General features: G+C 40.2%; 4 protein-coding genes and 3 non-coding genes across 7 annotated transcripts; 2 read left to right on the top strand and 5 right to left on the bottom strand.

The window, feature by feature from the left end:
• Positions 1-8,021: 8,021 nt before the first annotated feature.
• On the bottom strand, positions 8,022-13,428 carry LOC112727370 (protein unc-13 homolog). The gene is made up of 5 exons (XM_025777089.3): positions 12,440-13,428; positions 10,534-11,415; positions 9,987-10,442; positions 9,672-9,858; positions 8,022-9,423 (listed from the first exon to the last, which is right to left on the bottom strand). Exons 1-5 carry the CDS (start codon positions 13,094-13,096, stop codon positions 8,438-8,440), a joined length of 3,168 nt encoding a protein of 1,055 aa, XP_025632874.1. The 5' UTR covers positions 13,097-13,428; the 3' UTR covers positions 8,022-8,437.
• Positions 13,429-16,963: 3,535 nt separating this feature from the next.
• Positions 16,964-17,377, bottom strand: LOC140176718 (uncharacterized). Its single transcript, XM_072208262.1, has one exon. The coding sequence runs from the start codon at positions 17,375-17,377 to the stop codon at positions 16,964-16,966; it is 414 nt and encodes a 137-aa protein (XP_072064363.1).
• A 543-nt stretch (positions 17,378-17,920) lies between these two features.
• LOC112730018 (uncharacterized) lies at positions 17,921-19,396 on the bottom strand. Its single transcript, XM_025780139.1, has one exon. It carries the CDS (start codon positions 19,394-19,396, stop codon positions 17,921-17,923), a length of 1,476 nt encoding a protein of 491 aa, XP_025635924.1.
• Positions 19,397-19,574: 178 nt separating this feature from the next.
• On the bottom strand, positions 19,575-20,775 carry LOC140176717 (uncharacterized). The gene is made up of 2 exons (XM_072208261.1): positions 19,784-20,775; positions 19,575-19,647 (listed from the first exon to the last, which is right to left on the bottom strand). The coding sequence occupies exons 1-2, from the start codon at positions 20,773-20,775 to the stop codon at positions 19,575-19,577; spliced, it is 1,065 nt and encodes a 354-aa protein (XP_072064362.1).
• Positions 20,776-31,334: 10,559 nt separating this feature from the next.
• On the bottom strand, positions 31,335-31,441 carry LOC112731696 (small nucleolar RNA R71). The gene has a single exon (XR_003167463.1). It is a non-coding gene; the product is annotated as a small nucleolar RNA R71 (small nucleolar RNA).
• An 11,393-nt stretch (positions 31,442-42,834) lies between these two features.
• On the top strand, positions 42,835-42,942 carry LOC112731321 (small nucleolar RNA R71). Its single transcript, XR_003167104.1, has one exon. It is a non-coding gene; the product is annotated as a small nucleolar RNA R71 (small nucleolar RNA).
• A 13,348-nt stretch (positions 42,943-56,290) lies between these two features.
• On the top strand, positions 56,291-56,398 carry LOC112731405 (small nucleolar RNA R71). Its single transcript, XR_003167184.1, has one exon. It is a non-coding gene; the product is annotated as a small nucleolar RNA R71 (small nucleolar RNA).
• The last annotated feature ends 15,111 nt before the right edge of the window (positions 56,399-71,509 follow it).

Below are 71,509 nucleotides of genomic sequence, written 5' to 3'. Positions count from 1 at the left end.
CTCTCTCTGCATCCATGGAGAGGAAGCAGAAAAAGCTTCTCTCAAAGCAGAGTCAACCAAAGCCCCCACAGTCAAACTCTAAGTTTGGTGTTGGGAGGCCACAACCAAACTCTAAGTTTGGTGTCAAACCCCCATATCCAAACTCTAAGCTTGGTGTTGGGAGGTCTCAACAAAGCTCTGCACATCTGTGAGGCTCCATGAGAGCCCACTGTCAAGCTATTGACATTAAAGAAGCGCTTTTTAGGAGGCAACCCAATGTTTATTTATCTAATTTTATTTTTGTTTTTCATGTTTTCTTAGGTTCATGATCATGTGGAGTCACAAAATAAACGAAAAATTTAGAAACAGAATCAAAAACAGCGGAAGAAAAATCACACCCTGGAGGAAGCACCTGCCTGGCGTTCAACGCCAGAACAGAGCATGGTTCTGGCGCTGAACGCCCAAAATGGGCAGTATCTGGGCACTGAACGCCCAAAATGGGCATCATCTGGGCGCTGAACGCCAGAATTGTACCCTGGAAAGGAGCTGGCATTGAACGCCCAGAACAAGCATGGTTCTGGCGTTCAACGCCAGAAATGGGCAACAAATGGGCGTTAAACGCCCAAAATGGGCACCAACCTGGCGCTGAACGCCCAGAGTTGTGTGCAAGGGCATTTTACATGCCTAATTTGGTGCAAGGTTGTAAATCCTTGAACATCTCAGGATCTGTGGACCCCACAGGATCCCCACCTACCTCCATTCACTCTCTTCTCTCTTCTCAATCATCCTCTATTCCCAATAAACACTCTTCTCCAAAACTCTTCACCTATCACCTCCATCTCTCTTCCCTATTAACCCTTCACCACTCACATCCACCCACTCTTCCCCATAAACCTACCCAATAAACTCCACCTACCTTCAAAATTCAAATCAATTTTCCATCCAAACCCACCCATATGGCCGAAACTTAAACCCCACTCCCTTCCCTATATATAGCCCTCCATTCTTCCTCATTTTCACACAACACAACCCTCTCTTCTCTTCTTGGCTGAAACACACCTTCCCCCTCTTCTCCATATTTTCTTCTTCTTCTTCATTTTATTCTTTCTTCTCTTGTTCGAAGGTGAGCAATATTCTAAGTTTGGTGTGGTAAAAAGCATAAGCTTTTTGTTTTTCCATTACCAGTGATGGCACCCAAGACTGGAGAATCCTCTAGAAAAGGAAAAGGGAAGACAAAAACTTCCACCTCCGAGTCATGGGAGATGGAAAGATTCATCTCCAAAGCTCATCAAGACCACTTCTATGATGTTGTGGCCAAGAAGAAGGTGATCCCCAAGGTCCCTTTCAAACTCAAAAGAAATAAGTATCCGGAGATCCGACATGAAATTCAAAGAGGTTGGGAAGTTCTAACAAATCCCATCCAACAAGTCGGCATCCTAATGGTTCAAGAGTTCTATGCCAATGCATGGATCACCAAGAACCATGATCAAAGTAAGAACCCGGATCCAAAGAACTATGTTACAATGGTTCGGGGGAAATACTTGGATTTTAGTCTAGAAAATGTGAGGTTGGCGTTTAACTTGCCTATGATGCAAGGAGATGAACGCCCCTACACTAGAAGGGTCAACTTTAATCAAAGGTTGGACCAAGTCCTCATGGACATATGTGTGGAAGGAGCTCAATGGAAGATTGACTCCAAAGGCAAGCCGGTTCAACTAAGAAGATTGGACCTCAAGCCTGTGGCTAGAGGATGGTTGGAGTTCATCCAACGCTCCATCATCCCCTCTAGCAACCGATCTGAAGTTACTGTGGATCGGGCCATCATGATCCATAGCATCATGATTGGAGAAAAAGTAGAGGTTCATGAAGTCATCTCCCTTGAACTCTACAAAATAGCCGAAAATCCCTCTCCTGGGGCAAGGCTAGCTTTTCCTCATCTTATCTGCCATCTATGTTACTCAGCTGGAGCTTCCATAGAAGGAGACATTCCCGTTGAGGAAGAAAAGCCCATCACTAAGAAAAAGATGGAGCAAGCAAGAGAGCCCATTCATGGAGCTCAAGAGGCATATGAAGCTCATCACCATGAGATCCCGGAGATGCCTCAAATGCATTTTCCTCCACAAAACTATTGGGAGAAAATCAACACCTCCCTAGGAGAATTAAGTTCCAACATGGGACAATTAAGGGTGGAACATCAAGAGCACTCCATCATCCTTCATGAAATTAGAGAAGATCAAAAAGCAATGAAGGAGGAGCAACAAAGACAAGGAAGAGACATAGAAGAGCTCAAGGACATCATTGGTTCCTCAAGAAGGAAACGCCACTATCACTAAGGTGGATTCATTCCTTGTTCTTATTTCTTCTGTTTTTCGTTTTCTCTATGTTCAGTGCTTATCTATGTTTGTGTCTTCATTACATGATCATTAGTAGTTAGTAACTTTGTCTTAAAGTTATGAATGTCCTATGAATCCATCACCTCTCTTAAATGAAAAATATTTTAATTCAAAAGAACAAGAAGTACATGAGTTTTGAATTTATCCTTGAACTTAGTTTAATTATATTGATGTGGTGACAATGCTTCTTGTTTTCTGAATGTATGCTTGAACAGTGCATATGTCTTTTGAAGTTGTTGTTTAAGAATGTTAAATATGTTGGCTCTTGAAAGAATGATGACTAGGAAACATGTTATTTGATGATCTGAAAAATCAAAAAAATGATTCTTGAAGCAAGAAAAAGCAGCAAAGAACAAAGCTTGCAGAAAAAAGAAAGGCGAAAAAAAATAGAAAGAAAGAGAAAAAGCAAGCAGAAAAAGCCAAAAGCTCTTAAAACCAAGAGGCAAGAGCAAAAAGCCAATAACCCTTAAAACCAAAAGGCAAGGGCAAATAAAAAGGATCCCAAGGCTTTGAGCATCAGTGGATAGGAGGGCCTAAAGGAATAAAATCCTGGCCTAAGCGGCTAAACCAAGCTGTCCCTAACCATGTGCTTGTGGCGTGTAGGTGTCAAGTGAAAACTTGAGACTGAGCGGTTAAAGTCAAGGTCCAAAGCAAAAAAAAAGAAAGAGTGTGCTTAAGAACCCTGGACACCTCTAATTGGGGACTTTAGCAAAGCTGAGTCACAATCTGAAAAGGTTCAGCCAATTATGTGTCTGTGGCATTTATGTATCCGGTGGTAATACTAGAAAACAAAGTGCTTAGGGCCACGGCCAAGACTCATAAAATAGCTGTGTTCAAGAATCATCATACTGAACTAGGAGAATCAATAACACTATCTGAACTCTGAGTTCCTATAGATGCCAATCATTCTAAACTTCAATGGATAAAGTGAGATGCCAAAACTATTCAAGAGGCAAAAAGCTATAAGTCCCGCTCATTTAATTGGAGCTATGTTTCATTGATAGTTTGGAATTTATAGTATATTCTCTTCTTTTTATCCTATTTGATTTTTAGTTGCTTGGGGACAAGCAACAATTTAAGTTTGGTGTTGTGATGAGCGGATAATTTATACGCTTTTTGGCATTGTTTTTAGTAGAATCTGGTTACTTTTAGGGATGTTTTCATTAGTTTTTATGTTAAATTTATATTTCTAGACTTTACTATGAGTTTGTGTGTTTTTCTGTGATTTCAGGTATTTTCTGGCTGAAATTGAGGGACTTGAGCAAAAATCAGATTCAGAGGTTGAAAAAGGACTGCTGATGCTGTTGGATTCTGTTCTCCCTGCACTCAAAATGAATTTTCTGGAGCTACAGAACTCAAAATGGCGCGCTTCCAATTTCGTTGGAAAGTAGACATCCAGGGATTTCCAGCAATGTATAATAGTCCATACTTTGCCCAAGTTTAGACGACGCAAACTGGCGTTCAACACCAGCTCTCTGCCCAATTCTGGCGTCCAGCGACAGAAACAAGTTGCAAAGTGGAGTTCAACGCCCAAACTGGCACAAAAGCTGGCGTTCAACTCTAAGAATGACCTCTCCACGTGTAGACTTCAAGCTCAGCCCAAGCACACACCAAGTGGGCCCCGGAAGTGGATTTATGCATCAATTACTTACTTCTGTAAACCCTAGTGACTAGTTTATTATAAATAGAACTTTTTATCATTGTATTCGTAGTCTTGGTTACTCCGGTTCCCCTCTGGGGCCGAGACCAATGAACTCCATTATCACTTATGTATTTTCAACGATAGAGTTTCTGTACTCCATAGATTAAGGTGTGGAGCTCTGCTGTTCCTCAAAGATTAATGCAAAGTACTACTGTTTTCTATTCAATTCATCTTATTTCGCTTCTAAGATATTCATTCGCACTTCAACCTGAATGTGATGAACGTGACAATCATCATCATTCCCTATGAACGCGTGCCTGACAACCACTTCCGTTCTACATTAGATTGAATGAGTATCTCTTAGATCTCTTAATCAGAATCTTCGTGGTATAAGCTAGATTGATGGCGGCATTCATGAGAGTCCAGAAAGTCTAAACCTTGTCCGTGGTATTCCGAGTAGGACTCTGGGATTGAATGACTGTGACGAACTCCAAACTCGCGAGTGCTGGGCATAGTGACAGACGCAAAAGGATAGTAAATTCTATTCCAGTATGATCGAGAACCTCCAAGATTATTAGCCATGCAGTGACAACGCATCGGACCATTTTCACAGAGAGGAATAGGATGCAACCAACGACAAGGATGATTCCTCCAGACGATTAGCCGTGCTGTGACAGAGCATTTGGACCATTTTCCCGAGAGGATTGAAAGTAGCCATTGGCACCGGTGACATCCTTACACAAAGCCAGCCATAGAAAGGAGTAAGACGGATTGGATGAAGACAGCAGGAAAGCGGAGGTTCAGAGGAACGAATGCATCTCCATACGCTTATCTGAAATTCTCACCAATGATCTACATAAGTATTTCTATCCTTCTTTTATTACTAAATTTCAAAAACTACATAACTATTTTATATCCGCCTGACTGAGATTTACAAGGTGACCATAGCTTGCTTCATACCAACAATCTCTGTGGGATTCGACCCTTACTCACATAAGGTATTACTTGGACGACCCAGTGCACTTGCTGGTTAGTTATGCGAAGTTGTGAAGATATGTTTAGACCATGGTTCTGTGCATCCGTTTTTGGTGCCATCGCCAGGGAATCAATTTCGAACAATAATTCACAACCTGAATAACAATTTCGCATACCAGTCTTCTCATCAAAACTTTGACATAAACTCTCACACACCTAAACACACAGCCAACGCTGATCACAATAGTCAAGAATTACACACTCATGCATACATACCAGATAACAACATCAATATTTATCAATTACATGCATCACTCACATCCGATAATAATAATAATGACCAGATTGCACTTTGAAAATCTTCTAGGGTCAAACGAATGCCAACCTACTTAAAGGACTACCATTGTCAGATAAATAGCACTGTTTCTACTTCTAATGCTCTTGGTAGGTACCCAATCTCATAACATATTTCTTACGATGGACTTAGTCCAAAATACAAAGCTTTTTCTTTGGTCGTCACTACCAATGTTGTTCCTAATGGCTGTGAAGAAGCTGTTGTTCACTCTTACTAGAGAGAAGCAATCCAAAGTGAATTGAGAGCCGTCGGAGAAAAACCAAACTTGGCAAGTCATGAAACTTCCTCTTGGCAAGGAGCCATAGGCTACAATTGGGTGTTCCATATCAAATTCAACCCTGGTGGGACTATTGAATGCTACAAAGCTAGGTTAGTGGCCAAAGGCTTCACTCGTATTAAGGCTTTCATTAACACATTCAGTCCACTGGTTTGCATGACAACACTGAAAGATTGCTCAACCAGAAATTCAAGATTAAAGACCTGGGTGACCTCAAGTACTTTCTGGGTATGGAAGTTGCAAGATCTTCAAAAGGAATTCACTTGTGCCAGCATAAATATGCACTTGAGATTCTCAATGATTACCATTTTTAAAGTGCAAGCCAGACAACACACCCATGGACCCTCTAAATTGTCTTGAGAAAATGGTACAGCACTAGAAGATAAAACCCAATACAAGCAATTAATTGGAAGGCTCCTCTACTTAACTAACACCAGAACAGATATAGCCAATGCTATGGGGAGGCTCAGCCAATTCATCTGTTGTCCCACTAATGTTCATATGCAAGAAACTTAGAAAGTATTGAGATATTTGAAGGGATGCCCATCAGTTAGTCTTTTCTTTGTAGCAGACAAAGATCACAAAATCACAGTTTTTCAGACGCGAATTAGGAAACCTGTGCTGACTCTCAAAGATCCATCACTGGTCATTGTTTTTATCTTGGAAGATAATTAATTAGTTAAAAAAGTAAGAAACAAAGCACTATTGTCATATCATCCTCAGAAGCAGAATATCGCGTGTTAGCTCTTGCAAGTTGCCAAGCTCAATGGTTATCCTACATCATGCAGGACTTGGGAATGCCAATCGCAGAAACTATTACATTGTTTTGTGGCAACAGATCCATTATTCACATTGCAACAAATTCCGTCTTTCATGAGAGAACTAAACATACAGAAATAGACTGTCACACTGCATGCAATCAACACCTCTCTGGCCTCACCCACCTAATGCCAGTATCCTCCTCAAACTAATTAGCTTACTTCCTCACCAAAGCTTTGGTACCTAGCCCCTTTGCTACCAATATTTTCAAACTAGGACTCTTAGACATTCATTGCCCTAGTTTGAGAGAAGCTATAACTTAACAAGAAAAACAAATGCTGAATTTCTGAAGTAATTATTAGTGCCAGCTGGTAAATTAGTTAGGAATTATAGTTAATTGTAGTTAGCTTAGTGCACATATAAATACATGTATAAATAGCTTGTGAAACTCTTCTGCAAGCAACTTTTGCATCGATTAGAGAATTGCACAATGCTTATTCTTATTTCTTCTCTCTTCTCTCTCAATTCTTCATCTTTTGTGACCACAGTTCTTCCATTTTGAACTTCCCTTCTTTTTTTTTCTAACTTGATTTCTCCTTCATTCTTGGACTCACACAGCAGAGTTGGGAGCTTGATCCTCTCTTGCATGGAATTTTACACAAACAAATAAAGAAGTGAAGAACTAATAAGAAATTGACATCAAATTCAAATAGAACAAAAATACATAATTTATTATATAAAAATACATAAATAAGTTCAAGCAAGCACAAAAAGAAATTATAGTAGCTCTAAATTTATGAAAAAAAGTATCGTAAACAACAACAAATCACATTTAACCAGCCAATGAATTATAGCTCAAATGACATAGTCTCTTCATACTCAATTAAGAGGTTGCGAATTCGAGTCTCCTATCTTTGATAAAAAAAAAATCACATTTAACCAAGATCTAAACTATTTCCATTTGAGTCGTTACATAGAAATTGAGGAAGCAACTGGCCTCGACTTATTTGATTTGAACTACTTGCATTTGTAAATTATTGAACTGATCATAAAATTGCATCCAATTCAAACCTAACAAAACCACATAAATTATTGTATAAAAATAAAGAAATTTTTCCAAGTAGAAACGAAGAAAAAAATATATTATTTGTAAAATTATAAATAAACAAAAAGGAAACACAATAAATAAAATCTATGAGACGTAACCAAGATCCAAACCCGTTTCTTTTGATTTGTTTTAATAAAACGATGCAATCGACCTTGATCTATTTGATTTGAATTATAACCATCCATTTTTTAGGGGAAAAATTTGCAAATTGATGGGATTTGAGTAATGATTTTTATAAATGTTAAAAAGAGAAGGCTTTATAAAAACCTATTATGAACCTGAAGAGAACTTTATGAATAGTGGCATGTGAGCTAGGTCTTAGGCCAATTATTTATTGTCTAATTTGGTTGAATTTAGTTTTTAAAATTACTTATTCATCCATCATTTTCATTATTTTTATACTTTATTCGGTATTTAGAAAGATATCAAAGAATAATTTAAAATTAATATACCTTTTGGCTTTTTGTTTGCCTAAATTTGTTAGTTGTTACTTATTTTGATCTATGTACTTGGCAAAACATAATATGTAGAAATCTCAAGAAAAGTCTGCGCAGGCCTATATGTTCATTTTCTGTAATTTGCAGTGTAGACTAATAGTAGCATAGATACCCACTGGACACTGGCTAAAAAACCCAGCTACAAGCTACTTTTAGACTCTAACCAACATTATTAACAAACTACACTAAAACAAACATAGTGGTAATTTCCCTTGTCCCTTTTTTTCTCCCAAAAGAATAAAAAAATATGTTACAGTAATAATACAGTTTAGCACATATTTTGTTGCTTTCAATTTGCTCCATTTGACATCATTTTGTGCTTTCAAATACAATCTGCTCCCTCCCCCATAGTGCATCATGGTAAAAAAGTACGAGTGTGTTCAAAATATGCATTGAAAATTGGGATCTTTTGAATTAACTACGAGAAGAGATACAACCTAGCCTCCTTTTCTCTATGACCTCCTCTTTGGTAATTGAAATGTCCTCTTCAAGAAAAGGTTTGCAGTTCTATCATTTCTATGGCACAAGACCCTCAATATAGTGTTTGGGTCTGATCTATGCCACCTTCCTGTAGTAGGCGGCACTTGTGACTTATAGCCATGGCCATTAACACCTACCACACTTGTTTCACATGATGCAATATTGAAATCATCAATTAATTGCTCAGTACTTTGGCCCATCAATGCTATAATACCTTCAACTATTGCAGCCTCTGTGTCCATCACACTTTCTGCTATTAGTCCTTCTCCACACAAGCAGAAAACACGATTCAAGCTCTCAAAATCCTCGCTCACAATGTGGTAATCTGATTTAGTAAATGCCCTTGAGTTCCCACCAGCAAGCAAGACCATTAGGAAAGCTTCGAAGGATGCCTTCATGACTTCTTTCAATGCTAATGATTGAGCTTTATCTGTTAGAAGCGTGGTCATGAGTGTGATGTTTTGCTTCAAGGTTCTCAATGCAGGCCTAATCCTAGCATTGGCTGCATCGCCAACATAGAGGCTCTCATAGAAAACTGAGTCGGAGTCAAGGAATATGAGACGGTAGGCAGCCACTTCTGCCACGTATTGGCATGCTGTTGGAAGGGAGGAAAGTACTTTCTCGAAATAAGAACCATTGTTGTAACTCCTGCGACGGTTTCCATAAGGATGGCGAGTTGAAGGAAGTACAACAGGGTTTTGAGAGAGTGTTTTCTCAAGGGAGTTGATATGGGTCAGGAGATAGAATAAGGTGTTGAGACGAATGTAGAGGCGTTGTGTGCCACGACTAGTCGATGGCCTAGGATTATGACCTTCTTTTGTTACATTACTTATGTGATCTGCCTCCGATGAACCACCACCACCGCATTGACATCCTTTCTTCAAGAACATACTGAACTTTGAATTTCGGTTGCATCTTGTCAGTGAGGGAATCACGGGAACATAGCTTTGTTTTGTACCTGGAAAGCAAAAATGAAAATTCGAGGACTCAATTACAAACATTTTTAAATTATAAAAACTTATTCACAAATTAAGGAAAATTGTAGGGACATCCGGGGAATTGAGCTATCTTTTAATTATCAAAGTAGAATGCAAGCAAATTGAAAAGATCATACCTCTACAAAGTCGTCAAACCTTTCTTAGATACAGATTAATTATACTCTATAAAATAAACACCTTAAGCTTTATTTATATTCAAAGTGCTTACCACATGCTGAAACAAACATGATATAGTCTTGCAAGAGATTTTCTAGTCCATTGGCAAGTTCTTGAACTATATCTTCAGTAATTCCAATTGGAATCTGGAAAAATTGCTCCATAATAGTCTTGGCCAATTTCACTAGCTCTACAGCAGATTGTGCAATCGGCTCTGCTTTGGACTTTGGATTCCATGTCTATAATAGAGGAGAAATTAAAGAAAATAAAAAAGCACATTAAGGATTATCTAAAAAAACATGTAATATTTAAAAATAAATTCGATAATTAATCTTTTAATGAGCAAAATGATAAAGCCAAAAGTTACCTCTGTTTCCTTTGCATTTTGCAAAGCCTCTTTGCCCTTGTGCAACGATTCATGTATCCATTTTCTCAATAGGTTCCATATGATTGTATCAACTTCATAAAGCATCATCTCTTTTACTATTGCTTTTGCCTTTTCTTCTCCCTCAAGGGAACCTTCAACCATCATTTGGACCAAAGTCTTTTCTAACTTACCAGCCCTCAGCAACACCCTGACAGTCTCAGAATTTAATGCATTCACCTCATTTAGATATTGCTTCAAAATTTGCCCGTAGCAGTCGTGCAACGTCAATGCCGCTATCGCACCAGCCGTTGGGAGCCATTTCTTTAGCGTTGGAGTATAAGTTTCCCTTTCCTTCAATGCTAATGCTTCTGTCTCTTGAGCCAAACGAAGTAGAATATCACTTAAATCAGCCTTTATTTCGGTCTCAATAGTCTTGGTATTTACTTCTTCAAGAATCTATATAGGAAATAAACAAATTGTATATTAATGAATGGCTAAAACAGTAGAAAGAACAATTACAACATGATAATATGGACTAAATACAAACCTTTTGAAATGCACTTCTCACGGAAGATCGAATACAAGACTCAATCCGATCACCAGACATATCCACTATGGTTTTGTCAGCCTTCTCCCCTCTTTCTCCATCAGATATGATCTGATCTTCACCCAAAACCTTTGAAACTGACAAAACCATAGGAAGGAGGTTCTCTATCTGGCTAAGCGTCCCTCGCTCGAAATGGTTATGGTAGTTAAGTAGCCTCCTCTCCGACCAACTCTGCATTGCACTCATCACTGATGTCAATAACTTGATATACAAAGAGTCCTTCTCCTTCTTGGCATCAGTGTTCACTTCACCCAACATAGCATGTGATGCACAGAGAAGATCAGATTCTACCTCCCCTGTTACTACAAACTGCTGAAACAGTACCCAAGTGAAACACACATTGTGAATTGCCTTATTTATCCCTAGAATGGGCCATGTTTTCTTCATTAGTTCAAGTAACTCATCAACCTCATCGAGAACCAAAGTCTCATCCCTTATATCGAATATGGCTTGAAGAAGAGAAGTGTAGAGGTGAACGTTGAGAGGGAAGCCATCGACCCAATGGCAAACATCAGCAGGTGCACCATTGGGGCCTCTCCATGCCAGTGATACAACTGAATTTGAAAGTGTTCTTAATGTGTCTGAATTCTTTCCAATGTCTATTGGTTTGGACTCGCTATTGCGTATGATATCCCTAAGGCGCATTGCAAATGTGTTGGTCTTTTCTACATAAACAGAAGGGTGTTGGAGTAGACCTAATTCTAGGATCTTGAGTTGCCTTCTTTGCCACATGTGGTACTCAGTGGAATCACTGAACTCTGATGGCTTTACATGGCGCAAAAGTTCTAAAGGGAGAATTATAGTGTCTGCTCTTTTTCCCGCCTGTATTATTTAAATAATTTGAAATAATTAGACCATTTTGGGATGAGGATAAATTTGAAGAACAAAAAAAGCTAATAATTAGTGATCATTATTATGATTCATTATGATATGAACCAAAATGCACAACAAAATTAAAATCAATAGAGAGACTAGAATGCACATGGTTATATATATAATAATGTTATGGGGTTCATATTCGTGAGATAACTGATCTTTCTAGTTTCTAGAATCAAGTTATTTTTCCTCCATCCATTGTTAAAAATAAAATAACATGCATGTTGATGAGAGAGAAAAAGAGTAAGAGAAATATAATATATCATTCTTGCCAAAAGAGAAAACAAAAATAGATTTAGAATTTGTTGTTTCATGATAGTTTCTTAAAAAAAAGAAAAATATTACGGAAGATGAGATCAAATCAAAAGGTAAAACATTAGAATTGCATTAAACAAATCTAAAAAGAAGTTACAAGTCAAATATCAATTTGTAACATTAAAATGGTTTAGCTATTATGTGTTTTAACTTGATGAATAAGATGCATATTAAAATTATCATTTGTAAAAGTTTTTAAATTTTATTTTAATAAATGCATAACAACTATATTGAAAACTCCAACTTTCTATTTCCTATAGAAATTGATTAGTAAAAAATTTAAAACTATTGTTTTAATAAATACATAACAAATACATTAAAAAAAAAATAGACTTTCATAAAATAATTCTCAATTAATAATAAAAATACAAGTTAACTAGATTCCAACTGAAATTAATAAAAAATTTTAACGATACCTTTATTGACAATTCAGCACAAGTACCAAACAAAAAGAAAATCAACTGCTCTGTAATCTATCTCTAATTAACATCATTACACATGTTGGATTTAGTTCAAAGTTTTCTATCTCCTTACCTTGGCTACTCATTAAATCTCATTTATTTAGAAACTATAACAAAAACATTTGTAATTGTCACAATTGTTTAAAAAAGTGATAACATTACTAATGTTAGTATGTTGATGCATGTTTACATACTTGGCCAACGAGGGTTCTTGTCAAAGTTTTCCTCAATCGATAGTCATTGTGCTCAGTCACTCTCATTTGTTGTCTCATAATCTCTGCTGATGTCATTGGCCGCCGCGGCCGAAGCATATTGTGGTTCACCATAGGACTATTAGATCCGTTTTTGGGGGACGATGACGCTGCGATTCCAGCAACGCCACCAGACACCATTCTCCTAGACGGTGACCTCTTTATCATTTTCAATCCTAGCGCCCGCTTCACCTTACTCGTTGGAGACATCACCACATGGCTCGCCTTTGCCTCATTCTCTTGGAGGCTGGCATAAATTGAAAGCACGTGCCGACCACCAAATCCCGGGGACGACCGGCATGCCGTGAAAAAAATTTCATAGGCAGATTCTCTTATGTCATCTTGACTCAAGCCCTCAAGCTTCATAAAAGGCGACGGTAGGCCATTGTCTTCCTTTTCAGGAAGCTCGAATTGGCTTGGGTCAAGATTTTGGTCAAGATTGGAAGCCTCCAAATCTTGGCCAAGTTGGGAAATTTGGCCAATTCCAATATGGGAGTGGTGATGGTGATGGTGGTGATGGTGATGGTAATGAATTTCATTAACAGACAAGGCGGACGGAAGAGAACCCGGGTAGGAGTCTTGGTGGGTTTGCTGACCCATTAGGTGAAGAATAGGTAATGGGTCAGAAACCAAACCGAGAAACGGTGGCGGCGACCACTATGACCAGCAGCAAAAATTATGACAAACAAAAAATGTCTAAGGGGGAAAAGAGTTGTGCATTTGTAGGGATCCAAGAAGAGAGACCATTAATATTGAGGGTATGACGTTAACGACAGCAATTTTCTGCTTGGAGGGAGAGAGTGAATAGAGATTAGTGATTATGGGTTTGCCCACGTTATCATGAGCGACCAAAGTACCCAAAAACAGATGGTGTTTGCCAAAATAGATCACACTCATCCATTTGAATGCATTTTTCTCGGAAGCTCATTTTTTTAATTGTTTCTTTTTATTTTGTTAGTTTCTATTTATATTGCTAATAACCAAGTAGTATTAACGTACTATACATCATCCATCAAAACAATTAAAAACAAAACAATAAATAAAATATATAATATTGTGAATTATTTGTGTACGAGATGTCTCTGGTACGGTTTGAAGGATGGATCGGGGATCCACGGGCAAGGCTGGAATCGGATTGCTTGACTGGAGCGATGGGGGTGGTACCTACAAAGACACTCCGACGCTCAAGTCAGAATGGATCTGAGAGGTATGAGGTATGAGGATTGAATTGTACCTGAGGGGACCTGGGTCCTCTTTTTATAGGTGATGGCCGTTATCTTATCTTATCTTGTTTGATTAGGATAAGAGAGATATTTGAATTTGGGAGTTGGTTAGGAGCCGTGAAGGGCCGGTTCTGGGCCCTCGGGTTGAAACGGGTTATCCCCGGATAACCGGGTATGCGGGATCCGTGGATCGGATCCGTAACAGTTGCCCCCGCAGTGGGAGAGCGAGCGAGGTCGGTCTGTCGCTGGGAGACGTTTGTTATGGGCTCGATTTTTTCTCGGTTGCCCGTGTGATTTCTTTGAGGTGAGGTCGATTCCTCGGTTTTCGTATCGTGGAAGATTCGTCTGACCGTTTAGGTCTGACGTGACTCTTCCGCATCAGTCGCGTCTGTTGCGTTCTTCGAGGCGTTACCTTTTTTCGAGGGGGTATTTATTGCAAGCTGCGTTTTTTCTTTTTTGCCCTCGCGTTTGCTTTGCTTTCTGAGGGTATTTTCGTCGTTTGGTTTTTTCAAAACCGTTTTGGTTTTTCTTCAGTTCCCTCGTTCTACTTTTACTTCTCTACTGCTTCTTTTTCCAACCAAAGCATTTCCTTACTCTCCATTTTTGCTTTCTGTGGTTTCGGTTGGTCTTCTTCAGCGGCATCTTTCCTTTCGGGTTTTCTTCCTTTGATTCATCAGGTTAGCATTTCTCTTGTTTCTTTTTTTCTTCTGCTTTGTTTTCTGCAGTGTTTTGTTTTTGTTTTTGCTGAGTGTAGTTTTAGAGTAGTTTTGTGGTGTTTGTATGGTGGTTTAGATAGTTTTTGTTGGGTTTTTAGAAAGGGTTTGGGGAGAGTGCCACCGTATAATTGGTGGCGTGCGGTGGCGGTGTTTGTTTTTGGTTTTTTACCCGCCGTCATTTTCTGCCGTGAGGTTTGGCTGACGGTGGTGCTCGTCGACATTTTAGGTATGGCTCGCCGACGGACGGAGGGTGTGAGGGCTCCGGTGGCCCCGGCGGGGGTGTCCCTGACCTTTTTTCTTGGGTCACCAGTGATGTCTGGGGGACACCGTCGCGGATGACGGAGGCGGACCTCTAACGGCTCCGTGATGAAGGGGCTGTTTGTGGGGGTGGCGATGCCGAACGCCACTACGAGCTTGCCCTTCCTGGGATTGATGAGAGGGTTTGCTATACCAATCTCGACTCCTCGACAGTGCCGGATTGGATGTGGGTGTATGAGGCTATGTTTACCCGGCTTGGAGTTCGGCTTCCCTTTTCTCCGTTTGTTCAGCAGTTGTTGAACCGGTGCTCCGTGGCGCCGTCCCAGCTACATCCGAACAGCTGGGCGGCGATACGGTCTTTTGAACTTGTTTGTGATTATTTAGAGCTACCTGCCTTAGTAAATGTTTTTCTTTTCCTTTTCTTGTGTACTCTTCCGACTAAGGAGGGGAAACATAAGAAGGGGTATGTGTCTTTCCGAGCTCAGCCCCACCGTCGTGTTTTCGGTTTGTATGAAGACTCCTTCCATGGTTTTAAGAGTGGTTACTTTAAAGTTCGTCCCGCGAGGGGGCATCACCCTTTTTGGTTGACGCTGGAGGGTGAACGTCGGTTCCCCACTTACTGGAACTTTAAGGCTGGTCCGTCCGTGTTTACTCGGGTTTCGAAAGAGTTCTTGTCCTCGGAGGAGCGGGATATTGCTCTTGTTCTGTGGCAGTTATTTGGGGAGCGTCCTCTTAATCCTCGGGACGTGATGGGTGATCCGGTTGCTTGCCGGTCGTATGTTGGTGTGTGTCGTGTGTGTTCGTTCTTTACTTTGTTATTATGTTTTGTTTCCCGTTTTCGTAACTTGGGCTTTTTGTTTCTTGTTTCCTTGCAGTTGAGATGGCTGGCGGCTTGACATCCTTGGCGCGGCTGAAGGCGGCGATGGCCCAGGAGGAGGGGTCGTCGTCCCCGGCTACTCCTGTTTCTAATCCTGCTGTGGAGTCTCAGCCGGTTTCTCAGGAGGTGATTTCCTCGGGTGCGCGGGCCGGCGCTCAAGTTTCTCCTGGCCCTGCGAACTCTCCTGAAGTCGTTGTGGTGACGGTTGCTGAGGCTTCTCGGAAGAGGAAGAGGCCTGAGGACCCGAGCAGTGAGACTTTTGAGGATGAGGGTCTTGTGCCCAGCGTGATGGATCGACGCTTCAATGCCCCGGGGTTTATTGATCAACACTTGATGCCTGGAACGGAGCCGTTTTTTGATGGCTGCGATGTTTCGTTCCAGGCCAAGTCGGTGTATCGTGCTCTCCTCCAGTCAGCCGTTGTTGTTCGGAGGGCTGAGCCTGTGATGGCTCAGGTCGGTTTGCTGGATAAGAAGCTTCGTCTTTCTCATGCTGAGGTAGCCAAGTTGAAGGGGGAACTTGAGGCTGCCGAAGCTGCGAGGGAGAGGGCTGTGAAGTCTTCTGAGGAGGCCGAGTCAGAGATTCTCCGACTTGCCGAGGTTGAAACTTCGCTTCTCTCTCAGTTGGCCGAGGAGCGGCAGCGGGCTTCCGATGTGGGCTCTCAGGCTGCCATGCTTCTCGCCGAGTCGGAGGCTCTAAAGGCCGAGGTTGCTGCCTTGAAGAGGGAGAAGACGGAGTTACTAGCTGATGTGAAGGATGCAATTGCGGCTACCGAGGAAACGATGAGGGCTCAAGCTTCAGTGTTGGCTCCTGGCGTGGATATGTCCGTGATGGGGGGCCTTCAAGACTGTTCGCGATGGTCAGACCGTTGATCTTTGAGTAGCTTCTATTTTTTATCTCTTTGGATTTCTGTGTTTTTGGATATTTTCGGATGGCCAAGGGCCGTGTATTTTGATTTTGGAACACTTTATTTTCGCTTTAACAGTACTTATTGGCCGTTCGGGCCTTTTGTATGTTCCGTTGTTGTTTTTGGGCCGTCCAGGCCTATCGTGTATTCCGTTTTAAGCTATTTCGTGTGTATTTCGTTTGTTTCCTCGGACCGTCATTTGGTCGGGTTCTTTTGTGGATATCCGCGTGTTTGGGCCTGGGGAGTGATCAGTCCCCCAGTTGCGGCCGTGTTTTCGTTCCGTATTTGGGATATTAAGGAAAATAGAAATAGCTATTTTAATGGAATTTTTATTGATTGGTTGGGCCTCGTTAAAACCCTCCGTTGGTGGCGGAAAAGAGTACCCGAGTTTAAAACTTAGATGGGAAATAAAACCTTAGAATTTGTAAACTGGTAGGAGAAGTACAAAAACAGAAATGAGGACGAGGGTGCGACCTTTGTAGGTTGGTCTAGGCGTAGTATCGTCGCAAGTTGGCGGCGTTCCATGTTCTCGTGACTTCGTCGCCGTTGAGCCGTTCGAGTTTGTACGCTCCTTTTCCGATTACAGCCTTGATTCTATATGGTCCTTCCCAGTTGGGGGTGAGCTTTCCTTCTCCTGGGGTCGGGGGACCGATATCGTTTCGTCGTAAGACGAGGTCGTCGGCCGCGAATTCTCGCCGGATGACTCCATGATTGTATCTCAGGCTGATTCTTTGCTTTAGGGCTAGCTCCCTGAGATGGGTTATGCTTCTGGTTTCGTCAATGAGGTCTCGTTCTGCTTCCTCGTCGTTACCTCTGACCGTTTTCCTGGGGCTTGGGTCTCCGATCTCTACTGGGATGACCGCCTCGACACCGTATGTTAGTTGGAAAGGTGTTTCTCCCATTGTCGTTTGAGGTGTGGTTCGGTACGACCATAGGACCGACCCGAGTTCGTCGGCCCATAGCCCTTTGGCTTCGTCGAGCCGCTTTTTAAGTCCTTTGACGATTATTTTGTTTGCGGATTCCACCTGTCCGTTTGTCTGGGGGTGTTCTACCGAGCTGAAACGGTGGGATACGTGTAGCCCCTCTAAAAATTCTCTGAATTTTTTGTCGGTGAATTGGGTTCCGTTGTCCGAGATAACGATCTCGGGGATCCCAAATCGGGTGATGATCTGACGCCAGAGGAATTTTTGGCATTGGGTTGCCGTTATGGAGGACAGGGGTTCGGCTTCGATCCATTTAGTGTAGTAGTCTATGGCGACGATGAGGTATCTGAGTTGGCCAGGTGTCGTAGGGAAGGGTCCGACGAGGTCGATGCCCCAAGTGCCGAACGGCCGTTCTGCCGATATGGTGCTGAGCTGGTGTGGTGCGGCTTGGTGGATATTGGCGTGTCTTTGGCATTTGTCGCAGTTTTTAACTATTTGTATGGAATCCCGGATAACCGTGGGCTAGAAGTAGCCTGCTCTGATGACTTTTTGGGCTAAAGTCTTGCCTCCGACGTGGTGACCGCAGCAGCCTTCGTGGATTTCACGGAGTATGTACTCCGTGTTCTCGGGTTCGATGCATTTGAGCAGGGGTTGCGAGAATCCGCGTTTGTATAGCTGTCCTGCGATAATGGTATAGTTGGCAGCTTCCCTTTTTATTCGTTTTTCCTCTTTGGGGTCTGGTGGCAGTGTTCCGTCGATGAGGTATTGTAGGATCGGGTAGGTCCAAGATCCCTGGTTTGAGATTGTCAGGTGAGCGTTGGTTGTTGTTGATACAGAGGGTGTCTTGACGACTTCCTGGATTAACGATTTGTTACCGTGTCTGGGTTTGGTACTGGCTAGCTTAGAGAGTAGGTCTGCTCTGGCATTTCGTTCCCTAGGGACGTGCTGTATGGTGACGTGTTCGAATCCTTCTCTTAGTTTGTTTACCTTGGCGAGGTATTGTTGGAGTAGGGGATCTCGTGTCTGGTAGTCTCCGTTAATTTGGGAACTGACTACCTGTGAATCGGTATTTACTTCTAGGACCTTTGCTCCGACTTCCCGGGCTAAGGATAGGCCTGCCAAGAGGGCCTCGTATTCTGCTTGGTTGTTTGATACTGGAAATTCGTATCGTACCGACTGTTCGATCGTGATTCCATCTTGATTTTCGAGTATGACTCCAGCGCCTCCGTAGGTGGAGTTTGATGAGCCGTCGACATGTAGTTTCCATGATTCGGAGGTGAGCTTTCCCGGGGTCATCTCGGCGATGAAGTCGGCCATGGCTTGTGCTTTGATTGCATTTCGGGGTTCGAATTTGATCTGGAATTGAGATAGTTCGATGGACCACGCTAGCATTCTTCCCGCTAGGTCGGGTTTCTGCAACACCTGTTTGACCGCTTGGTCGGTTCGAACCGTCACGAGATGAGCTTGGAAGTATTGTCGTAGGTGTCGGGAGGCTGTAAGGAGTGTGAAAGCTAGCATTTCTAAGCGTGAGTAGCGAGCTTCCGCATCTTGTAGGACTTTGCTTATGAAGTACACGGGTTTTTGTTCCTTTTTCTCGTTTTCACGGACGAGTGTTGCTGCGAGTGCCTCTTCCGTTATGGAGAGGTATAAGTAAAGTGTTTCCCCTGTTTGGGGTTTGGCGAGGATTGGTGGTTTTGCTAGGACCCTCTTGAAGTGTTGGAATGCTTCTTCGCATTCCGTCTCCCATTTGAAAGGGGCTTCTTTTTTCATTAGTTTGAAGAAAGGGGTTGCTTTTTGGGCCGAAGCCCCGAGAAAGCATGACAATGCCGTCAGTCGGCCGGTAAGCCTTTGGATGTCTTTAAGGCTTTTGGGGCTCGTCATCTCGAGGATGGCGCGACATTTCTCTGGGTTTGCTTCAACTCCGCGTTGTGTAATCATGAAGCCGAGGAACTTCCCTGCCTCCATTCCGAAGGCACATTTTGCCGGGTTGAGTCGCATTTGGTGCTTTCTAGGGTGTTCATTATGACCTTGAGGTCGTCGGTTAGTTGTTCGCCGGATTCGGTCTTGGCGAGCATGTCGTCTATGTAGACTTCTAATTTGTTACCGGATAAGTCTCGGAATATCTTGTTAACCAGTCTTTGATAGGTTGCTCCGGCATTTTTTAAACCGAAGGGCATTACTGTGTAGCAGTACGTCCCGTCTGGGGTGATGAACGCTGTTTTCTCTTCGTCTGGTCGGTGCATCGAAATCTGGTTGTATCCGGAATATGCGTCCATGAAGCTGAGGTATCGGTGACCGGATGCAGCGTCTACCAATCCGTCGATGTTTGGTAGGGGGAAGGCGTCCTTCGGACAAGCTTTGTTGAGGTCCGTGTAGTCGACGCACATTCGCCATTTCCCGTTAGATTTTTTCACTAGTACGACGTTGGCTAGCCAGGTCGTGTAGGGGAGTTCCCGGATAAAGTTGGCCTCGAGTAGGGCTTTAACTTGTTTTTTGACTTCGGTGGCTCGGTCCGGTGACATTTTTCTTCTCCTTTGTGCTACTGGTTTAGCTTTGGGGTCCACGGCTAGACGGTGAGACATTAGGTCGGGGTTTATTCCCGGCATGTCGGCTGGTGTGAATGCAAACAGGTCTCTCTTTTGTTTCAGGAGTTGAGAGAGCTCCTCTTTGAGGTCATATGGGAGGTTCCTATTAATGAAGGTGTATTCATCCTTGGTTGGCCCTATTTGTAGTTTTTCCATATCTCCTTCTAGCTCTGGCCTGGGTTGGTCGTCTTGTCGGGCATCCAGATCGGCTAGGAATACTCCGGCCGCATCTCGGGATTTCTTCCTTAGGGCTAGGCTGGTGTTGTCGCATTCGGCTGTGACTTCTCGGTCCCCGTGGATGGTGCCGACGGAGCCGTCGTCGGTTCTGAATTTCATAAGGAGGTATTTGGTAAAGATGACTGTGGAGAAGTCATTGATTGTTTTCCTTCCGAGGATCACGTTATAGGCTGTGGAGTCTTTTAGGACTACGAATTCAGATAGGATTGTCTTCTTCTGGCTGCTCGTTCCTATGGTGATGGGAAGTGTGATTGAGCCGTCTGGTTTGAGGAAGTTGTCTCCGAGTCCCGTGACGCCATGGCAGTGTGTTTGGAGGTTGTCGTTGTGGAGTCCGAGTTTATCGAAGGCTCCTCGAAAAAGGATGTTTGAGTCTGCCCCGGTGTCTATCAGTATCCTTCGTACGAGTCCTGTCCCGATTCTAGCTGAGATGACGAAAGGGGCGTCCTCGGCTGAGGTGCCGTGTTGGCAGTCCTCTGGTAAGAACGTTATCGTATTGTCGGCCGCGGAGATTGGGACTTGGTTCCTTACAGCCATTACCTTGAGGTCTTTCTTCATTGTTAGTTTTGACTTGCTTGATACGTCCTTGCCTGTGATGACGTTTACTATGATGGTCGGATCTTCCTCCGGGCTTTCCCTGGGGGGTTGCTTTTGGGTTCTCGGGTTACTTCCTTCTCTCTCCGACGACCTATCTCTCTCCGCGCGTCTCGGTTCTCTGATGATTTTGGCAAATTCTGGGAGTTTGCCGTCTCGTATGGCTTGTTCAAGGGCGTCTTTAAGGTCGAAACAATCTTGTGTTCTGTGACCGTAACCTCGGTGGTATTCACAGTAGAGGGTTTTGTTGCCTCCTGTCCTTTCTTTGAGTTGTCGGGCTTTCGGAATGATGCCTCGATCTGCTATTTGGTGGTATATCTCGGTAATTGGTGCTGTCAGGGGCGTGTAATTAAAGAATTTGCCTATTCTCGGTGGTCGGCTACTCGGCCTGTGGTGGTCCCGTTGATTCTCTTTGAGTGTTGGTTTTTGGTGAGAAGCCGAATTGCCGCGCTGGGTGTTGCCGTGCTGCCGCTTGTTGGCGGCGACGACTTGGCTGACTTCTTCGTCGTTGATGTAGTCTTTGGCGACGTTCTAGATTTCGTGCATGGTCCATACCGGTCTGGTGGTGAGGTGTTTGCGAAAATCTTCGTTCATTAGCCCATTGGTCAGGCAGAGGCTTGCGACGGAATCCGTGAGTCCGTCGACCGTTAGGCATTCGTCGTTGAAGCGGTCGAGGTATTTTCTTGTAGATTCTTCTTGTTTTTGCGTGATCCCTAGTAAGCTGATGGGGTGTTTGGCTTTAGTGATCCTAGTAGTGAACTGGGTCATGAACTTTCGTGTAATATCGTGGAAGCTGGTTATGGATCCGTTCGGGAGGGCGTTGAACCATTTGATCGCTGGCCCGGCGAGGGTTACCGGGAAGGCTCTGCATCGGACTGCGTCGGCCGCTCCTTCTAGGTTCATTCTGGCCTCAAAAGCCGTTAGATGTTCTTGGGGATCCTTAGTTCCATCGTACTTCATATCGGTAGGTTTGTCGAAGCCTTTGGGAAGTTTTGCTCTTAGGATTCTTTCTGTGAAGGGTGTAGCTCCCATTATTATATGGTCGTTTCTCGTGCGTTTGGTGTTTCGGTCCCTCCGATCTTCGTCTGAGTAGTGTCGATAACTCGGATCTCGAGAAGCACTGCGGTTATGTTTCTTGTTGTATCGCCGTTCTGGCGATTTCTCGTGTCTGTGATCGCGTGATCAGCTGCGACCGTCTCTTCTGTCGTGTCATTGGGTTGGCGATCTACCGCGGCGAGATCTTGATCTGGAGGTTGCATGGCTTCCGTGCTCGTTGTTGTGGTTTCCTTTATTGGTTATCTTGCCTTCGAGTTCCTGAACTCGGAGGCAGAGATCCTGGATGATCTGCGCTGCTTTGTCGCTGGCTTTCTCAGGATGTCGTCGGTCCGTGACGTCATGATCGTTCACATTTTAGACGGTACTCGCTATTCTCGCTTGGTTTGTGACTTCGCGGTGTTCGGGGGTTGGGTTAATCGGTTGAGAGTCATCCTGGCTTGAGGGGGTTTCCTCTAGGACGTCCCCCATCGGGCCCAGCTGGCGCGGGTTCCCCACAGACGGCGCCAATGTACGAGATGTCTCTGGTACGATTTGAAGGATGGATCGGGGATCCGCGGGCAAGGCTGGAATCGGATTGCTTGACTGGAGCGATGGGGGGTGGTACCTGCAAAGACACTCCGACGCTCAAGTCAGAATGGATCTGAGAGGTATGAGGTATGAGGATTGAATTGTACCTGAGGGGACCTGGGTCTTCTTTTTATAGGTTATAGCCAAAGACTCCCTCAAATATGTTACACATTCCTAAACCCACACCTATATTTCGTAGATCCATTTTAACTTAAGCGTCGAAGTATCTTTGTAGGTACCTGGTGCAAAATTTATAACCCACAAACTAACCAGCAAGTGTACCGAGTCGTACCAAGTAGTACCTCAAGTGAATGAGGGTCGATCCCACAAGAATTGATAAACTAAGCAACAATGATTGCGTGAATTACTTAGTTAGACAAACCGAGAAAAGTGTTTTGAGAGTTCAATAACATTAAACAGTAAATTTAGAGAATTAATAAAGCAAACAGTAAGTTGGTGTGAATAATATGGGAGAAAACAGTTAAGGTTTCAGAAATATTTATTTTCCGGATTAACTTTTCTTACCAACTATTTTAATCATGCAAGATTCAATTCATGGCAAACTATATGTGACTAAACCCAAATTCCTTAGACCTTTTTTGTCTCCTCTAACCTTCATCAACCACCAATTCCTTGGTCACTTGATTCCAATTAGAAGATTAAGTTCAATTCTAGTTTATATCCCACAGAAACCCTAATTATCCAAATATAAGAGGATTATATGTCATGTATCCCGTTAAGTCCAGATAATTAGTGATTTAGGAGAGTATATTTTCAAGCTGTTGTTTAAGTAAAGAGCTTTTCCAAGTTTTACAAGAACTCAAATAGAATAAGGGTCATACTTCCGTTCCACCCAGATTCATAAGATAAAGAACGAAAATAATTCTTGAAATTGAAATCAAAACATGAATTAAAATAGAAAAGTAATAGTATTAATCCATAGAATAAACAGAGCTCCTAACCTTAACAGTAGAGGTTTAGTTGCTCATGGTTCAAAGAGAAAATAAGGATTCTGAAAAATTGAAAAGTGCGGAATGAGGTCAAGGGAAAGAGAGGAGCTCGAGGGCTGATTCTTTTCCCTTATATATCTAATCATAATTAATGTAAAATATATTTTCTAAAACTAAATAATATCTTTTTTTATTTTAAAATAAAATAAAGTTTAATAAAAATAAATAAAATATTCACACTGGCTCCTTGGATGGATGGGGACCACCAAATTCACTAAGGGCGGCGCCAAACTTGGCTGAGCCAAGCTTGGCACCATCATACCCGTATAGAATCTAGCAATTACGGTGATCATGAAGTCAAACTTGGAAAATTCCAAGTTTGAATTCACTTCAACGCCACACACTCTTCCTGATTCTTCAGCACTGGTGCCAAACTCTAAACTTCTCAAGTTTGGCTTCAATTACACGCCATGCATTCCTGGAGGTAGGTGAGTGTGGCGCCAAACTTGGAGAATCCTAAGTTTGGCGCCATTGAGGCCGAATGAAATGGAGGAAAAGGGTATACTATCATACATCGTTGGAAAGCTCTAGAAGTTAGCTTTTCAATGCCATGAGAATCACGTCAATTGGACTTTTATATCTTAGGTTATGTCCATTAGAGTGCAAGGAGGTCAGGATTGACAACATCATCCACTTTCTTCCTCTTCTTTTATAAAACTCCGTCAAATCCATTCGAATGCTACTTGAAATAAACAGAATTGTACACAACTCAAAGTAGCATTCAAAGTGGCTAAAAAGTATTTAAATCTTGATTAAACTTAACAATTCAAATGCAAATTCACTAGGAAAAGATAGGAAAGATGCTCACGCATCAGTACCATCCGTCACCGCTCCAAGGATCTAACAGCGTCATTACCTCGACCGGCGAGTCCCTAATCCATCCTACAACCCATACTAGTGACATCTTGTACATTGGCATCATCTGTGGGGACTTGCCAAGTCTTGGAGACATGATGGAAGAATTCGAGGAGCGGTCCTCAAGCCATCTCCGTGTATCAGACCCACCAAACCCAATGCACGAACCACGAAACGACATCTCCCCACCAACCCACGGAAGGATAACCAGCACCGTGCACCGCCAGCCTACCCCTGACAGGATTCGATGAAGGAAGGCGACCGCCAGTTAGATAAGACCAAAACAACCGACGGCCAAGGAGAGAAAGTAATCCAAATAATCCAAGAGCTCTACCAAAGAGTATAAACCCTGAAGGGTCAAGTTGCCTCTAAAGAACGATACCACCCGGAACATGCAAGTCAAGCAACCTCCAGGAAAAGATCACGACATGAAACCAGGAATGAAAGATCACCCGACTGGTGATGCAAGGTAATTGTCGGTCTAGAATTTTCTCAAAGATCTTCTTCGTTGCAAGCATAGTATAAACTGGCAACAAACTCTCACAATCAAAGTTTAATTTGCTTGTCACAATCCAAACTAATAAAAATTGAGAGTATTTAAAACTCGGGTCGTCTCTCATAGAAATTGCAGTGAGGTGTGCGTCTTATTGGTAATGAGTATAAGAGGGGGTTTACGAATAAAGAGGCGAGAAATTAAATGACAAGAAAGTAAAGCCAACAACTAAAGAATTATAAGTTCTAAAAGTCACTCCTGGCAAGGATTGAGAATCAAAGCTTCCTTTCCAAGTCATTGACCACAAACATGGTGATTACCTAGTGTTAATTCCATTTAGTCATCTCCAACATTGGGAGAAAGTCAAATAGGCATAGTCAGACTTAATCCATAGGTCTTACTTGTCAATGGAAACAAGAACAACTAACAACTATGAATTACCAATCAATATCAGACATCAACGACTCTTGCGTCACCTGAATTACTCAATTTCAAGCCAAGAGTATAGAAATCTACTTTAAAGCTAAAAGAGGCATTCATATAAATACTTGGAAGGCATAAAAGAAAAGTATGGTAAAATTGTAAGAATAATAAAATCTATGACTACCAATTGCAAGAAAACAATAACAACAAATCAATTAAGCAACAATAAACATAGAAACATCAAATTGCATTAATAAAAATCAAAATTAACAAGAGTCATAAAACTAAAAGTGGCACAAATAAGAAATTAATTAACAAGAAAACTAAGAGAATTAAGTCAATTAAACAAGGAAAAATAAAGGAACTAAATCAAAATAAGTATCAAAACCTAAATCTAAGAAGGAATTCAAACTAAATATACCCTAATTCTGGAGAGAAGAGAGAGCTTCTGTCTCTAGAAAATGACTTAAAACATGGTTCTATTCTACTCTTAATTGCTCTTCCCCCTTCATCCTTCTTGATTTTGGCTTTAAATAGTTTCAGAAATGAGTTGGATTGGGTTTGGAAAGCCCTGAAATTGCGACCACATGTTCATTTTAGTAAATCACGTGTTGACAGTCATGCGTACGCATGAGGCATGCGTACGTGCAAATTGGCAAAATTCCAAGTCATGCATATGCATGAGGCATGCATACGCATGAGTGCGCAAATTTCCAAAACTTCATTTCTTCATGAATTCTCCACTTTTACGTGCTTTTTCTTCACTTCTTCAAGCCATCCTTCTGAAATCACTCAACAAAATTTTTAGACATCGAATGGGATTAAAGTGAATTAAAACTAGTAATTTCAAAGCCTAAAAAGCATGTTTTCACTCTTAAGCACAATTTAGAAAGAATTCACAAAACCATGCTATTTTAGTGAATAAATGTAGGAAAGGTTGATAAAATCCACTTATTTCAATATAAGATAAACCATAAAATTGTGGTTTATTAACCGGCGCCACGAAAAATGCCAGAATTGTATTGTGTCCCGGTGAACCAGAGCGTCATCACGACGACAAAGACAGAAGACATCGACGAGATTCTAAACGAACAAGGAGCGAGCACATGATAATGGGAGTCACCCCATTCACCGAGAGGATCCTAAAGGCCAAGCTACCAAAGGGTTTTGACAAACCAACTCTTATGAAGTATGACGACATCAAAGACCCCCTAGGAACACCTAACGGCCTTCGAGGCCAGGATGAATATGAAAGGAGCTGCCGATGCAATTCGGTGCAAGGCTTTTCCGGTGAACCTGGCCGGCCTAGTAATCAAGTGGTTTAACACTTTCTCGAATGGCTCGATTGCCAGTTTTGACAATATCTCCAGGAAGTTCATGGCACAGTTTACTACCAGGATTGCAAAAGCAAAACACCCGATCAGCCTGCTCAGAGTCATGCAACGGCAAGATGAGCCCACGAGGAAGTACCTCGATAGGTTCAATAATGAGTGCCTAACGGTTGACGGGCTCACAGATTGTGTGACCACCCTCTGTCTAACCAATAAACTCATGAATGAAGACTTCCGTAAGTACCTCATGACCAAATCGGTCTAGACAATGCATGAAATCCAGAACGTCGCAAGAGAATACATAAACGATGAGGAGGTAAGCCAAGTCGTGGTAGCCAATAAACTGCAGCATGGGAGCGCGACATCTCGAAGTAACTCCTCACCCAAAGACACTCCTAAAGAGAACTTCAAATCCACTTCCCCTAGTCGGCCACCTAGGTTGGGGAAGTTCACAAACTACACCCCCTATTGGCCCTAATCACAGAGATCTATTATCAGATAGCAGAACAAGGCATCCTCCCGAAGGCCCGACAATTAAAGGAACGGACAGGAGGTAACAAAATCTTGTACTGTGACTATCACAGAAGATATGGACACAAGACTCAAGACTGCTTCGATCTGATAGATGCTCTCGAACAGACCATTCGAGATGGTAAACTCCTTGAGTTTGCCAAAATTATCCGAGAACCTAGGAAAGCCGAAAGAGAAAGATCGCCAAAGCGGGAAGGATGCAACCCCAGGATGGTAAGGCAAGCACAACAGGAGAGTTTGAAGACCGACCCAACAATCATCTTGAACATTATCCCTAGGAAAGATGCAACAGAAATATTCAAATCGACACTAAAAGAGGATCTCCGGGTGCTGGCCATAAAAGACGAAAAAAGACCCTTTCCTCTTCTGACGACCATCACATTCTCCTCCAATGATTGCCAGAATGGCACCTTGGCGGAAGATGCCTCCTTCATCATATCTGCTAGAGTCGGGACCGGCTTGGTATAACACATACTGGTAGACACCAAAGCCGACTCCAACATCCTTTTTAGGGGAGCTTTCGACAAGCTAGGATTCTAAAATAAAAACCTACAGAGTCATTGCAACAGAGTAACCCGACTTGGAGATAACTTCCTCATGCCGGACGGTTCCATCGTGCTACCAATCACTATCAAAATTGGAAGCCAGAAAATATCATACTCACCGAGTTTGTGGTCTTAAAAGAATCCACGGCCTACAATATCATCTTGTGCAGAAAGACAATCAACAACCTTTCTGCCACCATATTTACCAAATTCCTAATCATGAAGTTCCAAGCCAACAACGACACCATAAGAATGATACACGGCGACCAGGAGGTCACGGTAGAATGCGACAACCCCAACTTGGCCTTCCTAAAGGGCTCCCAGAATGTGGCAGGAATCTTCCTTGCCGACCTAGACACATGGCAAGATGATCAACCCAGGTCGGAACCTGAGGGAGACATGGAAAAGTTACAAATAGGGCAGACTAAAGACGAATTCACCTTCATCAACAAGAATCTACCCTTCGGCCTAAAAAACGAACTCATGGAACTCCATAAATGAAACAGAGATCTCTTCGCATTCACCCCATCCAACATGCTGGGAATAAACCCGGAACTGATGTCTCATTGGTTATCTGTGGACCCTAAAGCCAAAATAATAGCCCAAAGAAGAAGGAAAATGTCTATAGAACGAGCAACCAAAGTAAAAAAGTAGGTCAGATGCTTGGTCGAAGAAGGCTTCATCCAGGAATTACCCTATACGACCTGGCTAGCCAATGTCGTGCTAATAAAAAAGGCAAATGGTAAATTGCGAATGTTCATCGACTACACAGACTTGAACAAATCTTGTCTGAAGGACCTTTCCTCTCCCAAACATCGACAGACTGGTGGATGCTGCTTCGGGACATTAGTACCTCATCTTCATGGATGCCTACTCAGGGTACAACCAAATAACCATGCACAAACTAGATGAGGAGAAAACGGCTTTTGTGACTCCCGAGGGCATGTACTACTACACAGTCATTCCCTTCGGACTGAAAAATGCTAGGACCACATACCAAAGACTCATCACAAAGATCGTCAAAGATCTCCCTCGGGGACCGAACTAGCGGTCTATACCAGAGACAGGAGACGAGCTCATTGTTGACCTTAAACTCATACTAGGCACTCTAAGGAGGAACCGAATGCACCTCAACCCAACGAAGTATGCTTTCAAGATGAAATCTAGGAAATTCCTTAGCTTCATGATCACACAACAGAGAATAAAGGCAGACCTAGAAAAATACAGGGCCATGCTCAAGATGAGCAGCCCGGTAAATGATGCGTGAGCATCTTGTCTATCTTTTCCTAGTGAAATTGCATCTAAATTGTTGAATTTAATTAAGAATTAATTATATTTTAGCCACTATGGATGCTATTTTGAGTTTTATACAATACTGTTTATTTTAGGTAGCATTTGGCGGAATTTGATGGAGTTTCTGCAGAGAAAGAGAAGAAGTCAAATAGATGACCAGCGAATACTGACGCGGACGCATGGCTCAGGCAACCGCGCAGAATGGAGGAAATTGCAATGACGCGATCGCATGCCTGACGCGATTGCGTGGACTGGAATCTGCACAAATGACGCGAACGCGTGGACGACGCGGACGCGTCACATGCGCCACGTGCAGAAAATGTAGAAAAATGCTGGGGGCGATTTCTGGGCTGTTTTGACCCAGTTCTTAGCCCAGAAATCATAGATTAGAAGCTGTAGAATGGACAAATTAAGTGGTCCCACCCATCAGCTGAAGACTTGTTAATTAATTCAAATTTAAATTCAAATCTTATTTTAGGAAAAGATATTATTTTAATTTTAATTTTAGAAATTTGATTTTTAAATTATGAGGATTAGTTATAAAAGGAATCCCAATAGGGTGGTTCCAGAACATATTCCACAACATTATTCCATACAAATTTATATTCCGTATTCCATGAGCAACTAATCCTCCACTGTTAAGGTTAGGAGCTCTGTCTATTGTATGGATTGATAATATTATTTTTCTATTTTAATTCATGTTTTGATTTATATTTCAATAATTGTTTTCGTTCTTTATCTTATGAATCTGGGTGGAACGGAAGTATGACCCATGTTCTATTTGGGTTCTTGTAAAACTTGGAAAAGCTCTTTACTTGAACAATAGCTTGAAAACATATTATCCTGAATTTCTAATTGTTTGTATTTAACGGGATACGTGACATATAATCCCCTTGTTTTTGGATAATTAGGATTCTTGTGGCATATAAACTAGAATTTGATCATCACCCTCTAATTGGAATTAATTGACCAAGGTCTAAGGAATTAGGGTCTAGTCACAAATAGTTTGCCATGAATTAAATCTTGCATGATTAAAATAGTTAATAAGAAAAGTCAATCCAGAAAATAGATAACTCTGAAACCTTAACTGCCTTTTCCATATATTATTCCCAACTTAATTACTTGCCCTTCTTCAATATTTTTGATATTTTTTAATGTCTTTTATACTGCATCTCAACACCAATTTTTGTTTGTCTAACTAAGCCTATCGAACACTATTGTTGCTTAGTCCATCAATCCTCGTGGGATCGACCCTTACTCACGTAAGGTATTACTTGGTACGACCCGATGCACTTGCCGGTTAGTAAGTGTGGTTGTAAATTACCGCACCAAGTTTTTGGCGCCGTTGCCAGGGATTGATTGTGATTAACAACTATTAGTTATTTGATTGTTTATATTAGGCGTTTTAATTTTAATTAGTTTTATTTTAGTAATTTTTATTTTTTTATTTTATTTTATTTTTTTTTTCATTCCCGTATTTCGTTGTTTCCCCCCCTCCTATTTCGTTACGTCCTTTTGCTTTTTATTTTTCTACTGTAGCCCGTTTTAATTTTTTTAGCTTATTTTTCTTTTATTTCTATTTTCTTTTATTTTCATTTTCGTTTCTTTCTATTTTTTTAATTTTATTTTTATTCTATTAGTTTTATTTTATTTTTATCTAAAAAAAATTTAATATTAATATTTTTCCTTAATTTCTGAAATTAAGTTTGGTGTTACCCAGTTAATTTTATTTTAATTTTTCTGTTTATTTTTCCTTTTAAATTTTTGAAATTTTATTTATTTATTTAGTTAGTATTTTTATTATCTTACACAGGTTACCTCACAGGAACTTCTCTGCACTCTGACGTAGAGAGTCCCATTTTTTCTTGTTTTCTACTTGTGTATGCGCAGAAATAGAGACAAAGAACATCTCTTAGACTTTGATCCTGAACCTGAAAGAACTTTCAGGCGACGTTTACAACAAGCAAGACTTTGCAAGGCTGCAGAATCCACTATGGCAAATAATAATGCTAATGCCAATGTGGTAAATCCGAACGAGAAAGATCAGCAGAGAAGAGTGCTTGGCTCTTATTCTGCTCCTACTGCGGATCTCTATGGAAAAAGCATTGTGGTGCCTCCTATAACTGCAAACAACTTTGAGTTGAAGCCACAATTGGTCAACCTGGTGCAACAAAACTGCCAGTATCATGGACTTCCTCATGAAGATCCAAATCAATTTATTTCTGATTTTCTGCAGATATGTGATACTGTGAAGACAAATGGAGTAAACCCAGAGGTGTACAAACTCATGCTTTTCCCATTTGCTCTGAGGGATAAAGCAAAGCTATGGCTAGATTCCCAACCAAAAGAGAGTTTGAATACTTGGGAAAAGGTTGTTACAGAGTTTCTCACTAAATTTTTCCCACCAAAGAAGCTGACTAAGCTTAGGTTGGAGGTTCAGACCTTCAAGCAGAAGGAGGGTGAAACTCTTTATGAAGCTTGGGAGAGATACAAGCTATTGACTAGGCAATGCCCTCCAGACATGTTCTCCAAGTGGACCCAACTGGATATCTTTTATGAAGGCTTAGGAGAGATGTCAAAGATGAGCCTAGACACTTCTGCAGGCAGTTTATTGCACAAGAAGAGAGGTGTGTTGGAAGTAAAAGCTGTTAATGCTCTTCTTGCTCAGAACAAGCTTATGTCTCAGCAGATAAATCTACTTACTCAACAGATGGGTGGCATGCAAGTCTCAGCTATCAACACTCAAAATTCACCCCAAGATACCTCCTATGACATGGCAGGTAACTTTATGCAAAATGATAATTATGATTATGCTCAATCTTCTTCTGAACAGGTGAATTACATGGGGAGTGGTCCTAGAAATCCCAACAATCATCCATATTCTAAGACATACAACCAGGGATGGAGGAATCACCCAAACTTTGGGTGGAGGGACCAACCTCAGAGACCTCAGAACTTCAACAATAGTTCTCAGGGCGGTTTCCAGCAGAACAATGATTTGGAAGCAATATTGACAGGTTTTAGACAGGAAACCAGAGCATCCATCAAAAACCTAGAGATTCAAATGGGTCAATTAGCCACAAAGGTTAATGAAATTGATCAGAGGACCACTAATAGCCTTCCTGGTAACACAATTCTAAATCCAAGAGAGGAATGCAAGGCTATCACCGTAATAAGTGAACAAGTGACAAGTACGGAAGCACAAGTTATACAGGAAACCAGAGCCTCTATTAGAAACTTAGAGGTGCTAGTGGGCCAACTGAGCAAGCAAATACTTGAGAAGTCTGCAAGTACATTTCAAGAGGATACAGTGGTGAACCCAGGAGAAGATTACAAGGCTATTCAATTGAGAAGTGGTAAAGTAGTTGGCTCTGAGACCAAGGCCAATGAAGAGCTAGTTGAAAAGGAAGCTCCAGATGAGAAGAAGGAAGAAGTAGAGCACGCCCCTCCAAAGCGTGCAGACAACCCATTCCCAGACTCTCTTGACACTTATCCTACACTGCCAAAGGCTCCTGAGTACAAGCCTAAGATGTCGTATCCTCAGAGACTTCAAAAGGAGACCAAGGACAAGCAGTTTTAAAAGTTCTTGGAAATCTTCAAAAAGTTACAAATCAATATTCCTTTTGCTAAGGTTTTGGAGCAAATGCCTATCTATGTCAAGTTCATGAAGGAGCTGTTGTTAAAGAAAAAGCGTTTAATGGGAGATGAGACAGTAGTCCTGACTAAGGAATGTAGTGCTATCATTCAGAATAACTTGCCAAGGAAGATGCCAGATCTAGGGAGCTTTCAAATTCCATGCACCATTGGGAGCACAACCTTTGAGAAATCCCTATGTGATCTAGGGGCAAGCATAAATCTAATGCCCTTATCTGTGATGAAGAAGCTGCAAATCCAAGAGGCACAACCCACAAAGATAGCATTACAGATGGCAGACAAATCTATGAAGCCTGCATACGGATTAGTGGAAAACATCTTGGTTAAAGTGGGTAAGTTCTTCCTCCCAACAGACTTTGTAATTCTTGACATAGGGGAGGATGAGAATGCCTCTATAATTCTAGGAAGACCATTTCTAGCCACTGGAAGAGCTCTGATTGATGTAGAAGTGGGTGAATTAGTGCTTAGAGTGCATAATGAGCAATTGGTCTTTCATGTCTTCAAAGATGTACATTCAACAGGTGAAGAAGAGAGGTGCATGTAGGCTGAGCTTATTGATCCAAACCTTCAAGAACCCCCTGATGATGCACAGCAGAATTTGCACCTCAAACCTCCTGTGGTGACAACCGATAAAATTCTGCCTGACATCAAACCTAAGTTTGGTGTTGAAACTGCATCATCCACCAAGGAGGAGGTCCCCAAAAAGAAAAAAATACCCAGAGGATGGAGAAACAAAAAGATTCCCACTGAAGGTTTCTCCCCAAGAATGAAGGTGGTGTTGACCAGCAATCCAGCATGGGTTTATACAGTAATCAAAATCATATCTCTAGAGCATATTGACCTACGTTATGGAGACACAGGAAAGAAGTTCAAGGTAAGGGGTGAAGAGCTGAGCCCCTATGATCCTCCTCCTTAGAAGAGCTGACCGTCAAGCTAGTGACGATAAAGAAGCGCTTGTCAGGAGGCAACCCGATAAATTCGTATCCTTAGCTATTTTTCGTAGTAGTAGTTTTCTTAGTTATTTTATTTTATTTTTTTGAGTTCTTACTAATTTTTTGATCATGCAGCTATGTTCTTCCAGGAACTGAACACCTCAAGCTATATTTCAAAAAAAAAAAAGCACCCGACGTGCCAGCGTCGTTGACGCGAACGCGTCATCTAGGGGTGCGAGAAAAAAATAAAAAGTTACAGAGAGTTGTGTAGGAGTGGCGCCAGAATGGAGCCTTTCGCACAAACGATCCCACGCGATCGCATACCTCACGCGTTCGCGTCGTTTGTGATTTTCGTCATTCACGCATCAGTGACGCGACCGCGTGACCTGCAAATTCGACGTAAAAGAGCGTTTGGGCAGAGAGTTGTGCCAGCTTGGGGTAAGAAGTGTGCTAAAAGCACAAATTTGGTCACGTGGACGCATGACTGACGCGTTCGCGTCAGTTGCATATATGGCCATCCACGCGAACGCGTGCCTGACGCTATCGCGTCATTATGAAGAATGCGCGACTTACGCAATCGCGTGCTGCACGCGAACGCGTCGCTTGCGCTACCCAATTTTCTTTCTCTCTCTCTCTCCCAATCCTAATTCTCTCTTTTTCTTTTATCCTTTTATTTTTTCTTTCATTTTAATAATTTATCTCTTTCTATTTTCAGTTCTTCTTTGCTTGAGGACAAGCAAACTTTTAAGTTTGGTGTTGACGCTGCGCTTATAGGTTTTCTAGTACAAAAAAGAGGCGAATCATCTTCGCGAAGGAGCACAACCTGAAGAATAAAGCGACCGCTAGGAAAATTAAGGTGGTTGAGTTCCTTTCATTTTTATTCCTCCCCTCTTTTTCTATGTTATGTTCCGGTTTCCTGTTATTTTGCTTTGTTTGTTGCATGATCCTTTATTAGTTAGAATCCCAGGACTAGTTTAGTTCTCTCTATTGCTTTAATTCTGAAAAGATGTCTCATGTATTACTCACTGAGCTTAAATTCAAATCAAAAATACAGGAGTGATATATTGCATGAGAAAGTGGGTCTATATTGAATAATAGTCTTAAATGTGGTGGTATTTTATGTGATTCTGAATGCATGACATGAACAGTGCATAAATTTTGATAGTGAAGTTTATGAATGTTAAAATTGTTGTCTCTTGAAAGAATGATGAAAAAGAAAAATGTTATTGATAATCTAAAAAAATCATAAAATTGATTCTTGAAGCAAGAAAAAGCAGTGAAAAACACGAGGCTTGCGAAAAAAAAATTTAATAAAATAAAGAAACAAACAAGAAAAAGAAAAAGCAAGCAGAAAAAGCCAATAACCCTTTAAACTAAAAGGCAAAGGGTAAAAAGGATCCAAGACTTTGAGCATTAATGGATAGAAGGGCCCTAAGGAATAAAATCCTGGCCTAAGCGGCTAAATCAAGCTGTCCCTAACCATGTGTTTGTGGCGTGAAGGTGTCAAGTGAAAAGCTTGAGACTGAGCGGTTAAAGTCGTGGTCTAAAGCAAAAAAAGTGTGCTTAAGAACTCTGGGCATCTCTAACTGGGGACTCTAGCAAAGCTGAGTCACAATCTGAAACGGTTCACCCAGTTATATGTCAGTGGCATTTATGTATCCGGTGGTAATACTGGAAAATAAAATGCTTAGGGTTACAGCCAAGACTCATAAAGTAGCTGTGTTCAAGAATCAACATACTGAACTAGGAGAGTCAATAACACTATCTGAATTCTGAGTTCCTATGGATGCCAATCATTCTGAACTTCAAAGGATAAAGTGAGATGCTAAAACTATTCAGGATTGTAGTTATAAACCCCACTATAAGAAGAGACATGAGCTTAATCGAACTCTCATTCTCATGCAAATTTACATCCTAAGCTTATATTAGTTTTGGTTGCTTGAGGACAAGCAACAGTTTAAGTTTGGTGTTGTGATGCGTGAGCATCTTGTCTATCTTTTCCTAGTGAAATTGCATCTAAATTGTTGAATTTAATTAATAATTAATTATATTTTAGCCACTATAGATGCTATTTTGAGTTTTGTACAATACAGTTTATTTTAGGTAGCATTTGGCGGAATTTGATGGAGTTTCTGCAGAGAAAGAGAAGAAGTCAAATAGATGACTAGCGAATACCGACGCGGTCGCATTGCTCAAGCGACCGCGCGGAATGGAGGAAATCGCAATGACGCGATCGCGTGCCTGACGCAAACGCGTGGACTGGAATCTGCACAAATGACGCGAACGCGTGGACGACGCGGACGCGTCACATGCGCCACGTGTAGAAAATGTAGAAAAACGCTGGGGCGATTTCTGGGCTGTTTTGACGCAGTTCTTAGCCCAGAAATCACAGATTAGAAGCTGCAGAATGGACAAATCAAGTGGTCCCACCCATCAGCTGAAGACTTGTTAATTAATTCGAATTTAAATTCAAATCTTATTTTAGGAAAAGATATTATTTTAATTTTAATTTTAGAAATTTGATTTTTAAATTATGAGGATTAGTTATAAAGGGAATCCCAATAGGGTGGTTCCAGAACATATTCCACAACATTATTCCATACAAATTTATATTCCATATTCCATGAGCAACTAATCCTCCACTGTTAAGGTTAGGAGCTCTGTCTATTGTATGGATTGATAATATTACTTTTCTATTTTAATTCATGTTTTGATTTATATTTCAATAATTGTTTTCGTTTTCTATCTTATGAATCTGGGTGGAACGGAAGTATGACCCATGTTCTATTTGAGTTCTTGTAAAACTTGGAAAAGCTCTTTACTTGAACAATAGCTTGAAAACATATTATCCTGAATTTCTAATTGTTTGTATTTAACGGGATACGTGACATATAATCCCCTTATTTTTGGATAATTAGGATTCTTGTGGCATATAAACTAGAATTTGATCATCACCCTCTAATTGGAATTAATTGACCAAGGAATTGGCAGTTGATGAATTTTAGAGGAGACTAGGAAGGTCTAAGGAATTAGGGTCTAGTCACAAATAGTTTGCCATGAATTAAATCTTGCATGATTAAAATAGTTAATAAGAAAAGTCAATCCAGAAAATAGATAACTCTGAAACCTTAACTGCCTTTTCCATATATTATTCCCAACTTAATTACTTGCCCTTCTTCAATATTTTTGATATTGTTTAATGTCTTTTATACTGCATCTCAACACCAATTTTTATTTGTCTAACTAAGCCTATCGAACACTATTGTTGCTTAGTCCATCAATCCTCGTGGGATCGATCCTTACTCACGTAAGGTATTACTTGGTACGACCCGGTTCACTTGCCGGTTAGTAAGTGTGGTTGTAAATTACCGCACCAATAAACATCAAGGATGTCCAAAGGTTGTACGGGCGACTCGCCGCCCTTTCACGATTTCTTGGTGCCTCGGTTTAGAAGGCCATCCCCTTCTTCAAACTCATGAAAAAAGGCATTAGTTTCAAGTGGAAACCTGAATACAGAGAAGAATTTCATCACTTCAAAAAGGTGCTAGCAGAACCTCTCATACTCTCAAAGCCTAGAATGGGAGAAACATTGTATTTCTAATTTTCCATAATGGAACAAGAGCTAGTGGCGGCGCTAATCCGGGAAGACTAGCAAAAAACACAAATCCTAGTATACTTCATAAGAAATGTTCTCCAAAATGCGAAAACATGCTACTTTAGACTCAAAAAGCTCTTATACGCGCTACTCACGACATTCCGATGTCTTCGGCAGTACCACTGGTGCACGAAATTGTGATCACACTTTTCACAACTTCGCACAACTAACCAGCAAGTGCACTGGGTCATCCAAGTAATACCTTACGTGAGTAAGGGTCGATCCCACAGAGATTGTCGGCTTGAAGCAAGCTATGGTCATCCTGTAAATCTTAGTCAAGCGGATTCAAATGGTTTTGAGGTTTTGATAATTAAAAGATAAATAAAACGTAAATTAAAATAAAGATACTTATATAATTCATTGGTGGGAATTTCAGATAAGCATTTGGAGATGCTTTGTTGCTTCTGAACCTCTGCTTTCCTATTGTCTTCATCCAATCATGCATGCTCCCTTCCATGGCAAGCTGTATGATCCTCTCGGTGAAAATGGTCCAAGTACGGTTTCTGCATGGCTAATCAACTGTCAGATTTCTCGTCTCGGATGAAAAATACCAGGTACAGCTACCGCACAGCTAATCATCTGTCGGTTCTCACTTGTGTCGGAATAGGATCTCTCTATCCTTTTGCACACTGTCACTGCGCCCAACATTCGCGAGTTTGAAGCTCGTCACAGTCATCCCGTCCCAGATCCTACTCGGAATACCACAGACAAGGTTTAGACTTTCCGGATCTTAGGAATGCTGCCAATTGGTTCTAGCCTCTACCACGAAGGTTCTAACCTCACGGACTCGGTCCGTGGATTAGAGACCCAAGAGACTATAATCCGGCTGTCATCCAATGACTATGTTGAATATCATGTAGACCGCTTGTGGTTGTCAGGCATGCGGATCTTGGCTAAGCGAGTAACGAAGATAGTGGGTGATTGTCACGGGTCACCCCTTCATTCTGACTTAACTGAATTAAGTACGAGAGTATATCTTGGAGAAGTAGTAAGCGAGAATTGAAAGAGAAACAATAGTACTTGCATTAATTCATGAAGAACAGCAGAGCTCCGCACCTTAATCTATGAGGTGTAGAAACTCCACCGTAGAAAATACATAAGAGAAAAAGGTCTAGGCATGGCCGAATGGCCAGCCTCCCCAAATGTGAAAAATGGCATAAGCCAAAAAGTTCAAAGATCTATTCTATTTATAAAACAATAGGAAAGACTAGTATTTATACTAAACTAGTTACTAAGGATTACAAAAAATAAGTAACTAAGTACAGATAGTGCAGAAATCCACTTACAGGGCCCACTTGGTGTGTGCTTGGGCTGAGCATTGAGCTTTACACGTGCATAAGCCTTTTCTGGAGTTAAATGCCAGCTTGGATGCCAGTTTGGGCGTTTAACTCCAGTTCTGGTGCCAGTTTTGGCGTTTTACGCCAGAAAAGGGTCTCTGGCTGGTGTTTAAACGCCAGTTTGGACGATCAAATCTCGGGTAAAGTATGAACTATTATACGTTGCTGGAAACCTCAAGATGTCTACTTTCCAACGTAATTGAGAGCGTGCCAATTGGACTTCTGTAGCTCCAGAAAATCCACTTCGAGTGCAGGAGGGTCAGAATCCAATAGCATCTGTAGTCCTTTCTCAGCCTCTGAATCAGATTTTTGCTCAGGTCCCTCAATTTCAGCCAGAAAATACCTAAAATTACAGAAAAAATACACAAACTCATAGTAAAGTCTAGAAATGTGATTTTTGTATAAAACTAATAAAAATATAATAAAAAGTAACTAAAACATACTAAAAACTATGTAAAAACAATGCCAAAAAGCGTATAAATTATCCGCTCATCACAACACCAAACTTAAATTGTTGCTTGTCCCCAAGCAACTAAAAACAAAATAGGATAAAAAGAAGAGAAAATACAATAAATTTCAAAATATCAATGAAACTTAGTTCTTAATTAGATGAGCGGGACTAGTAGCTTTTTGCTTCTGAACAGTTTTGGCATCTCACTTTATCCTTTGAAGTTTAGAATGATTGGCATCCATAGGAACTCAGAATTCAGATAGTGTTATTGATTCTCCTAGTTTAGTATGTTGATTCTTGAACATAGCTACTTTATGAGTCTTGGCCGTGACCCTAAGCTTTTTGTTTTCCAGTATTACCACCGGATACATAAATGCCACAGATACATAACTGGGTGAACCTTTCCAGATTGTGACTCAGCTTTGCTAGAGTCCCCAGTTAGAGGTTCCCAGAGTTCTTAAGCACACTCTTTTTGCTTTGGATCATGACTTTAACCACTCAGTCTCAAGATTTTCACTTGGACCTTCATGACACAAGCACATGGTTAAGGACAACTTGATTTAGCCACTTAGGCCAGGATTTTATTCCTTTGGGCCCTCCTATCCATTAATGCTCAAAGCCTTAGATCCTTTTTACCCTTGCCTTTTAGTTTAAAGGGTTATTGGCTTTTTCTGCTTGCTTTTTCTTTTTCTTTCTTTTTCTTTATTTTTCGCCCCCTTTTTTTCGCAAGCTTTTTGTTTTTCACTGCTTTTTCTTGCTTCAAGAATCAATTTTATGATTTTTCATATTATCAATAATATTTCTCTCTTTTCATTATTCTTTCAAGAGCCAACAATTTTAACATTCATAAACTTCACTATAAAAAATATGCACTGTTCAAGCATTCATTCAGAAAGCAAAAAGTATTGCCACCACATCAAAATAATTAAACTATTTTCAAGATAGAATTCGAAATTCATGTACTTCTTTTTCTTTTTCAGAAAACATTTTTCATTTAAGAAAGGTGAAGGATTCATGGAACATTCATAGCTTTAAGACATAGACACTAAACACTAATGATCATGTAATAAAGACACAAACATAGTCAAAACATAAAGCATAGAAACGAAAATAGAAAAGAAAATAAACAAGGAGATTAAAGAACGGTTCCACCTTAGTGATGGTGGCTTCTTCTTCCTCTTGAAGAACCAATGGAGTTCTTAAGCTCCTCTATGTCTCTTCCTTGCCTTTGTTGCTCAATGTTGGAACTCAATTCTCCTAAAGAGGTGTTGAGTTGCTCACAATATTTTTGTGGAGGGAAATGCATCCCTTGAGGTATCTCAGGGATTTCTTGATGAGGAATTTCCTCATGCTCTTGTTGAGGTCCATGAGTGGGATCTCTTATTTGCTCCATCCTCTTTCTAGTGATAGGCTTTTGAGATGAATCTCTCCATCTCCCATGACTCGGAATTGGAAGCAACTGCCTTCCCTTTCCTCTTCCTAGAGGTTTCTCCGGCCTTAGCTGCCATTAGTGGTCATGGAAAGCAAAAAACTGAGCTTTTCCACACCAAACTTAAAAACTTTGCTCGTCCTCGAGTAGAATAAGATAGAAGGGAGTAGAAGAAGAGTGATGCAATTAATTTTGAAAACTTATTATTGTATACAAGAAAAATTAAAAAGAGTTGAAAAGAATTTGGGAAGATATGTAAGTTTTAAAAATGTTTTGGAAGGAATTGAAAAGAATTGAAAAAGAATTAAAAAGAATTGGAAAGATTATTAATTTTTGAAAATAGAAATTGAAAGATGAAAGTTTAAAATCTGTTTGATGCAAAAAATTATGAATTAAAACATAAAAAATTGAAAAAAATTGAATTGGAAACAAAATTACCTCCCTTGTGTCATCCTGGCGTTAAACGCCCAGAATGCTATCCATTCTGGCGTTTAACGCCCACTTGACTGCCTCTTTGGGCATTTAACACCCAGCCAGATACCCTGGCTGGCGTTAAACGCCAGGAATCCTTCTTTACTGGGCATTTTTCTGAACACCCAGAATGCTGCCTGCATGGGCGTTAAATGCCCATTCTGCTATCCTTACTGGTGTTTAAACGCCAGTAAGCCTGTCCTCCAGGATGTGTTGTTTTTTATTCTATTTTTGATTTCGCTTTAATTCTGTAGCTGTTTTTATGATTCCACATGATCTTCAACCTAAAGAAAACATAACATGGCAATGGAAAACAAATGTCTATAAAAAATAAATATAATTAAATAACATTGGGTTGCCTCCCAATAAGTGCTTCTTTAATGTCAATAGCTTGACAGTGAGCTCTTGGAGAGCTTCATAGAGACTCAGAGCTTAATGGTGGCCTCCCAACACCAAACTTAGAAGTTGAGTGTGAGGGCTCTGTTTGACTCTGTATTGAGAGAAGCTTTTCATGCTTCCTCTCCATGGTTACAGAAAAAGATTCTTGAGCCTTAAACACAAAGTAGTCCTCATTCAATTGAAGGACTAACTCTCCTCTGTCCACATCAATCGCAGCCCTTGCTGTGGCTAGGAAGGGTCTTCCAAGGATAATGGATTCATCCTCATCCTTCCCAGTGTCTAGGATTATGAAGTCAGCAGGGATGTACAGGCCTTCAACCTTCACTAAGACATCCTCTACAAGTCTATAAGCCTATTTCATTGATTTGTCTGCCATCTCTAGTGAGATTCCTGCAGCTTGTACCTCAAAAATCCCTAGTTTCTCCATTACAGAGAGTGGCATGAGATTTATACCTAACCCCAGGTCACACAGAGCCTTCTCAAAGGTCATGGTGCCTATGGTACAAGGTATTAAGAACCTTCCGGGATCTGGTTTCTTCTGAAGTAATTTCTGTTGAACCAAGGCATTCAGTTTCATGATTACTCCTAGATACTGAGCTACTTGCTCTTCAACAATATCTTTATCTTCATCTTTATCAGAGGAAGAATCTTCATCAGAGCTCATGAACTGCAGCATTAAGTTCCATGGAATCTCTATGGTCTCTATATGAGCCTCAGATTCCTTTGGTTCCTCAATAGGGAACTCCTTATTGTTCATTGGACGTCCAGCAAGGTATTCCTCACTGGAAATCACTGCCTTTTTACTCTCTCCAGGTTCGGCCACTTTGGATATAGTTATGGCCTTGCACTTTCTTTTGGGATTCTCTTCTGTATTGCTTGGGAGAGTACTAGGAGGAGTTTCAGTAACTCTTTTACTCAGCTGACCCACTTGTGCCTCCAAATTTCTGATGGAGGACCTTGTTTCAGTCATGAAACTGAGAGTGGTCTTAGATAGATCAGAGACTATGGTTGCTAAGTCAGAGAGGCTCTGCTTAGAATTCTCTGTCTGTTGCTAATAAGATGATGGAAAAGGCTTGCTATTGCCAAAACGAATTTTCCCACCATTATTATTATTGAAGCCTTGTTGAGGCTTCTATTGATCCTTCCATGAGAAATTTGGATGATTTCTCCATGAAAGATTATAGGTGTTTCCATAAGATTCTCCCATGTAATTCACCTCTTCCATTGCAGAATTATCAGGGTCATAAGCTTCTCCTTCAGAGGAAGCTTCTTTAGTACTGCCGGATGCAGCTTGCATTCCAGTCAGATTCTAAGAAATCATATTGACTTGCTGAGTCAATATTTTATTCTGAGCCAATATGGTATTCAGAGTATCAATCTCAAGAACTCCTTTCTTCTGATTCATCCCATTATTCACAGGATTTCTTTCAGAAGTATACATGAACTGGTTATTTGCAACCATTTCAATGAGTTCCTAGGCTTTTACAGGTGTTTTCTTCAGATGAAGAGATCCATCAGCAGAGTGGTCCAATGACATCTTGGAAAATTCATACAGACCATCATAGAATATACATAAGATGCTCCATTCTAAAAGCATGTCAGAAGGACACCTTCTGATCAATTGCTTGTATCTTTCCCAAGCTTCATAGAGGGATTCACCTTCCTTCTGTCTGAAGGTTTGGACTTCCACTCTAAGCTTGCTCATCTTTTGAGTTGGAAAGAATTTGGCCAAGAAAGCATTGATCAACTTTTTCCAAGAGTTCAGGCTTTCTTTAGGTTATGAATCCAACCATATCCTAGCTCTGTCTCTTACAGCAAAGGGGAAAAGTATAAGTCTGTAGACCTTGGGATCAACCCCATTGGTCTTAACAGTATCACAGATCTGCAAGAATTTAACTAAGAACTGATGAGGATCTTCCAGTGAAAGTCCATAAAACTTGCAATTCAGCTGCATTAGAGAAACTAATTGAGGCTTAAGCTCAAAGTTGTTTGCTCCAATGGCAGAAATTGAGATACTTCTTCCATAGAAGTCAGAAGTTGGTGCAGTAAAGTCACCAAGCACCTTCCTTGCATCTCCACCATTATTGTTGGGTTCGGCTGCCATGTCTGCTTCTTTTTCAAAATTTTATGTAAGGTCCTCTCCGGAGTGTTGTGCTTTAGCTTCTCTTAGCTTACTCTTTAGTGTCCTTTCAGGTTCATAATCAGCTTCAACAAGAATGTCCTTATCCTTGTTCCTGCTCATATGAAAAAGAAGAGAACAAAGAGAGAATGGGAATCCTAGAGATTCCTTTATGTGAGTATAAGAATAGAAGAATAGAAGAATGAGAAGAGAGAGGAGATGAGTAATTTCAAACAGAGAGAAGAGAGAGGGTTCGAATTATGAGTAGAAGAGAAGTGTTAGTAACTAAATAAATAAATAGAAAGAGATGAGAGAGAGAGAGAGAGAGAGAGTATTCGAATTTTAATTAAAATAAAAGAAAAGTGTTTTTGTTTTTTTTTTAATTATAAGTTAGAATTCGAATTTTAAAAGAAGAAATAAAAGCAAATTGAAAACTAAATAAATTAATTAATTAAAAAGATTTTTGAAAAATTTGTTAGTTAGTTTTCGAAATTAATGAGAGAGAAAAGTAGTTAGGTGGTTTTGAAAAAGATAAGAAATAGTAAAATTTTTAAAATTAAAACAAACAAATCAAGTAATTAGTTGAAAAGGTTTGAAAGTCAAATTTTTGAAAAGATAAGAAGTTAGAAAAAGATTTTGAAATTTATTTTGAAAAAGAATTGAAAAAGAAATTAAAAAGATGTGATTTTTAAAATTAAAGTTGATGACTTGACTAACAAGAAACTAAAAGATATGATTCTAGAATTTAAAGATTGAACCTTTCTTAACAAGAAAGTAACAAACTTGAAATTTTTGAATCAAAACATTAATTGTTAGTAAAGTTTTCAAAAATATGAAATAAAAATAAGAAAAAGATTTTGAAAATTTATTTAAAAAAATTCAAAAATATTAAGAAAAAAAATGAAAAAGATTTGATTTTTGAAAAAGATTTGAAAAGATAAAGTTTTTAAATTGAAATTTTGACTTGACTAACAAGAAACAACTAAATTTTAAAAAGTTTTGACAAAGTCAACTCAAAATTTCGAAAATTATTAGAAGAATAAGGAGAAGATATTTTTTTGACTTTTGAATTTTTAATGAGGAAAGAGAAAAATAACAAAATGGAACAAAACATAAAAATTTAAGATCAAAACAAATAATGCATGCAAAAACACTTTGAATTCCAAGATGAACACCAAGAACACTTTGAAGATCATGATGAACATCAAGAACATATTTTTGAAAATTTTTAAGAAAAGAAAGACATGCAAGACACCAAACTTAAGAACTTTGTACTAGGGACACTAAAAATTTGAAAATGCATATGAAAAACAAGAAAAGACACAAAACAAAAAAACTACAGTTCAAACAAGGAAAATCATCAAGAACAACTTGAACATCAAAGAAGAACATAATGCATGAATTTTCGAAAATTTTAAGAAAATTAAAAAGATGCAATTGACACCAAACTTAAAATTTGATGCTAGACTCAAACAAAAAACACAAATTTTTTTTTGGTTTTATGATTTTATTAATTTTTTTGTAATTTTAATTTTTTTTGAAATTAAAAATAAAAAAGCTTAAACATAAAATAAAGTTACCCAATCTAAGCAACAAGATGAACCGTCAGTTGTTCAAACTCGAACAATCCCCGGCAACGGCGCCAAAAACTTGGTGCACGGAATTGTGATCACACTTTTCACAACTTCGCACAACTAACCAGCAAGTGCACTGGGTCGTCCAAATAATACCTTACGTGAGTAAGGGTCGATCCCACGGAGATTGTCGACTTGAAGCAAGATATGGTCATCCTGTAAATCTTAGTCAGGCGGATTCAAATGGTTATGCGGATTTGATAATTAAAAGATAAATAAAACATAAATTAAAATAAAGATACTTGACGTGGCGGAAATTGGCGAGTTAAGAAATTGTTATAAGAGATACGTTGCAAGTACAGTTCTTAACCAACCGAAAATCTGTTTATCAATTTAGAAGGGTTGTCACAAAAATTAAAATTAAAATACTGAGAGTATGAATCCCAGGTCGTCTCCCAACGAGTTGCAGAAAGGTGTGCTATTTTATTAATCAGATGTTTTCTAAAATGAGTTGAGTTGGTAAATAGGAAATTAAATTAGAGAATTTATGTATTTTAAATAAAGACCTTGACTAGGAGTAGATTAGTTGGAAGCCCTATTCTTGTTGGAGTACTCTCAAGATTAATTGGTAATTGAAGGTTGTTCTGCTTAGTTATCCTTTACTAGGTAAAGGAAAGTGAATCAAGTTGGAAAGCTATTTCTGGTCACAAGTCCTGATCCTGTCCCTTGGGAAGGACTAGTGTTAATCACTAGAGGGTGATCCAACAATAAACCTAATTACAATTTTTCTTTTAAGTAATCCAACTCAAGGTTTCCTTTCAATCATCTCCCAATCAAGTTATGGAACTACTCGCTCATTATGAATGTAAATTTCACAAAATAAGGAAGAGAAATAAAGAAAGACATGATAAATAGTAATTAAAACGATCAATTAAATATAGAAGTAATTCTTATATTAATAAATTCTAAAATAATCCAATAGTAATTATGAATAAATAAAGGACATGGAAAAGTAAGTGAAAAGTAAGGAAACAAACTAGAATGACGAAGTCTTGACGGAGGTAATAACTCTTCTCAATGTTCCAATCCAAAAAGCAATAAAAATCAAATCCTAAAAACTATGAATGTGTAGAGAGAAAACCTAGAGGAGGAGTAAAATCAGATCTAAAACTAAAATTAGATGGAATGAATGTTGTTGTTCGGTCTCTGCATGTTCCCTGGCTCTAATCTGCTTCTCTGGGCCAAAAACTGGGTCAAAACAGGGCCCAAAATTGCCCCCAGTGAATTCTGCAGATTCTGCAGATCGCGCATGTCACGCGATCGCATCATCCAGGCGTTTGCGTCATCCAGCATTTTGCCTTTCCACACGTGCGCGTCGTCTACGCCTTCGCGTCACTGGTGCAGTTTCCAATCCGCGCGGTCACTTGAGCCATGCGTCTGCGTCACTGCAATTTCTTCTATGTCACGCGGTCGCGTGAGCCATGCGCCTGCGTCACTTCTCGCTGGTCATCTCCTTAATTTCTTGTGTTCCTTCCATTTTTGCAAGCTTCCTTTCCCAGTCTCCAAGTCATTCATGCCCTATAAAGCCTGAAACACTTAACACACAGATCACGGCATCGAATGGAATAAAGGAGAATTAAAATACAAAATTAAAAGTCTCTAGGAAACAAGTTTTCAACCATAAAGTATTTTTAGGAAGGAATTATAAATGCATGCTTATTTAATGAATAAGTGCGTAAAGATTTGATAAAACCACACAATTAAACACAATATAAACCATAAAATAATGGTTTATCAACCTCCCCACACTTAGATATTAGCATGTCCTCATGCTTAGTTGAAGGAGATAAAATAAATGAGTAGGAACATGTAAAGCTCATGCAATGCAATGCAACCTATATATGTGAATGCAACTATTTGATTTTTGTCCACTTGGTTAAAAGTGAATAAGCTCTTCAAGACAATCACAAATCAAATTCCACTAATTCAATTCTTATACAGTGAGAACAGATAAAAATGCAAGAAGGTAGCTCATGAAAGCAGGGAACATAGAATTTAAGCATTGAACCCTCACTGATGATGTATGTATGCTCTAATCTCTCTAGTGTATAGGGTAATCACTCTATCCTTCTCTAATCATGCTTTCTAATTTTTGTTCTTCACCTAACCAATCAACAACATTTAATATACTAATGCAAACATCATGAGATCTTTTCAAGGTTGTAATGGGGCCAAGGTAAGGGCAGGGATACATATATGGTTAAGTAAGCTTATAAATTGAATCTTTAATTAACCCAAGCTTTAACCCACACATATGTACATTCTATATAACTTAAATTTCATACCTAGCTACCCAAAATTTTCCTTTCACATTCCTTACTCATGTATCAACTTTTATTTTAATTTTTATCATACATGCATTGATCCTTGAATTCTTAACTTAACATTGGGGTAATTTTGTCCCCTTATTTAATTATTGAATATTATATATATATATTACTATTTAAACATAAATATAAAAATAAACATAGCTTATCAATGCACATAGATTTCTAATTCTTGTAGTTTCACATGAGTAGGTACCCAAATTCCCATTATCTCATCATGACACATTCCCTTATTATCCTTTGTTCCCACAATTTTCCCATACTTAATTAACACACAATTCTATCTTAAGCTAACCAAAGATTCAATTAGGATATAAAATTGTTTTTCTGCTTAAGGTTAGTAATGTGGTAAAATACAGAACAAATGGGATGTAAAGGCTCAAAGTGGCTAACAAAGATAATTTGAAAGGGTAGGCTTAATTTGGATAAGTGAGCTAAACAAATAATGGCCTCAATCATATGCAAGCATATAAATATATTAAACATTGGACATATAGGATGAAACAAAATATAAATTACAATCATAGAGAAGTAAACACACAAGAACAGAATAATTATGGTTGAATAATGTAACCATGTATAAAGGCTCAAAGTCTCACAGGTTGTGTGTTCTTTAGCTCAAAAACCATGTTCCAAATATAACTTCAAGCAAATTTAACACAAAAGTTTAAATTAAAATTAGTGAAATTTTGTTCCAAAAATAGGGTCTTAGAAGAAACTTATTGTCTTTTCACTCAAGTAGAACATGCATGCAACTAATCTATTACTATGCAATCTATCCTATTCTACAAAAGAAAAACTAACTAAATATCCTATTTTATTGGTGTTAGGGAAGAGAATTTACCTTCGGAAGTCAGGTATTGACCGACCTCCCCACACTTAAGGCTTTGTACCGTCCTCGGTGCCATCTGTCAGGAACAAAGGGGGGCTGGTAGCAGTATCGCCACAGTCGGGATCGTCATGGCTCCCTGTGCTGGTAAAGGATGTGGAGTCTAGGGTGTCTGAGTCTCTGTATTTTCCCTTAAGTAGCTCCTTGAGGTGTGTGAATTGGTGCTTGTTACGGCGCTCTCTTAGCTTTGCTTTGTGTTCATGCCGATCCAACCTTTCAAGTATTTCATGGAGCAGTTGAGTGGTTGTAGGTGCTTGTGGTATTGAAGGAGGAATCTATTCAGCCGGTTCAGTAGGTTGGCTGGTAGTGGCTGCTGGAGGTCTGATATATTTCCCGTTAGGGACATACTGATCTTCCCGTGGAAGCATGGCTTTAGTGTCCCCAGCTCTGTAGGAGACTCCGGCTGCTGAGACAAGATCTGAAACCAAGGCGGGAAAAGGTAAGTTGCCCGCAATTTGTACGTGTCCCATAGCACTCCGAATGTGTCTTGGTAGGTTCAGAGGCTGGTCTGTACGGATGCACCATAGTAAAACGGCCATGTCTGCAGTGAAGGAGGACTGTGGGTGCTCGGAAAGATGTAATGGGACATAATCTGTGCCCATACTCGAGCCTCCAAGGTAAGTGCGGAAGCCGATATTCCCTTGGGATGGGAATGATGGTACCTGTAGATCCATCTGCTGCCAGGTAGTGCGATAACTCTGAGAACAGCGTCCCAGTCAAATTGGTACATTTGGCGCTTGAGTGCAGCTTCTTGAAATGCGTCCAGTCCTTCTGTAGTAGGGGGAAGATCTAGATCTCGTTGAATGGCTTCTTCTATAATGGGGACTTGCTTCTGTCCGACATAGATAGACTACAGGGTAGGCAGGTGGAAATTGGAGTAGAATTCTACTACCCAAGAAAGATTAACCTGCCGTGGCTGTCTCTGGAGGAAACCCCATTGTCTTCGTGTAATTTGTGGCTCAACAAATTCAGTAATATGGTTTGGGAGGATAAGAAGATGTTCATTGTTGTAACTCCTTTCTGCGAGGATGGGGAACATCTGCTCACAGTAGCGATTGATAAATCGTGCAGTGTCCTTTGATGGGAAGGCTTTCTCTTTATCATCAACCTTTATAATCCTCTTAATTCTTTTTGTTGAGGGTTTAACTGCAGTTGAAGATGGCTCTGCCACTAGTGCTCGTTTTGTTCCTCTCCTTGCTGTTGATTTGGGAGCAGCTTTCTCCTTGCCTTTCTTGGTGGCCATCTTGAAAGGGAGAAAAAAGAAAGTATGTCAAAATGTCAATGGGTAGAGCAAGAAAGAGAACGGGAAAGGTGGTAATCAATGCACATTAATAAAATGAATGATGTTAACACATGGTCATGACAACATGTGGAAAATCAACAATGGAAATATAACGAGTGCATATGGGGACAATTAAATGCAAGGTGTTTATTGGCATGCAGGCAAAGGCATGAGTAGCTGGTATGCGAAATTGTTACTCTGAGGTTGCAAAATTTGTTGTTCGTTCTCTCCTTGGCAATGACACCAATAACTGGTGCACAATACCATGGTCCAAACATAACTTCACAACTTCGCACAACTAACCAGCAAGTGCACTGGGTCGTCCAAGTAATAAAACCTTACGTGAGTAAGGGTCGATCCCACGGAGATTGTTGGTATGAAGCAAGCTATGGTCACCTTGTAAATCTCAGTCAGGCGGATATCAAATAGTTATGAAGTTTTCGAAAATAAATTATAAATAAATAGAAAATAAAGATAGAAGTACTTATGTAATTCATTGGTGAAAATTTCAGATAAGCGTATAGAGATGCTTTCGTTCTTCTGAACTTCTGCTTTCCTACTGTCTTCATCCAATCAGTCCTACTCCTTTCCATGGCAAACTTTATGTAAGGGCATCACCGTTGTCAATGGCTACATCCCATCCTCTTGTGAAAAAGGTCCAAATACTCTGTCACAGCACGGCTAAACATCTGAGGTTCTCGATCATACTGGAATAGGATTCACCCTCCTTTTGCGTTTGTCACTACGCCCAGCACTCGCGAGTTTGAAGTTCGTCACAGTCATTCAATCCCTGAATCCTACTCGAAATACCATAGACAAGGTTTAGACTTTCCGGACTCTCATGAATGCCGCCATCAATCTAGCTTATACCACGAAGATTCTGATTAAGAGATCCAAGAGATATTCATTCAATCTAAGGTGGAACGGAAGTGGTTGTCAGGCACGCGTTCATAAGGGAATGATGATGATTGTCACGTTCATCACATTCATATTGAAGTGCGAATGAATATCTTAGAAGCGGAATAAGTTGATTTGAATAGAGAAACAGTAGTACTTTGCATTAATTCATGAGGAACAGCAGAGCTCCACACCTTAATCTATGGAGTGTAGAAACTCTACCGTTGAAAAATACATAAGTGAAAGGTTTAGGCATGGCCGAATGGCCAGCCCCCAAATGTGATCAATATGATTTAAAGATGAACTAAAAATCATAAGATGTTTAAAAGACTAGTAAAAAGTTCTATTTATACTAAACTAGCTACTAGGGTTTACAGAAGTAAGTAATTGATGCATAAATCCACTTCTGGGGCCCACTTGGTGTGTGATTGGGCTGAGCTTGAAGTTTACACGTGGAGAGGTCATTCTTGGAGTTGAACGCCAGTTTGTAACGTGTTTCTGGCATTCAACTCTGGTTCGTGACGTGTTTCTGGCGTTTAACTCCAGACTGCAGCGTAGAACTGGCGTTCAACGCTCTTTTGCATCGTCTAAACTCGGCCAAAGTATAAACTATTATATATTGCTGGAAAGCCCTGGATGTCTACTTTCCAACGCAATTAGAAGCGTGCCATTTTGAATTTTGTAGCTCCAGAAAATTCACTTTGAGTCTAGGGAGGTCAGAATCCAACAGCATCAGCAGTTCTTCTTCAACCTCTGAATCTAATTTTTGCTCAAGTCCCTCAATTTCAGCCAGAAAATACCTGAAATCACAGAAAATCACACAAATTCATAGTAAAGTCCAGAAATGTGAATTTAACATAAAAACTAATAAAAACATCCCTAAAAGTAACTAGATCCTACTAAAAACATACTAAAAACAATGCCAAAAAGCGTATAAATTATCCGCTCATCACAACACCAAACTTAAATTGTTGCTTGTCCCCAAGCAACTGAAAATCAAATAGGATAAAAAGAAGAGAATATACTATAAATTCCAAACTATCAATGAAACATAGCTCCAATCAGATGAGCAGGACTTGTAGCTTTTTGCCTCTTGAATAGTTTTGGCATCTCACTTTATCCATTGAAGTTCAGAATGATTGGCATCTATAGGAACTCAGAGTTCAGATAGTGTTAGTGATTCTCCTAGTTCAGTATGTTGATTCTTGAACACAGCTACTTTATGAGTCTTGGTCGTGGCCCTAAGCACTTTGTTTTCCAGTATTACCACCGGATACATAAATGCCACAGACACATAATTGGGTGAACCTTTTCAGATTGTGACTCAGCTTTGCTAAAGTCCCCAATTAGAGGTATCCAGGGTTCTTAAGCACACTCTGTTTTTGCTTTGGACCTTGACTTTAACCGCTTAGTCTCAAGTTTTCACTTGACACCTTCACGCCACAAGCACATGGTTAGGGACAGCTTGGTTTAGCCGCTTAGGCCAGGATTTGATTCTTTTAGGCCCTCCTATCCACTGATGCTCAAAGCCTTGGGATACTTTTTATTTACCCTTGCCTTTTGGTTTTAAGGGTTATTGGCTTTTTGCTCTTGCCTTTTGGTTTTAAGAGCTTTTGGCTTTTTCTGCTTGCTTTTTCTCTCTCTCTTTTTTTTTCTATTTTTTTCGCTATTTCTTTTTTCTGCAAGCTTTTGTATTCACTGCTTTTTCTTGCTTCAAGAATCATTTTTATGATTTTTCAGATTATCAAATAACATGTCTCCTTGTCATCATTCTTTCAAGAGCCAACATATTTAACATTCTTAAACAACAACTTCAAAAGACATATGCACTGTTCAAGCATTCATTCAGAAAACAAAAAGTATTGTCACCACATCAATATAATTAAACTAAGTTCAAGGATAAATTTGAAACTCATGTACTTCTTGTTCTTTTGAATTAAAACATTTTTCATTTAAGAGAGGTGATGGATTCATAGGACATTCATAACTTTAAGACAAAGTTACTAAATACTAATGATCATGTAATAAGACACAAACATGGATAAGCACTTAACATAAATAAAACGAAAAATAGAGAATGTAAGAACAAGGAATGAGTCCACCTTAGTGATGGTGGCGTTTTCTCCTTGAGGAACCAATGATGTCTTTGAGCTCTTCTATGTCTCTTCCTTGTCTTTGTTGCTCCTCCCTCATTGCTTTTTGATCTTCTCTAATTTCATGAAGGATGATGGAGTGCTCTTGATGTTCCACCCTTAATTGTCCCATGTTGGAACTTAATTCTCCTAGGGAGGTGTTGATTTGCTCCCAAAAATTCTATGGAGGAAAGTGCATCCCTTAAGGTATCTTAGGGATTTCTTGATGGTGAGCTTCCTCATGCATTTCTTGAGCTCCATGAGTGGGCTCTCTTGTTTGCTCCATCCTTTTCTTAGTGATGGGCTTCTCTTCCTCAATGGGAATGTCTCCTTCTATGGAAGCTCCAGCTGAGTAACATAGATGGCAAATAAGATGAGGAAAAGCTAGCCTTGCCAAGGGAGAGGACTTTTCGGCTATTTTGTAGAGTTCAAAGGAGATGACTTCATGAACTTCTACTTCCTCTCCAATCATGATACTGTGGATCATGATGGCCCGGTCTATGGTAACTTCAGACTGGTTGCTAGTAGGAATGATTGAGCGTTGGATGAACTCCAACCATCCTCTAGCCACAGGCTTAAGGTCCAATCTTCTAAGTTGAACTGGTTTGCCTTTTGAGTCAGTCTTCCATTGAGCTCCTTCCACACATATGTCCATGAGGACTTGGTCCAGCCTTTGATCAAAGTTGACCCTTCTAGTGTAGGGGCGTGCATCTCCTTGCATCATAGGCAAGTTAAACGCCAACCTCACATTTTCCGGACTAAAATCTAAGTAATTCCCCCGAACCATGATGAGATAATTCTTTGGGTTCGGGTTCTTACTTTGATCATGGTTCCTAGTGATCCATGCATTGGCATAGAACTTTTGAACCATTAGGATACCGACTTGTTGGATGGGGTTTGTTAGAACTTCCCAACCTCTTCTTTGGATTTCATGTCGGATCTCCGGATACTCATTTCTCTTGAGCTTGAAAGGGACCTCGGGGATCACCTTCTTCTTGGCCACAACATCATAGAAGTGCTCTTGATGAGCTTTGGAGATGAATCTTTCCATCTCCCATGACTCAGAGGTGGAAGCTTTTGTCTTCCCTTTCCCTTTTCTAGAGGATTCTCCGGTCTTAGGTGCCATCAATGGTAATGGAAAAATAAAAAGCTTATGCTTTTACCACACCAAACTTAAAATATTGCTCACCCTCGAGCAAGAGAAGAAAGAATAGACGAAGAAGAAGAAGAAAATATGGAGGAGAGGAGGGAGAGGTGTATTCGGCCAAGAAGGGGAAGAGAGGGTTGTGTTGTGTGAAAATGAGGAAGAATGGAGGGCTTTATATAGGGAGGGGAGGGGGGTTTATTTTCGGCCATATAGGGTGGGTTTGGGTGGGAAATTGATTTTGAATTTTGAAGGTAGGCGGAGTTTATGAGGTAGGTTTATGGGGAAGAGTAGATGGATGTGAGTGGTGAAGTGGTGATAGGGAAGAGAGATTGAGGTGATTGGTGAGGGGTTTTGGGGAAGAGTGTTTATTGGGAAGAGAGGATGAACATTGAGAAGAGGGAAGAGAGTGAGTGGTGGTAGGTGGGAATCCTGTGGGGTCCACAGATGCTGAGTTGATCCTGTGGGGTCCACAGATCCTGAGGTGTCAAGGATTTGCATCCCTGCACCAATTAGGCATGTAAAATGCCTTTGCATGCAATTCTGGCGTTTAAACGCCGAATTGATGCTTGTTCTGGGCGTTCAGTGCCCATCTGCAGCATATTTCTGGCATTCAGCGCCAGCTCTTCCTCAGTGTGCATTTCTGGCATTCAACGCCAGATCCATGCTCTGTTCTGGCGTTGAACGCCAGCCAGATGCTCCTTACTGGCGTTTAAACGCCAGTAAGATCCTCCTCCAGGGTGTGATTTTTCTTCTGTTTTTTTTATTCTGTTTTCAATTTTTCTATTTATTTTGTGACTCCACATGATCATGAACCTAATAAAACATGAAATAACAATAAAAATAAAATAAAATTAGATAAATAAAAATTGGGTTGCCTCCCAACAAGCGCTTCTTTAATGTCAATAGCTTGACAGTGGGCTCTCATGGAGCCTCACAGATGTTCAGAGCATTGTTGAGACTTCCTAACACCAAACTTAGAGTTTGGATATGGGAGTTCAACACCAAACTTAAAGTTTGGTTGTGGCCTCCCAACACCAAACAGAGTTTGACTGTGGGGGCTTTGGTTGACTCTGTTTTGAGAGAAGCTTACTGTTCCTCTTTTCCATGTTTACAGAAGGATGTCCTTGAGTTTTAAACTCAAAGGAGTCCTCATTCAATTGAAGGACTAGTTCACCTCTGTTAACATCAATCACAGCTCTTGCCGTGGCTAGGAAGGGTCTTCCAAGGATGATGGAATCATCCTCATCCTTCCCAGTATCTAGGATTATGAAATCAGCAGGGATGTAAAGGCCTTCAACCTTTACTAATATGTCCTCTACTTGTCCATAAGCCTGTTTTCTGGAATTGTCTGCCATCTCTAATGAGATTTTAGCAGCTTGTACCTCAAAGATTCCCAGTTTCTCCATTACAGAGAGGGGCATGAGGTTTATCCCTGACCCAAGGTCACATAGAGCCTTCTCAAAGGTCATGGTACCTATGGTACAAGGTATTAGGAACTTTCCAGGATCCTGTTTCTTCTGAGGCAATCTCAATTGATCCAATGCGTTTAGTTCATTGGTAAACAGGGGAGGTTCATCTCCCCAAGTCTCATTACCAAATAAATTGGCATTCAGCTTCATGATTTCACCAAGGAACTCGGCAACTTGCTCTTCAATAACATCCTCATTGTCTTCTGAAGATGAATACTCATCAGAGCTCATGAAGGGCGTAAGGAGGTTTAATGGAATCTCTATGGTCTCTAGATGAGCCTCAGAGTCCTTTGGTTCCTCAAAGGAAAATTCCTTATTGATCACTGGACGTCCCAGGAGGTCTTCCTCACTGGGATACACGTCCTTCTCCCCTCTTGTGGGTTCGGCCATGATGGTCAGTTCAATGGCCTTGCACTCTCCTTTTAGATTTTCTTCTGTATTGCTTGGGAGAGTACTAGGAGGGATTTTAGTGATCCTTTTACTCAGCTGGCCTACTTGTGCCTCCAAATTTCTAATGGAGGACCTTGTTTCATTCATGAAACTCACAGTGGCCTTAGATAGATCAGAGACTAAATTTGCTAAGCTAGATAGATTCTGCTCAGAATTCTTTATCTATTGCTGAGTTGATGATGGAAAAAGGCTTGCTATTAAACCTGTTTCTTCCACCATTGTTAAAGACTTGTTGAGGCTTTTGTTAATCCTTCCATGAGAGATTTGGGTGATTTCTCCATGAGGGATTATAGGTGTTTCCATATGGTTCACCCATGTAATTCACCTCTGCTATTGCAGGGTTTTCAGGATCATAAGCTTCTTCTTCAGAAGATGCCTCTTGAGTACTATTGGATGTAGCTTGCATTCCATTCAGACTCAGAGAAATCATATCGACTTGCTGAGTCAATATTTTGTTTTGAGCCAATATGGCATTCACAGCATCAATTTCAAGAACTCCCTTCTTCTGAGGCGTCCCATTACTCACAGGATTCCTCTCAGAAGTGTACATGAACTGGTTGTTAGCAACCATGTCAATGAGTTCTTGAGCTTCTGCAGGCATTTTTTTTTAGGTGAATGGATCCACCTGCAGAAGTATCTAATGACATCTTAGCTAATTCAGACAGACCATCATAGAATATATCCAGGATGGTCCATTCTGAAAGCATGTCAGAAGGACACTTTTTGGTCAGTTGCTTGTATCTCTCCCAAGCTTCATAGAGGGATTCACCTTCTTTCTATCTGAAGGTTTGAACATCGACTCTAAGCTTGCTCAGCTTTTGAGGAGGAAAGAACTTGGCTAAGAAAGCCGTGACCAGCTTATCCCAATAGTTCAGGCTATCTTTGGGTTGAGAGTCCAACCATATTCTAGCTCTATCTCTCACAGCAAACGGAAAAAGCATGAGCCTGTAGACTTCAGGATCTACTCCATTAGTCTTAACAGTATCACATATCTGCAAGAATTCAGTTAAAAACTGAAAAGGATCTTCAGATGGAAGTCCATGAAACTTGCAGTTCTGCTACATCAGAGAAACTAATTGAGGTTTAAGCTCAAAATTGTTTGCTCCAATGGTAGGGATGGAGATGCTTCTTCCATGTGAATTGGAATCAGGTGCAGTAAAGTCACCAAGCATTCTCCTTGCATTATTATTATTTTCGGCTGCCATCTCCTCTTCCTGTTCGAAAATTTCTGTAAGGTTATCTCTGGATTGTTGTATTTTAGCTTCTCTTAGTTTCCTCTTCAGAGTCCTTTTAGGTTCAGGGTCTGCTTCAACAAGAATGTTCTTGTCCTTTCTCCTGCTCATATGAAAAAGAGGGAACAGAAAAATAATAATAATAGGGATCCTTTTTGCCCAGGTATAGAGGTTCCCCTGTGTGAGTAGAAGAAGAAAAGAATGTAATGTAAATAAGGGAAGAAGAGAAAATTCGAACACAGATGGAAGAGGGGGTTCGAATTTAGGTGAGATGAAGTGTTAGTAGATGAATAAATAAATAGAAGGAGATGAGAGAGAAGGAGGATTTTCGAAAATAAAATTTTGAAAAGGGGTTAGTGATTTTCGAAAATTAGGAATAAAATCAAATTAAAATTAAAAATTGAAACAATTAGTTAATTAAAAAGAATTTTTGAAAAAGAGGGAAGATATTTTCGAAAATTAGAGAGAGAGAGTTAGTTAGGTAGTTTTGAAAAAGATAAGAAACAAACAAAAAGTTAATTAGTTAGTTGAAACAAATTTGAAAATCAATTTTGAAAAGATAAGAAGATAAGAAGTTAGAAAAGATATCTGAAAAAGATAAGATAAAAAGATATTTTTGAAAAGATATGATTGAAATTAGTTTTGAAAAAGATTTGATTTTTTTTTTTAAAATCACAATTAATGACTTGATTCACAAGAAATCACAAGATATGATTCTAGAACTTAAAGTTTGAATCTTTCTTAACAAGCAAGTAACAAACTTGAAATTTTTGAATCAAAACATTAATTGTTGATGATATTTTCGAAAATATGATATAAAATTAAGAAAAAGATTTTGAAAATATTTTGAAAAAGATTTTTGAAATTTTCAAAAATAATAAAAAAAGTGGAAAAGATATGATTTTTGAAAAAGATTTTGAAAAAGATAAGATTTTTAAATTGAAAATTTGACTTGACTCATAAGAAACAACTAAATTTTAAAAAGTTTTGAAAAAGTCAATCCAAATTTTCGAAATTTTAAGAGAGAAAAAGGGGAAGATATATTTTTGATTTTTGAATTTTTAATGATGAAAGAGAAAAACATGAAAAAGACTCAATGCATGAAAATTTTGGATCAAAACAATGAATGCATGCAAGAATGCTATGAATGTCAAGATGAACACCAAGAACACTTTGAAGATCATGATGAACATCAAGAACATATTTTTGAAAATTTTTATATGCAAAGAAAACATGCAAGACACCAAACTTAGAAATCTTTCATGTTCAGACACTATGAATGCAAAAATGCACATGAAAAACAAGAAAAGGCACAAAACAAGAAAACATCAAGATCAAACAAGAAGATTTACCAAGAACAACTTGAAGATCATGAAGAACACCATGAATGCATGATTTTTTTCGAAAAATGCAAGATGAACATGCAATTGACACCAAACTTAAAATCTGACTCAAGACTCAAACAAGAAACACAAAATATTTTTTTGATTTTTATGATTTTCTAAATTATTTTTTTTATTTTTTTTATATTTTTCGAAAATTAATTTGAAAGAGAAAAATAAGGATTCCAAAATTTTTAATATGAATTCCAGGAATCTTGCATTCTTAGTCTAAAGCTTCAGTCCAGGAATTAGACATGGCTCACAAGCCAGCCAAGCTTTTAGTGAAAGCTCCGGTCCAAAACACTAGACATGGCCAATGGTCAGCCAAGCTTTAAGTGACAAATTAAGCATACAGCAGCTGATGGATTAGCAACAACTAGCTTGCTCTTGATAATGTTGGGTTGGAAGCCCCAGTCCAAAAGAATTTAGACATGGCTTTACAGCCAGCCAGGCTTCACATGCTTCATAAAACTCTAGAATTCATTTTTAAAAATTCTGAAAAAATTTTTGAAAACAAAGGGAAAATTTTTGAAAGATTTTTGAAAAATTTTTGAAAATAAAACAAAATGAAAATTACCTAATCTGAGCAATAAGATGAACCGTCAGTTGTCCAAACTCTAACAATCCCCGGCAACGGCGCCAAAAACTTGGTATGTGAAATTGTTACTCTGAGGTTGTAAAATTTGTTGTTCGTTCTCTCCCTGGAAATGGCGCCAATAACTGGTGCACAATACCATGGTCCAAACATGACTTCACAACTTCGCACAACTAACCAACAAGTGCACTGGGTCGTCCAAGTAATAAAACCTTACGTGAGTAAGGGTCGATCCCACGGAGATTGTTGGTATGAAGCAAGCTATGGTCACCTTGTAAATCTCAGTCAGGCGGATATCAAATAGTTATGGAGTTTTCGAAAATAAATTATAAATAAATAGAAAATAAAGATAGAAATACTTATGTAATTCATTGGTGAAAATTTCAAATAAGCGTATAGAGATGCTTTCGTTCTTCTGAACTTCTGCTTTCCTGCTGTCTTCATCCAATCAGTCCTACTCCTTTCCATGGCAAACTTTATGTAAGGACATCACCGTTGTCAATGGCTACATCCCATCCTCTTGTGAAAAAGGTCCAAATGCTCTGTCACAGCACGGCTAATCATCTGAGGTTCTCGATCATACTAGAATATGATTCACCCTCCTTTTGCGTCTGTCACTACGCCCAGCACTCGTGAGTTTGAAGTTCGTCACAGTCATTCAATCCCTGAATCCTACTCGGAATACCACAGACAAGGTTTAGACTTTCCGGACTCTCATGAATGCCGCCATCAATCTAGCTTATACCACGAAGATTCTGATTAAGAGATCCAAGAGATATTCATTCAATCTAAGGTGGAATGGAAGTGGTTGTCAGGCACGCGTTCGTAAGGGAATGATGATGATTGTCACGTTCATCACATTCATATTGAAGTGCGAATGAATATCTTAGAAGCAGAATAAGTTGATTTGAATAGAGAAATAGTAGTACTTTGCATTAATTCATGAGGAACAGCAGAGCTCCACACCTTAATCTATAGAGTGTAGAAACTCTACCGTTGAAAAATACATAAGTGAAAGGTTCAGGCATGGCCAAATGGCCAGCCCCCAAATGTGATCAATATGATCTAAAGATGAACTAAAAATCATAAGATGTCTAAAAGACTAGTAAAAAGTTCTATTTATACTAAACTAGCTACTAGGGTTTACAGAAGTAAGTAATTGATGCATAAATCCACTTCCGGGACCCACTTGGTGTGTGCTTGGGCTGAGATTGAAGTTTACACGTGGAGAGGTCATTCTTGGAGTTGAACGCCAGTTTGTAACGTGTTTCTGGCTTTCAACTCTGGTTCGTGACGTGTTTCTGGCGTTTAACTCCAGACTGCAGCGTAGAACTGGCGTTCAACGCCCTTTTGCATCATCTAAACTCGGCCAAAGTATGAACTATTATACATTGCTGGAAAGCCCTGGATGTCTACTTTCCAACGCAATTAGAAGCGCGCCATTTTGAGGTTTTTTGCTCCAGAAAATCCACATTGAGTGAAGGGAGGTCAGAATCCAACAGCATCAGCAGTTCTTCTTCAACCTCTGAATCTGATTTTTACTCAAGTCCCTCAATTTCTGCCAGAAAATACCTGAAATCACAGAAAAACACACAAACTCATAGTAAAGTCTAGAAATGTGAATTTAACATAAAAACTAATAAAAACATCCCTAAAAGTAACTAGATCCTACTAAAAACATACTAAAAACAATGCCAAAAAGCGTATAAATTATCTGCTCATCAGTAGCATAGATCAAGCATTCAATGTCCAAGTTAGATTACCAAGTCTTTCATACTAACAATCTGTTTGTAATGACAATTATATTAAATTAATATGATATGAAAAAGGGTTTTGTGAAAAGCAATCATTTAGAGTAGGAAAATAAAAGGATTCAAAAATAGTGCACAATGCCATATGGACTTTTTCACAAACACATAGCATGCATGGTAGGTAAGCTATTCAAAATAAGAAATTGAACGTGCAAGCAACCCTATAAAAATTGATATATAATTGCCAAACAATGTTGCAACAATCCACAAGCAAACATAAGGAATAATAATGACCCTTACTAAATATCTTAACACCAATTAAAAGAGAAAAAGAAAGAAAAAGAAAATATAAATAATAAAAATAAAAAGAAAAAGAAAAGGAGAAGAAAACATAAATTGAGAAGAAGAATAGAGAAGTAAAGAGGAAAGAAGAAAAGAAAAACCTTGTTAATGGTGATGAGAGAGAAATTAGAAAGTGAGAAAGAAGGAATAAGGGAGAAAGGGGAAGAAAATAATGAGGAGGGAAAAGAAAAGTAGGGTTTGGGGAAGAGAAAGATAAGATATTTGGCAAATTAGGATAAGCTATGCGGCGCAAGTGACGCGGACGCATGGGCGACGCGTTCGCGCGACTTGGGCTTAAAATAATCGACGCGGTCGCGTCGGTCACGCGGACGCGTGACTCGTTTTGTGCTACTGGCGCGAGGGCAGCCTCGCGCTCGCACAACTCTCTCTTCAAAACTTAGTATTGCCAAAATCCAGGGTGATGCGGTCGCGTGGTTGACGCGATTGCGTGAGTGGCCATTATAGGGGTATGACGCGGAAGCGTGAGCCATGCATCCGCGTGGTAAGGTTTGTGCGTTCAGCACCAGTCCAGCACCACTCTTGCACAACTTTCGGTCGTGCACCCTTTTTTACGTCAAATTTCAGGTCACGCGGCCGCATGAGTGACGCAGACGCGTGGGAGGGCATGTTTCCCATGTGACGCGGTTGCGTCAGCGACGCGGTCGTGTGGGATGATTTGTGCCAAAGGCACGCCTTCAGCCACGCTCCCGCGTGACTTTCTGTTCGATTTCGTTTTCTCTCTGAGCCACCGGTGGCTCTCCCTCTCTCTCTTTTTTTTTTTAAAATAAAAGTAATTATGTGCAAATGTAGATGCAAACTAAATGTGCTAATAAAGAGAAGAGTTATTGGAAAAAGAAAACTAAGAATAAAGAAAGGAACGATCATACCATGGTGGGTTGTCTCCCACCTAGCACTTTGCTTTAACGTCCGTAAGTTGGACACTCCACTAGCTCAGTCTTCTGCTGTGAGTGGATCCTCCAAGAGGAACATATCTAACTTCTTGTTTTTAGGCACCTTCTCACCATGATATAGCTTCAAACGATGTCCATTAACTTTGATGAGTTCAGAGCTTGAAGGATGACTTAGGTGAAAAACTCCATACGGCTCAGCCTTCTCTACTCTGTATGGACCTTCCCATCTTGATCTCAATTTTCCTGGCATGAGCCTCAGTCTAGATTTGTAAAGGAGGACTAAGTCCCCAGGTTGGAACTCTTTCCTCTTGATGTGATGATCATGTACAGCCTTCATCTTTTCCTTGTACAGCCTTGAGTTCCCATAAGCTTCTAGGCGAAGGCTTTCCAATTCTTGCAGTTGCAACTTCCTTTCAGCTCCGGCTTTCTCAAATTCCATGTTGCACTCTTTTACTACCCAAAAGGCTTTGTGCTCTACTTCAACTGGGAGATGACAGGCTTTTCCATAAACTAAGCGAAAGGGACTCATCCCAATGGGTGTCTTGTATGCTGTTCTATATGCCCAAAGTGCATCTTGTAGCCTGGTGCTCCAGTCTCTTCTATGAGGTTTGACTATCTTCTGCAATATACACTTTATCTCTCTGTTTGACACCTCGGCTTGCCCATTAGTCTGAGGATGTTAGGCTATTGCTACTTGATGAGCGGATAATTTATACGCTTTTTGGCATTGTTTTTAGTATGTTTTTAGTAGAATCTAGTTACTTTTAGGGATGTTTTCATTAGTTTTTATGTTAAATTCACATTTCTGCACTTTACTATGAGTTTTTGTGTTTTTCTGTGATTTCAGGTATTTTCTGGCTGAAATTGAGGGACTTGAGCAAAAATCAGATTCAGAGGTTGAAGAAGGACTGCTGATGCTGTTGGATTCTGACCTCCATGTACTCAAAGTGGATTTTCTGGAGCTACAGAATTCAAAATGGCGCGCTTCAAATTGCGTTGGAATGTAGACATCCAGGGCTTTCCAGAAATATATAATAGTCCATACTTTGGCCGAGTTTAGACGACGTAAAAGGGCGTTGAACGCCAGTTCTATGCTGCTGTCTGGAGTTAAACGCCAGAAACACGTTACAAGCCAGAGTTGAACGCCAGAAATACGTTACAAACTGGCGTTCAACTCCAGAAAGAACCTCTGCATGTGTAACATTCAAGCTCAGCCCAAGCACACTTCAAGTGGGCCCCGGAAGTGGATTTATGCATCAATTACTTACTTCTGTAAACCCTAGTAGATAGTTTATTATAAATAGGACTTTTTACTATTGTATTAGACATCTTTGGACACCTAGTTCTTAGATCAGGGGGGCTGGCCATTCGGCCATGCCTGAACCTTTCAGTTATGTATTTTCAACGGTAGAGTTTCTACACTCCATAGATTAAGGTATGGAGCTCTGCTGTTCCTCATGAATTAATGCAAAGTACTACTGTTTTTCTATTCAACTCAACTTATTCCGCTTCTAAGATATTCATTCGCACTTCAACATGAATGTGATGAACGTGACAATCATCATCATTCCCCCACGAACGCGTGCCTGACAACCACTTCTATTCCACCTTAGATTGAATGATTATCTCTTGGATCTCTTAATCAGAATCTTCGTGGTATAAGCTAGATTGATGGCGGCATTCATGAGAGTCCGGAAAGTCTAAACCTTGTGTGTGGTATTCTGAGTAGGACTCTGGGATTGAATGACTGTGACGAACTTCAAACTCGCGAGTGCTGGGCGTAGTGACAGATGCAAAAGGAGGGTGAATCCTATTCCAGCATGATCGAGAACCTCAGATGATTAGCCGTGCTGTGACAGAGCATTTGGACCATTTTCACAAGAGGATAGGACGCAGCCATTGACCATGGTGATACCTCCAGACGATTAGCCATGCAGTGACAGCGCATCGGACCATTTTTCAGAGAGGATTAAAAGTAGCCATTGACAATGGTGATGTCCTTACATAAAGCCAGCCATGGAAAGGAGTAGGATTGATTGGATGAAGACAGCAGGAAAGCAGAGGTTCAGAGGAACAAATGCATTTCTATACCTTTATCTGTAATTCTCTCCAGTGATATACATAAGTATTTCTATCTTTATTTTCTGTTTATTTATTATTAATATTTGAAAACTCCATAACTATTTTATATCCGCCTGACTGAGATTTACAAGGTGACCATAGCTTGCTTCATACCAACAATCTCCGTGGGATCAACGCTTACTCACGTAAGGTTTATTACTTGGACGACCCAGTGCACTTGCTGGTTAGTTGTATCGAAGTTGTGAATGAAAAACACTTTATTAAGACGTGCGTACAGAGTTTTTGACGCCGTTGCCTGAGATCACAATTTCGTGCACCAAGTTTTTGGCACCGTTGCCGGGGATCACAATTTCGTGCACCACTACTTTATGAATTATCCCATGCTTCTTTAGTAATCCTGTTAGTCTCCTGTTACAAAACTGGGTGCCTTGATCGCTCACGATTGCTCGCGGTGATCCAAAGCGACAAATAATGTGGTTTCTAACTAAGGAAACAACAGTGTTAGCATCATCAGTGCGGGTAGAAATTGCTTTCACCCATTTGGAAACATAATCTACAGCTAACAATATATAAAAATAACCATTAGAATTTGGAAATGGACCTATGAAGTCAATGCCCCAAACATCAAAGATCTCACAGAAAAGCATAATTTGTTGAGGCATCTCATCCCTTCTGGATATATTACCAAATTTTTGGCATGGGAAACAGGATTTACAAAATTCTGCAGCGTCTTTAAAAAGAGTAGGCCACCAGAATCCACAGTCTAAGATTTTTCTAGCTATTCTTTGAGGGCCAAAATGTCCTCCACTCTCAGATGAGTGACAGGCCTCTAAGATGGACTGGAATTCTGATTGAGGCACACACCTTCTAATTATTTGGTCAGCGCCACATCTAGATAAATATGGGTCATCCCATATATAATATTTAGACTCGCTTTTCAGCTTGTCTCTTTGATGCTTAGTAAAGTTTGGAGGAAAAGTGCGGCTAACTAGATAATTAGCTATAGGGGCATACCAAGGAACTACCTCAGATACTGCTTGCAGGTTATCAAAAGGAAAATTATCAGTATAGGAGTGGAGTCATCCTTAATGTGCTCAAGGCGACTCAAGTGGTCTGCCACTAAATTCTGGTTTCCACTCCTATCCTTTATTTCTAAATCAAATTCTTGTAGTAGCAGTATCTAACGTATAAGCCTTGGTTTGGACTCCTTTTTAGCTAATAAATACTTTAGAGCTGCGTGGTCTGAATACACTACTACTTTAGTACCAAGTAAATAGGCTCGGAATTTATCCAGAGCAAAAATAATAGCAAGAAGCTCTTTCTCAGTAGTAGTGTAATTAGACTGAGCAGCGTCTAAAGTCTTAGACGCATAAGCAATTACAAAGGGGTCCTTACCTTCACGCTGAGCCAGCGCTGTTTCTACTGCATGGTTGGAAGCATCGCACATGATCTCAAATAGCTGGCTCCAGTTAGGTCCTCTCACAATTGGAGCTTGAGTCAGGGCAGTCTTCAGTTTATCAAATGCTTGTTTGCAATTCTCACTGAACTCGAACTCAATATCTTTCTGCAGTAATCTGGATAAGGGAAGTGCTACCTTACTAAAGTCCTTAATGAACCTTCGGTTAAAACCTACATGGCTAAGGAACGAACGGACTTCCCTCACAGAGGAGGGATAAGGTAAACTAGAAATAACATCCACCTTTGCTGGATTTACAAAAATGCCAGTATTAGATACAACATGTCCTAGTACAATCCCTTGTTTAACCATAAAGTGACATTTTTCAAAATTTAATACAAGGTTTGTACTGATACATCTATCTAATACTCTACATAAGCTATCCAAGCAAAGGCTAAAAGAATCACCATAAACGCTAAAATCATCCATAAAAACCTCTATACAGTCCTCAATGAGGTCAGAGAAAAGACTCATCATGCACCTTCGAAAAGTAGCTGGTGCATTGCACAAGCTAAAGGGCATTCTCTTATAAGCATAAGTCCCAAAAGGACAGGTGAAAGTAGTCTTTTCCTGATCTCCAGGAGTTATATGAATCTGGAAATAACCTGTGTAACCATTTAAAAAGCAATAATGCGATTTTCCTGACAGGCGATCCAGCATTTAATCAATGAATGGAAGAGGATAGTGATCCTTACAAGTGGCTTGGTTTAGGCGTCTGTAATCGATGAAGACCCTCCAGGTATTCTGTACTCTGGTTGCTATGAGCTCTCCATGCTCATTCTTCATTGTGGTGACTCCAGACTTCTTGGGCACCATTTGTACTGGGCTTACCCATTCACTGTCTGAGATGGGATAGATGATATCCGCCTCAAGTAGTCTGGTTACTTCCTTTTTGACAACCTCTAAGATAGTGGGATTCAGTCTTCTCTGGGATTGACGAACAGGCCTAGCTCCCTCTTCTAAAAATATTCTGTGCTCACAAACTTGAGGGATAATGCCTACTATGTCTGCCAAACTCCACCCAATTGCCTTCTTGTGCCTCCTCAGCACACTAAGTAACTGCTCTTCTTGTTGAGAAGTGAGTTCCCGTGCAATGATAACCGGAAACTTCTGCTTGTCCTTAAGGTAAGCATATTTGAGGTGTGGAGGGAGGGGTTTTAATTCTAGCTTCTGCTCATGGTTGGGCTCTCGATTGTCTGGAGTTGGTGACAATGGTAAAGTACTTTCATTGTCCTCAGAAAGTGTTCCCACACTCGGACCTTGTCCTATGTACTTCTCTGCTAACTCCTCCTGGTGAGTTTCAGCTACGGTTTCATCTATGATGTCACACTGGAGGATAGAATGATCTTCTGGAGGGTGCTTCATGATTCCATTCAGATTGAAGCTTACTACTCGGCCGTCTATTTCAAAAGAGTATGTTCCTGAAAAAGCATCCAATTTGAACTTTGAGGTCTTCAGGAATGGTCTTCCGAGTAGGATTGATGATGGCTTCTCTTAGTCATTTTGGGGCATCTCCAGGATATAAAAATCAATGGGGAATGTGAGCCCCTTAATGCCCACTAATACATCTTCAGCAACTCCAGCCACTGTAATAATGCTTTTATCTACTAACACAAAATGAGCTGCCGATCTTTTTAAGGGAGGGAGCCTCAAAATATCATATATAGACAAAGGCATTATACTCACACATGCTCCTAAATCACACATACAGTCAGAAAATACCACACCACCAATAGTACAATTAACCATACATGGACCTGGATCACTACACTTTTCAGGTATACCTCCCATTAAAGCAGATATAGAACTACCTAAAGGAATAGTCTCTAATTCATTAATTTTGTCTTTGTGTATACATAAATCTTTTAGAAACTTTGCGTATTTAGGTACCTGTTGAATAACATCAAAAAGGGGAATAGTTACCTCAACCTTTTTGAATATTTCTACCATTTGGGGATCAGGTTCCAACTGCTTCCTGGGCTTCCTTGAAAGTTGTGAAAATAGAATAGGAATGGCGTTTTCTACAGTGTCTGCGCCCTTTGGTGGTTCTTCTTGTGATTGAGCTACTTCCTCTTCAGCCATGTCCTGTATATCCTCTTCTTCCTCAACATCTTCTATTTCCACTACCTCTTCAGCTGAGGTGTGTTTTGGTGGGTTTGGCTCCTCCTGATTCCTCTCTTACAATGTGGTTCTGGACCTTAGGGTAATGGCATTGATGACACCCTTTGGATTGGGTAAGGATTGAGAAGGAATTCCACTGGAGCTTGCCTGTTGAGTGTTTGAAGTATTGGGTGGTGCCAGCTGAGAGATGAGAGCTTGTATAGCGGACGCTAGGCCATTAAGTGAACTTTCCATGTTCCTTTGTCCTTGTGCAATGGATTGCAGAGTATTGTCACTCGGAGAGGAATTAGATTGAGTGATCTGCAGAACTTGTTGTTGGTTGTGTTGTGGTCCTTGGGACTGCCTCAGGTGAGGTACTCTGTCAGGCTGGTTCTGGTTTTGCTGTCTGTTGTTGTTATTATTCCACCTCTAATATCTTTGATTGTCTCTGCCTCCTCTGTTATTGTTGTCCCTTCAATTCTGGTTAGAATTGTCCCTCCAATTCTGGTTAGAGTTGTCTTGCCATCCATGGCTGTAACTGCCACCTTGATTGTACCCTTGGTTGGGGCGATCATAGAAGTTATGAGTGGCTGCTACGGTGTTGTCTTCCTGCTGGAGCTGCAGACATTCATCAGTATAATAGCTGTAATCGGCACAGATCTCACACACTCTCTGTGGGACTAACTGTTGGCTTTACTGTGCTTGTTGTTAACTAAATTGCATCTGCTTCAGTAAGTTAGTGATTTTACATATACTCTGAGCCAGAGTAGTATTTTCTTTGCTAGAAGATACCTCTGCAACAGCCTTTGAGCGGCTTTGTTTCTGCCTGTGATTCCTTGTAGACTCAGCCAAGTCGCTGATCAGTTGCCATGCCTCATCAGTGGTCTTGTACTTTTTCATAGACCCATTGCTAGCACTTTTCAATGTGGTCTTATCTTGGGGCCTCATGCCCTGTGTGACGTAGCCGAACAACACTATCTTGTCAATCATATGGTGGGGGCATGCTTCCAAAAGATTGTTGAAGCGCTCCCAATATTCATAGAGAGTCTCGGATTCATCCTGGACAATCATGGAAATGTCTTTCCTCAGTTTATCAGTAACTTCAGCTGGAAAGAATTTTTCCAAAAATTCTCTTCTGAGCATATCCCAATCAGAAATAGTTGCTGTGGGTTGAGTGTAGTACCATTCTCTTGCTTTTCCCTCAAGAGAGAACGGGAAAGCTTTCAACAGAATAGAAGTTTCATCTGCACCATCACGCCTGACAGTAGAACAGGCTGCTTGAAAATCCCTCAGGTGCGTGATAGGCTCTTGAGCAGGTAAGCCATGAAACTTAGGCATCAAATTGAGCAGTGCAGTCTTTATTTCAAAGTCTGTAGCCACTGCTGGGTGATGCGCTTGAAACGGTTGCATTGTGAAATCAGGGGCTCCAGCCTCCTGGATAGTAATTCTTCTAGGTGCTGCCATGTCACCTGCATGTAAATCAACCGAATCAGCAGAAAGGGAGCTTGTTTCTTCCTCAAGTGACGTTTCAGATTCGCCCTTAGAGAGGACTAACCGACGCCAAGCTTGCCTTATTCGTGAGATAGTTCTTTCAATCTCAGGATCAAATACTGGCAAGCTTAAATCAGGAAGTGAACGCGTCATTTAACGAAAGAAACATGTAGCTCATGGTAGCAAAATAAAATAAAATGCAAATAAATAAATTCCAATCAATAACTTAGCACTCTATTGCAACTCCCCGGCAACGGCGCTGAAAATTGACGTGGCGGAAATTGGTGAGTTAAGAAATTGTTATAAGAGATACGTTGCAAGTACAGTTCTTAACCAACCGAAAATCCGTTTATCAATTTAGAAGGGTTGTCACAAAAATTAAAATTAAAATACTAAGAGTATGAATCTCAGGTCGTCTCCCAACGAGTTGCAGAAAGATGTGCTATTTTATTAATCAGATGTTTTCTAAAATGAGTTGAGTTGGTAAACAGGAAATTAAATTAGAGAATTTATGTAATTTAAATAAAGACCTTGACTAAGAGTAGATTAGTTGGAAGCCCTATTCTTGTTGGAGTACTCTCAAGATTAATTGGTAATTGAAGGTTGTTTTGCTTAGTTATCCTTTACTAGGTAAAGGAAAGTCAAGCAAGTTGGAAAGCTATTTCTGGTCACTAGTCCTGATCCTCTCCCTTGGGAAGGACTAGTGTCAATAACTAGAGGGCGATCCAACAATAAACCTAATTACAATTTTTCTTTTAAGTAATCCAACTCAAGGTTTCCTTTCAATCATCTCCCAATCAAGTTATGGAACTACTCACTCATTATGAATGTAAATTTCACAAAATAAGGAAGAGAAATAAAGAAATACATGATAAATAGTAATTAAAATGATCAATTAAAAATAGAAGTAATTCTTATATTAATAAATTCTAAAATAATCCAATAGTAATTATGAATAAATAAAGGACATGGAAAAATAAGTGACAAGTAAGGAAACAAACTAGAATGACGAAGTCTTGACGGAGGTAATAACTCTTCTCAATGTTCCAATCCAAAAAGTAATAAAAATCAAATCCTAAAAACTATGAATATGTAGATAGAAAACCTAGAGGAGGAGTAAAATCAGATCTAAAACTAAAATTAGATGGAATGAATGTTGTTGTTCGGTCTCTGCATGTTCCCTGGCTCTAATCTGCTTCTCTGGGCCGAAAACTGGGTCAAAACTGGGCCCGAAATCGCCCCCAGCAAATTCTGCAGATTCTACAGATCGCGCATGTCACGCGATCGCGTCATCCAGGCGTTCGCGTCATCCAGCATTTTGCATTTCCACGCGTGCGCGTCGTCCACGCCTTCACGTCATTGGTGCAGTTTCCAATCCGCGCGGTCGCGTGAGCCATGCGTCCGCGTCACTGCAATTTCTTCTATGTCGCGCGATCGCGTGAGCCATGTGCCCGCGTCACTTCTCGCTGGTCATCTCCTTAATTTCTTGTGTTCCTTCCATTTTTGCAAGCTTCTTTCCCAGTCTCCAAGTCATTCATGCCCTATAAAGCCTGAAACACTTAACACACAGATCACGGCATCGAATGAAATAAAGGAGAATTAAAATACAAAATTAAAAGTCTCTAGGAAGCAAGTTTTCAACCATAAAGTATTTTTAGGAAGGAATTATAAATGCATGCTTATTTAATGAATAAGTGGGTAAAGATTTGATAAAACCACACAATTAAACACAATATAAACCATAAAATAATGGTTTATCAATACTTATATAATTCATTGGTGGGAATTTCAGATAAGCGTTTGGAGATGCTTTGTTGCTTCTGAACCTCTGCTTTCCTATTGTCTTCATCCAATCATGCGGGCTCCCTTCCATGGCATGCTGTATGATCCTCTCAGTGAAAATGGTCCAAGTACGGTTTCTGCACGGCTACTCAACTGTCGGATTTCTTGTCTCGGATGAAAAATACCAGGTACAGCTACCACACAGCTAATCATCTGTCGGTTCTCACTTGTGTCGGAATAAGATCTCTCTATCCTTTTGCACACTGTCACTGCACCCAACATTCGCGAGTTTGAAGCTCGTCACAGTCATCCCGTCCCAGATCCAACTCGGAATACCACAGACAAGGTTTAGACTTTCCGGATCTCAGGAATGCTGCCAATTGGTTCTAGCCTCTACCACGAAGGTTCTAACCTCACGGACTCGGTCCGTGGATTAGAGACCCAAGAGACTATACTCTGGCTGTCGTCCAATGACTACGTTGAACATCATGTAGACTGTTTGTGGTTGTCAGGCACGCGGATCTTGGCTAAGCGAGTAACGAAGATAGTGGGTGATTGTCACGGGTCACCCCTTCATTCTGACTTAACTGAATTAAGTACGAGAGTATATCTTGGAGAAGAAGTAAGCATGAATTGAAAGAGAAACAATAGTACTTGCATTAATTCATGAAGAACAGCAGAGCTCCGCACCTTAATCTATGTGGTGTAGAAACTCCACCGTAGAAAATACATAAGAGAAGAAGGTCTAGGCAAGGCCGAATGGCCAGCCTCCCCAAATGTAAAAAATGCCATAAGC

This window comes from Arachis hypogaea, chromosome 12, assembly GCF_003086295.3.
Source record: "Arachis hypogaea cultivar Tifrunner chromosome 12, arahy.Tifrunner.gnm2.J5K5, whole genome shotgun sequence".
Taxonomy (NCBI): domain Eukaryota; kingdom Viridiplantae; phylum Streptophyta; class Magnoliopsida; order Fabales; family Fabaceae; genus Arachis; species Arachis hypogaea.
The sequence above is the reverse complement of the archived record's forward strand: the minus strand, read 5'-3'. Positions and strand labels throughout refer to the sequence as shown.

Bases quoted from the DNA above. Each gene is read 5' to 3' on its own strand.
- LOC140176718 (XM_072208262.1), bottom strand. From the start codon at position 17,377: ATGGGAGAAACACCTTTCCAACTAACATACGGTGTCGAGGCGGTCATC.
- LOC112727370 (XM_025777089.3), bottom strand. From the start codon at position 13,096: ATGGGTCAGCAAACCCACCAAGACTCCTACCCGGGTTCTCTTCCGTCC. The intron at 11,416-12,439 runs GTATGTAAACAT...TAAATAATACAG, and splicing joins CAAGAACCCTCGTTGGCCAA to GCGGGAAAAAGAGCAGACAC. The intron at 9,859-9,986 runs GTAACTTTTGGC...CCTCTATTATAG, and splicing joins AAAATGCAAAGGAAACAGAG to ACATGGAATCCAAAGTCCAA.
- LOC112730018 (XM_025780139.1), bottom strand. From the start codon at position 19,396: ATGCGACTCAACCCGGCAAAATGTGCCTTCGGAATGGAGGCAGGGAAG.
- LOC140176717 (XM_072208261.1), bottom strand. From the start codon at position 20,775: ATGAAGAAAGACCTCAAGGTAATGGCTGTAAGGAACCAAGTCCCAATC. The intron at 19,648-19,783 runs GTGCGTCGACTA...GGATACAACCAG, and splicing joins TCTAACGGGAAATGGCGAAT to ATTTCGATGCACCGACCAGA.